Raw genomic sequence first — 72,089 nt, 5'->3', positions numbered from 1 at the left:
CAAATATCCAAAAGAATCGGCTGAGTATCTAACAAATAAACACTTTTCGGATCTGGGCTCAAGTTTATCTTGAGCTTCACGACGAACGTAAGCCTCACAATCCCAAATTCTTAGATATGAGAGAGACACAGTTTGACCATGCCATATCTCATAAGGTGTTTTGGAAACTTTATTTATTGGGATGAGGTTAAGGATCCTTGCGGCAGTTTGTAGGGCATATCCTCAAAAAATGATTGGAAGATTTGTGTGACTCATCATGGATCGAACCATATCAAGTAATGTTCGATTCCTCCCTTCAGCCACGCCATTATGTTGTGGTGTTATAGGAAGAGCTAGTTGTGAGATTATCCCACAACCCCGTAGATGATCACGGAATTCATCATTAAGATACTCACCGCCTCTATCAGATCGGAGAATCTTAATTCTTTTGTTCAGTTGATTTTCTACTTCATTTTGGTATGCCTTGAACACTGCCAAAGTTTCAGACTTTTGTTTAATTAAATAAACGTAACCATATCTACTGAAGTCATTAGTAAATGTAATGAAGTAACGTTCATGGTGTCTAGTATCTGATCTGAACGGACCACACACATCAGTGTGTACAACTCCAATAGATCCTTTCCCCGTTCACAGTTTTCAGTGAAAGGTGCCTTTGTCATATTTCCCAATAAGCATGATTCACATTCATCATATGATGTAACATCAAATGATTCTAAAATTCCATCCGACTCTAGCTTTGCTATGCGTTTCTTGCTTATATGTCCTAAACGACAATGTCATAAATACATTTTATCCAAACCATCTTTGGACGAATCAACATTATAGATTGAACTATCATTTACCTTTATTGTGGTTTCCAAGATACCTCTGCAAGGTCTAGCTTTGAAAAAAAATATTACATTCTTGTAAACAAGTATTGATCTATTATCAAAACTAAAATCAAAGCCATCATTAAATAAAGCATCAAATGATATAATGTTTCTTGCCATTTCAGCACAGTAGCAAACATTAGATAAAACAATACATAGATCAGAATCAAAAGTGAGCTTATATTCTCCAATCATATTAACAGAGGCAACGTTTTTGTTCCTCATGATTAGATTAAGCTCCCCGGTCTTCAACTTCCAACTTCTTGTGAGTCTCTGCACATTTGTACAAATGTGAGTACCACATCCTGTGTCCAATACTCAGGAATTAGAAATAGAAGTATTGTTTAGTTCAATCATGAACAAACCTGAAGGTACGGCGACACCCTTGGCCCGTAGTTCATTAAGTTCCTTCAAGTATTTGGAACAATTGCGCCTCCAATGTCCTTTATCCCCATAATGGAAGCATGATGCTTCTTCAGGAGACTTGGTTTGTGGAATCTTTGAAGTAGAAGATTTAGCAATGCCCTTAGGTTTAGGTTTGAAGTTGAACGTGCCAACTTTACCCTTACCCTTGTCTTTGCCCTTTGCTTTGCTCTTCTTCTTCTTGATCCCACCTTCACGAATGGCCAGGATAGAAGTTGCAGGTTTAGCTTTGGCCATGTTAGTCTCAGCAGTTTTCAACATGCCATGGAGCTCCATGATTGTTTTCTTCATATTGTTCATATTACAGTTCATGATGAACCCTTCATATTCACTAGTCAGCGAGTTCAGGATAAAATCCGTTGCAAGCTCCTGACTTATGGAAAAACCAAGGTGCTCCATCCGGTCTATGTACCCTTTCATTTGTAGTACATGGACACTAACGCTACTTCCCGTTACCATTTTACAACATACAAGAGCTTTCACGGTGTCAAACCATTCTTGCTTTGCTTGTTGTTGAAACATGTCCTTCAACTGGTTAAGCATGTCATACGACCCTAAGCTCTCCATGCTCTTTTGGAGCTCCGGAGACATGGTTGCCAACATTAACCATGCTACCTCATTTGACTCGGAACCCGTTTTTCAAACTCGTCCCTACCCGCTTGAGTAGCTCTCATTCCTGGTTCTGCTGGCAGGGGTTCCTCAATGGCCCTGATCTTTTCTTCTATCCTAAGAACAATTCTTAGGTTGCGAAGCCAGTCCATGTAGTTCAAGCCTGTAAGCTTGTCCTTTTCGAGGAGCCCTTTAAGGCAGAAATTAGTGATTGATGACGGAGTAGGATTTGTGTTTGTTGTAGACATCTGACATATTTTAAAGTAAGTTGTATTAGTTAATTTGACATGTTTAATCCTTGTTAAAATAATTACCCAAGTGTTCAATATTCAAACCGAAGGTATTTCATATGCTCGATAGACATATTAAATTAATATGGCTAGTATGTTTTGATCCAAGTCGGGTCATACCCAATAACAAGCTTACCGACACCTTATTCGTATTTGATCTTAAGCGATTGGTTCGTTGATCAAACTACACGACACTTGAATTATAAGAAAAATGGTTTTCTTAAATCACTTGATATGTATATATAAATTATTGATTAATTTATATAATGCGGATTTAATTATTTATTGGTTAAATAATTAATTAAGTTATGTTACAATTTTATAAAATGGGTTTTATAAACAATGTATACATAATTAATATATGGGAGGTTATAAAATATATTTTATAAAATCTAATTTTATAAAATTATTTAAATTAAATGGGAAGTGGCATTGGAAGTTGGAGTTCTTGTGCCCAAGACACCATTTAATTGGCCATTTGGTTCCCATATCCATATGCATGCATCTAGTCCTCTTTGTGACCAAGTACACATGCAAATACACATATCAAGTACATGAAAAAACTCTCCTCCTACTACTTGTTACTTTGGCCGAAATTTTCAAAGGAAGTAGGAGGTGTTCTTGAGTTTTTTTAGGCAAAATTCAAGTGTAAAAATCCTAACCAAAATTAAGAAGGTGTTGGTGCAAAAGCTTGGGGTATCACTACTTGAGGCTTCATCCGTTTGGAGCTTGCTTTTCATCATCATCATCGCCACCCACCTCCTAACTTGGAGAAGGTATAATCTCTTAACCCACTTGTAGTTTGTAAGCATATTTCACAACTAGATCCGATTTGAGATTTAACTTTAATCGATTAAAGTATAATATGTTTGTAATCGGTTTTACACGCTTCCGCAAAGTTTATTTCTTAAATGGGTTTAAGTATTTTGAAACATGTTAAATCCCAACAATGGTATCTAGAGCCGAGGTTGATGGAATATGCTTCGAGATGGTTATTAAACCCACCTTATTTGCATTCTATGAACTTGCATGAAAGTAGAATGCAAAACTTTTCGGGTTTTGGGTGGTTTTGGTTTTGGGTAGTTTTGGTTTTGGCCGAATTTATGGGGACCCAAAAATGGGTTTTGAGTTTTTCCATTTTAGTCATACTTGGTTGTATGATGATGTTCACAATCTAAGCCTTGACCTTGTGGTTGGTTGCATGTTTGGTTGATTCATTATTATTCATTTGGTTTGTAATAATAATTATTCATTTAGTCATGTAATTTATTTTATATTTGGTATGTAAAATAGATTAGGTTGTATATTCATTTTCTAGAGAAAAATGTATTAGGATATATTTTTTGTAACAAAATGAAGATACAAGATGGAGACAAGGAAGAACACAAAGAGGAAGCATTTGGTTGCAAGATTTAGTGGGAGATTTTGGAATCTCCAAATTTGTGTTTGTCCCCATTGACTGGTGTCATTTGTTTTCGGTTAAACAAATGTCCACCAAATTGGCTTGATTGTGAACATATTCTTTGCATGCTTGGTTGTTTAGTGTTTGATTATGGATTGTATGTTTGTATGCTACAAGTTTATCTTACATGTTAACAACTCGCAAAGAATATAAACTAAAATTTAATTGGTTAAATTTAAAGTGACTAAAAGGATTAGTAGTAATAAAATTGGTTTTATTACATGACATGAAAAATGAATTTTTCACATGTACCATACACTAAATGCATGTTAGTGTATGGTATAAAAGTTTTCTTGAACTAGAATAAAGAAACCTTAAAAACCCTTTTACATGCAAAGGAAACAAGTTTTAACGCCATCGTTTTGTGTGACACTTAGGCATATTAGGGAACTCATGATGGGATAAAGGTCACCTAACCATTGTGAGCAAACTAGTATGATTAAGGTGAATTTCGCATGCTTGTGGAATAAAGGTCACCTAACCACTTGTATGTTAAATTTACACGTCTACACAAGTAGGACGACTTGATTTGGGAATCATGAACTTAGGTTCACCGAAGTATGAGGAACAAATAGGCGTTGATGGGATAAATATGTCATGCAAAAGGATTGCATGATCCCATACCTTGGAAGTTGCAAAGGGTTGCAATTGTCATATAATGACTACCTAGCTAAATCAAATAACGGGATAAAGGTCACCTAACCAGAATTTGGTTTACCGTTGGATTCTAAAATTTAATATATCAATTGGATTTAAAAGGGTATTGATTATTAAATTAAAATTGATACTTAAATGAACTTTGTTAAATTTTGTAGATGGCCGCCAATAACAACAACATTCCTAATGCACCAATAAACTTTAACAACCTATCATTAAGGTCCTTACTCGAAAAGGAAAAACTCAACCATACGAATTTCATGGATTGGTATCGCAATCTAAGAATTGTCCTCAGTTGAAGGAGATGTTCCTTCAACAAGCTCATATTGAGCGCTTCGAAACAGTTCGAGCGCTACATGCTTGTCGAATGGACGACTCCCAATCCGTCTCATCCTATGTTCTTAATATGAAAAGCCTAATTGATTGATTGCACCATCTAAACTGCAACGTGTCTAATGAATTAGCCACGGACCTTATCCTCAACTCTTTGTCAAAAAGGTTTAACACATTCGTGTTGAATTACAACATGAATGGTTGGGATAAGAGCATTGGCGAATTGCATGCCATGCTTAGGACGGGGATGGCCGAATCAAGCATGAGTAAAAGGGCTTCACCCGTGCTTATGATCAATGAAGGTGGGTCCAAGGACAATTCCACTTCTAAGCTAAAGGTGGATAAGAGGAAAGGATCTGCCTACCAAGACAAGCGCAAGGGAAAGGGGAAGATGGTTACCCAACCAACAAAAACAAGATACCCAACCAACAAAAACAAGAAGCAAAAGGTTGTTGGTAAAGGAAACCCCAAGGAAGATCCGTGCTTTAGTTGCGGTGAAATGGGTCACTGGAAACGCAACTGCTCAATCTACCTAAAGGAGTTAAAAGAAAAGAGGGATGCTGGGCAAACCTCAGGTAATGTATACATGGTATACGTTGAGCTTAGTATTACTTCTTCTAATACATGGGTATTAGACACGGGATGTGGAACTCATATCTGCAATTCTTTGCAGGGGTTCAAAAGAAGTAATCAAGATGCGGGAACAACAAGTCTCTTTATATAAAATGGTGCAAAGGTGTACGTAGAAGCTCATGGAGACTTTATTTTAAAGCTATAAACTGGTTTGAAGCTTAATTTAAAAAATGTTTTGTATGCTCCTGATTTGACTCGAAACATTATTTCTATATCCCGTTTAAGATAATGTGGTTTTGATCTTAATTTTATTAATGATGATATCCACGTTTCTTTAGATAATGTGTTCTATTTCAAGGCTTCGCCTTTGAATGGTATTTATGAATTGGTTCATGACGACACATCATTCAATAGCTCAATATACCATGCAAACACCAAGAAACTCAAAAGGGATTTGAGTGATTCCTACTTATGGCATTGTCGCCTTAGTCACATAAACAAGAACCGAATGCATACACTTCAAAAGAATGGTCTTTTGAAATCAAGTGAGATAGATTCATTTGATGTATGTGAATCTTGTTTACAAGGCAAAATGACTAAAGCACCTTTCAAAGGGACTCATGAAAGGGCTAAAGACTTATTGGGATTAATACATTCGGATATATGTGGACCCTTTAAGCCCATGAATAGGAATGGTGAAAGATACTTCGTTACTTTCATTGATGACTTCAGTCGTTTCGGATATGTCTACTTATTAAGACACAAGGACGAAACTTTTGAAGCATTCAAAGAATATCAAAACGAAGTGCAAAATCAACTCAATAAGACAATCAAGGTACTTCGTACCGATAGAGGAGGTGAATACCTAAGCGATGCTTTCCAAGATCATCTTAAAAGTTGTGGGATTATCTCGCAACTTACTCCTCCTGGAACACCCCAACTTAATGGAGTATGCGAAAGGAGGAACCGAACCCTAATGGATATGGTTCGATCTATGATGGCAAGAATCTCGTTACCTCTATCATTTTGGGGTTATTGTTTATGCTCCGTGGCTCGTATTTTAAATATGGCCCCAACCAAGAAAGTAGAACGAACTCCTCATGAGATGTGGTTTGGAAAACCTCCTTCTCTATCATACTTGAAAGTATGGGGATGTGAAGCTTATTCTAAGCGTTTCATCGCTAATAAGCTGAGTACTCGATCCACAAAGTGTATCTTCATAGGATATCCCAAGGATGATATGGGATACTATTTCTATGATCCAATCGATCAAAATGTATTTGTTGCTCGGAAGGCGGAATTCCTTGAAACTAAGTTCCTTATGGAAGGTAATAGTGAAAGGAAGGTAGATCTTGAAGAGGTTCAAGATTAAGAAGATGATACACAATTGGTTGACACTAGCACTCAACATCAAAATGTTGAGAATGATCACATGGGTGATCAAAGTATACAAAACGTTCGTAAGTCTGGTAGGATTAGTAATCCTCCTGAGAGATATGGGTTTCTCATGGATGGTTGCTATGTGGTTGATTTGGATGAACCAACAAACTACCAAGATGTTTTATCAAGGATTGATAAAGATAAATGGCAGGAAGCCATGAACGCTGAGATGCAATCTATGTATGACAACCAAGTTTGGGAACTGGTTATTCAACCGACTGGCTCTAAGTTAGTTGATTGTAAATGGCTTTTCAAGAAGAAAACCGACATACATGGAAACTTGGATACATACAAAGCTATACTTGTAGCAAAAGGTTTCACTCAAACTCAAGGGGTTGACTATGATGAAACTTTTTCACCTGTGGCAATGCTAAAGTCTATTAGAATATTATTTACCATTGCTGCTCATTATGATTATGAAATATGGCAAATGGATATCAAGACCGCTTTCCTAAATGGATATCTTGAGGAAGATGTCTATATGGTTCAGCCTGAAGGTTTTGTTGATCCAAAATATCCTAACAAAGTATGCAAGTTAAAGAAGTCAATTTACGGATTGAAACAAGCATCTAGAATGTGGAATCATCGTTTTAATGAGGAGGTCAAGAAATTTGGCTTCATTAAAAATGATGATGAAGCTTGTGTATACAAGAAAGCTAGTGGGAGCACTGTCATGTTTCTTGTACTATATGTGGATGATATATTGTTATTTGGAAATGATATTCCGTAAATGCAAGGTGTCAAAACTTGGCTAAGTAGTTGCTTCTCCATTAAGGATCTTGGAGAAGCACAATACGTTTTAGGGATTTGGATCTACATGGATAGATCCAAGAAATTGATAGGTTTGAATCAAAGTGCATACATTGAAAAGGTCTTGAAGAGGTTCAAGATGGAGAACTCTAAGAAAGGTTTGGTACCTATTCAAAGAGGAACACTTCTCAGTTCATCTCAGTGCCCCACCACGAAAGATGAACAGGAGAGAATGAAGAATGTCCCATACACGTCTGCTATTGGGTCAATCATGTATGTAATGATATGCACTAGACCGGATGTGTCATGCACTCTTAGCTTGACAAGTAGATACCAGAATAACCCTGGAAACAATCATTGGATTGCGGTTAAAAGTATATTGAAATATCTTAGGAGGACTAAGGATATGTTTCTCATATACGGGTCTGGTGAGGAGGAACTAGCAGTAAAAGGTTACGTGGATGCGAGCTTCCAAACTGATCGAGATGATTCCCGATCACAATCCGGTTTTGTCTTCATGTTAAATGGAGGTGCGGTCTCTTGGAAGAGTTCAAGACATGATGTTGTTGCGTTATCCACTACAGAGTCAGAGTACATTGCCACCTCATTGGCAGCTCAGGAAGCTACATGGATAAAGAAATTCATCGACGACTTAGGAGTGGTCCCCTCCATTCAGGACCCTCTTGATATCTTTTGTGACAACGAGGGTGCGATTGCTCAAATCAAGGAACCTCGTGCTCACCAAAAGACCCGTCACATTGAGCGAAGGTTCAACTACATAAGGGATGAAGTTGAAAAGGGAAAGATATTTATTCGCAAAGTTCACACAGATCTTAATATAGCGGATCCACTCACGAAGCTCTTACATGGAGAAAAACATGAGGGACATATTTGTGCATTAGGGCTTTGATATTCTAGTGATTGGTCATGATCTGTTTTAAGTATTGTAACGGAACGAAGAGGTTAAAACTCACTAATATAACTATGGTGTTATTTTATTTTGAGTCATGTTCCTATTTTGCATATTTTATCCATGAATAAGCTATTATTCTAAATTCCATAGTTGATCACATTTGTGGGAACAAGTGTGAGGTTTAGACTATTATGAACTTGGATTGGTATACATTCAGGTTGAATGTGGGGCAAGGTTGCTATCAAGGTTCATAGATATTTGTGGGATACAAATATTGGAAGACTCGCTCTCAAGAATTACTGAACGGAAAATTTGTGGTAGATCACATGTAGTCTTGAGTAAAGGCGAATGTCATTGTATCCTCTGACCTGGGATACATATTGGGTTCGGATATTTACCAAGTATTGTGCCTTGATTCTTTCCTTCGCTATTCTGAAATATGGTAGTTCATAAGGAAGAGCTCAGGTATGATACAAGGTATATATTTAGGACGTAGTCAAGATGAAATTTGTCCCTCTTATTCGTTGAGAGTCAGATGTCTAAGGCCTGATAAAGTTGAATCTAGAAGAGAGTGATCACTCTGTATATCTTGGATTTAACATGACATCTAGGACAAAAGGATGTAATGAAATGGATGATGTTATTGAATGGCACAAAGTCATAACATATCGGGGGTGATGAACGGTCTTTAGGTGGTATCCATCACTTGCATTAATTTCCTATGTTTCTCGTGCAAGTGGGAGATTGAAGGTATTTCGTATGCCCTAGAGACATATTAAATTAATCTGGCTAGTATGTTTTGATCCAAGTCAGGTCATACCCATTAACAAGCTTACCGACACCTTATTCGTATTTGATCTTAAGCGATTGGTTCGTTGATCAAACTACACGACACTTGAATTATAAGAAAAAATATTTTCTTAAATCACTTGATATGTATATATAAATTATGGATTAATTTATATAATGCGGATTTAATTATTTATTGGTTAAATAATTAATTAAGTTATGTTACAATTTTATAAAATGGGTTTTATAAACAATGTATACATAACTAATATATGGGAGGTTATAAAATATATTTTATAAAATCTAATTTTATAAAATTATTTAAATTAAATGGGAAGTGGCATTGGAAGTTGGAGTTCTTGTGCCCAAGACACCATTTAATTGGCCATTTGGTTCCCATATCCACATGCATGCATCTAGTCCTCTTTGTGACCAAGTACACATGCAAATACACATATCAAGTACATGAAAAAGCTCTCCTCCTACTACTTGTTACTTTGGCCAAAATTTTCAAAGGAAGTAGGAGGTGTTCTAGAGTTTTTTTTTAGGAAAAATTCAAGTGTAAAAATCCTAACTAAAATCAAGAAGGTGTTGGTGCAAAAGCTTGGGGTATCACTACTTGAGGCTTCATCAGTTTGGAGCTTGCTTTTCATCATCATCATCGCCACCCACCTCCTAACTTGGAGAAGGTATAATCTGAAATATCTCGTTCATATTGATTATAAACGTTCCATATTAATTGATTTCGTTGCGAGGTTTTGACCTCTATATGAGACGTTTTTCAAAGACTGCATTCGATTTTAAAACAAACCATAACCTTTAAAATATTACGACGATTATCAAAAATGATAATCTGAAATATAGCGTTTTCACACGACCATTACATAATGGTTTACAATAATATTACACATCAATATATGTCTTCGAATGCAGTTTTTAAACAATATTATACAAGCATGCTGACTCCAACTCTTGTCCATAAATTAGCATGTAACAGCGGAAGCTCTTAATAATCACCTTAGAATAAACATGCTTTAAACGTCAACAAAAATGTTGGTGAGTTATAGGTTTAGCCTATATATTTATCAAATCGTAATAATAGACCACAAGATTTTCATTTCCATTTCTCAATAACATGCAATCTGCATAAAAATCATTCATATGATGAACACCTGGTAACCGACCTTAACATGATGCATATAGATTATCCCCATCATTCCAGGACTCACATCGAACATGATAAATCGAAGTACTAAAGCATCCATAACTCGAATTAGGCTTGTTGGGCCAAATAGATCTATCTTTAGGATTCGCGTCAATTGGTGGCAATTATCATAAACACCAATTCTTAGGCTACCAAGCTAAAAAGGGGCATATTCGGTTCGATAATTCAACATAGAATGTAATTTTGATCACTTGTGCCTATTTTGTAAAACATTTATAAAACTGCATGTATTCTCATCCCAAAAATAATAGATTTTAAAAGTGGGACTATAACTCACTTTCACAGATTTTTACTTCGTCAGAAATTAAGACTTGGCCACGGATCGATTCATGAACCTATAACAAATATATACATATATATCAAAGTATGATCGAAATACATTCACAACATTTTTCATTACGTTTTAATGAATTAAGTTTGTTAAGTTAGCAGTCCAACGTTAGTAATCTACAACTAGTTGTCCACAGTTAGATGTATAGAAATAAATCAATATAAATTATCTCGAATCAATCCACAACCCAGTGTATACAAGTCTCAGGCTAGATCACAACTCAAAGTATATATATTATTTTGGAATCAACCTCAACCCTGTATAGCTAACTCGAGCATTACTGCATATAGAGCGTCTATGGTTGTTCCCAAATAATATGTATAGATGGGTCGATATGATATGTCAAAACATTGTATACATGTCTATGGTATCCCAATATTATATAATATATGTTAGAATACATGTATAATATAATATAAGTTAGTTAAGTTATGATTTGTATAGATTTGTTACAAATTTCACGTAGCTACAACAAGCAAAAATATCCAATTTTGTTTTACCCATAATTTCTTCGTTTTAAATCCGTTTTGAGTGATTCAATTTGCTATGGTTTCATAATAAACTGAAATTTATGAAACTAAATATAAAAAGTATAAGTTTATAGTCAGAAATACAGGTTACAAGTCACTATTGTAAGAGGTAGTCATTTCAGTTGAAAGAACGACGTCTTGATTACTATTTTGAAAAACATACTTCCACTTTGAGTTTAACCATGATTTTTGGATATAGTTTCATGTTAATAAGAAAAATCATTTTTCCAGAAGAACAACTTTTAAAACAAAGTTTATCATAGTTTTTAATTATCAAATCCAAAACAGCCCCCGGTTTCACTACGACGGTGTATGTCCGGTTTTAAGGTGTTCTTCATGTTTCCAGGCTTTAAATCATTAAGTTAGCATATCATATAGATATATAACATGTGTTTAGTTGATTTTAAAAGTCAATTTAGAAGGATTAACTTTGTTTGCAAACAAGTTTAGAATTAGCTAAACTATGTTCTAGTGATTACATGTTTAAATCTTCGAATAAGATAGTTATCTATGTATGAATCGAATGATGTTATGAACATCATTACTACCTTAAATTTAGTAGGTAAACCTACTAGAAGTGACAAAAATGTATCTAGCTTCAAAGGATTCTTGGATGGCTCGAAAGTTCTTGAAGTAGAATCATGACATGAAATTAAGTTCAAGTAAGATTTCCACTCGAAATAAGATTGTTATAGTTATAGAAATTGAATCAAAGTTTGAATATGAGTATTACCTTGAATTAGAAAGATATCTTACTATAAATAAGAAAGATTTTTTGAGATTGAATGATCACTTGAAATGGATTTGCAAGATTGGAAGTAAGCTAATAAACTTGAAAGTGTTCTTGATGTGTTCTTGAGTTGTTGTTTTGTATGTTGATCTAGGTTAAGATTTATGAGCTAGATTGAGCTAGATTTTGATGAAGATGATGAAGAACACTTAAAACAATGGAAGAACACTTGAAAGAGATGAGTTTGATGCATAAAAATTTAAATGGAAATGTGTTTGTAGTAGGTGTAAGTTCACGAGAATATGGGTCTCCATATAGGCTCCATAAGTTTGTTATTTTGTGTAATCATTCATGCTAGTTGCCAAAAGATGGTTCCCACATATGTTGGTGACTCACAAGGGCTACTAAGAGCTGATTATTGAAGTGTATATACCAATAGTAAATACATTTAGAAGCTGGGTATTGTACGAGTACGAATACGGGTGTATACGAGTAGAATTGTTGATGAAAATGAATGAGGATGTAATTGTAAGTATTTTTGTTAAGTAGAAGTACTTTGATATGTGTCATTAAGGCTTTCAAAAGTGTATCAATACATATTAATACAACACATATATATACATTTTAACTGAGTCGTTAAGTCATCGTTAGTCGTTACATGTATGTGTTGTTTTGAAACCTTTAAGTTAACGATCTCATTTAATGTTGTTAACCCATTATTTATTATATCTAATGAGATATTAAATTATTACATTATAATGATATTATGATGTATGAATATATCTTAATATGATATATATACATTAAAATGTCGTTACAAAGATAATCGTTACATATATGTCTTGTTTCGAAAATCTTTAAGTTAGTAGTCTGGTTTTACATATGTAGTTCATTGTTAACCTACTTAATGATATATATAATTATCATTTTATCATGTTAAATGTAGTGTAACAATATCTTAATATGATCCATATGTATTTAGTAAGACGTTGTTATAACGATAATCGTTATATATATCGTTTCGAGTTTCTTAACTTAGTAGTCTCATTTTTATGTATATAACTCATTGTTAATATACCTTGTGAGATACTTACTTATTATAATACCATGTTAACTATATATATATATATATATATATATATATATATATATATATATATATATATATATATATATATATATATATATCAATCATATAGTTTTTACAAGTTTTAACATTCGTGAACCGCCGGTCAATTTGGGTGGTCAATTGCCTACATGAAACCTATTTCAATTAATCAAGTCTTAACAAGTTTGATTGCTTAACATATTGGAAACATTTAATCATGTAAATATCTATTTCATTTAATATATATAAACATGGAAAAGTTCGGGTCACTACATAATCTCTTAACCCACTTGTAGTTTGTAAGCATATTTCACAACTTGATCCGATTTGGGATTTAACTTTAATCGGTTAAAGTATAACATGTTTGTAATCGGTTTTACACGCTTCCGCAAAGTTTATTTCTTAAATGGGTTTAAGTATTTTGAAACATGTTAAATCCCAACACAAACAATTATAATTAACAAGGCTAAGATCCATATTTCACTTATGGTAACGACGAGTTTACCGCAGATCACTAATCTTAAGCTATTTAGGTAGGTAACTATATTACCAATTTCATCCATTATGAAACTCTTAGATTTCTGCGGGATTCAATGATATCCATTATATCACTTGGCATGTTTAATCCGTTCTACGCTAATCCTCTCTTGTGACGGGTTTGCTCACAAACCACAATTTAGATTGTAAACCGTCCATGATAGATAACGTGAAATCTGACCCAAGACTCTCGGGTATCGAGAAAATCACCTCACCTTTCCCAGCACCCAATTAAAATCCGGCCCAAGACTCTTGGGTATCACGAACTCTAACAGATAGAAGGTTCAGATGTGTGTACTACTCATGGATAGCGTAAAGTTTACATTTAAAACAGAAATTTGTTTTCTTTTAGCAAAAGTAGTTTTATACCATTTTAAAACATTTGCTAATTTAGTATTACGTGATGCGTTTGTTAAACCATTTTTAACCAAACTGTTTTATATGATTATAGTCCTTATGTTTTAAAACAATTTTCTAGGTAGCATGACATAGATAAATAATAAAACAATAATAATTATAACACACAATATCGGTAGTATGACTCAAATCTTATGCGTTCTTCCTGTGAGCCAACACACGAAAAAACAAAGTCAACTAGGGACATAAACCTTGTGCGAGAATTGGCTCCCACTAAAACCGCCATCTCCATTATATGCTCGAATGGGCCGCCTTATGAACATCATCTTCGTGATTCCAATCTTGGTTGCACTTGCTTTGTATACATTTACAAAAGAACTATTCTATTTTCTATGCTATTACAAATACAATATGAAAAATAGAATACGACATGCAAGTCGTTTAATAAATTATTACATTCATCCCGAATAAATAATAAATTAAACAACACAACCAAACATCTCACAAGGGTAAAATAGAGGCACATACTACCGAATACATACAACAACCACACATAACAAATGGTGTGACGACCCAGAAATTTCCGACCAAATTTAAACTTAATCGTTATATGAGTTCGACACGATAAGCAAAGACTGTAATGTTGAAGTCTCAAAAACTTTAAACTATATTCATGTATTCATTTATCCTTCGACTACTCTCGATAATTCACGAACAATTATGTGTAAATAGATATGTATGAATATATACATATGTGATCATTAAATTGAGAAATATTAATAAAACATTTAACGGTTTGGTTGATATGAAAATAAGTTATAAAATTATTATATTACTTGAAAATGTTAACAAAGTATTTGATGAATAATACTTTACATAAACGTATTAGTTTCAATATATGTTTATCGACAAAAAATAAAAAAAAAATATCAAATGATTGATTCATCAGAAACAATATGATATATTTACGAGTCTCTGTTAAGAGGTCCACTTTGATTTAAGAAACCTTTCTTTTTAACGGTATACGGAATAATTGGTAAATAAATTACATGTAAGAACAAAAGTGTCAATTAGCGAGAACTAGACAAAGATAGTGGAGGTTCCTGTTTGATTTCCAATACATGCTTTACAACAATTTACACGTGACTTTTAATAAGGTAATTTTTTTTATTATTTAATATAAAGGTGAAAATATGAAATATAGAAAACTTAGAAGATGAATATCGACAAGTTAAGTAAATTGAAGTTTTATATAATTTCATGCACTTAGCTACCCATTGAACCTTACCCGACGATTCATGAACAATTGTGTGTAAATAAAATGGATATATATACATATATATATATATATATATATATATATATATATATATATATATATATATATATATATATATATATATATATATATAAAAATAAAAAGATAATGGTATATATAGTAATGTGAAATAATAAAATATAAATTAATCAGTAGAATTAAATATGTAAAATAATATATAATATAATAAAAGTATTATTAAAAAGAATCTATATATATAAACATATGTAATTACTATATTATTATTATATGAAAGATATAAATATTATGTGTTAAAATTGATAATATGAAATAATACAATATAGTAAATAGATATATAATGATTGTTCATATATTCATATTTACATGAAAAAATTATATAATAATATATATGTAAAATGGTAAACATTAAATATTCAGTATATGTCATTATACAATATATTATAGTACAAGATATTAAATTTAATTATAAGTTGAAAGATAGTTGTTATAGTAATATTTTTTTTTATATCAGTATTATTAATACTATTATTTTTATTATATAATATATAGATATAAAATTTAATAGGTGTAGTTTGATATATTATTATTATTATTTTATAATTATAATTATAATTATAATTATCATTATTATTACTTATTATCATTATTATTAATATTATTATTATTATTGTTATTATTATTATAAATATTAACAATAATATTAATATTAATACATTTAATAATTATTAGTTAATTAAAATTATTAATAACAGATAAGGATCTGTTCCTATCCCCATCAGCTCGATTATTTTTCTTTGCTATCTGTTTAACTCGTGATCTCTGGTCGACATAACAGCATCATATATATATATATATATATATATATCAATTATCCTTTAATTCTCTGATTATACTTCGATTTTTGACTATCACTTATTAATTACAAACTGCTATCAATATGAATTAGAACCTGGGAAAACAGCTTCGATACTCTACACGGCAGGTTTGAAACCTTAGTTTAATTTTGAATCGTTTATTAAAAACAAAAATTGCTATTGTGTTAGGAATCATCCACTCAAACTAACTGCAAAATTTGAATTTCCAAATCATTTTAACGAATTCAAATTTTCGAGTCAAACTTTTGAAATTAAAAGTCAACAGATTATTCTTCGTTTAAATTCAAAATTTCTGTTATAATTTAAGTTTAATTGATGACTTCAAAAGTTTATAGGAACGATTTAGGACATATTTCATGTTGTAATTACAAGCTAAAACAATCTAGAATTAAAAATCGCGATTTAAGCTGCTATTGTTTTTCTTCGAACCTGTTACAGTTAATTTCTTTAAATTTGTAAATGATAACTGTTAATTTTAATCATAAGTTGTTTATAATTAAGTTTCAAAACTAAAACAAACGTTTATTTGAATTTAGGATTGATTCTGAGTTGATTTGTTTGTGATGATGAAGAAGAAGATGGAAAACGGATTACGGGTTATAAATATAAAAAGATAGATTATAATAGATAAACAGAAATGGATCAGTGGTGATGGGTGTTTGTAGGTATTCAGAAGCTCGCGGGTTCGAGTCCCGTCCCAGGCAATTTATTTCTTTTTAATACTTCTAAGGTATTATTTTGATATTATTATTATTAATATTGTTATTATTATTAAGTATTGTTATTATTATTATTATTATTATTATTATTATTATTATTATTATTATAATTATTATTAGTAATATAAGTATGGGTATTATTATTATTATTAGTGTTATTAATATGATGGTTATGATATTATGATATAATGGATGATTAAGTCATAAAATAAGTTATTTATGATATTATAAGTATTATGATATTAGTTATTATTAAGATTAATATTATTATTATTATTATTATTATTATTATTATTATTATTATTATTATTATTATTATTATTATTATTATTATTATTATTATTATTATTTTTATTTTTATTATTAACACTAGTATTAGTATTATCATTACGAATATTATTAGTGTTAACATTATTATCAAAATTATCATTAATATTAAAAATCACATTATATTTAAAATTATCATTATTATTATTATCATTATTATCATGGTTATTATTATCATTATTATTATGAATATAATAAAAATTTATTATTATGTTCATAAACATTAGTATTAGTATCATTGGATAAATATTAGAGTTATTACTATTATTATTATTAACATATGTATTATTATCAATATTATCATTATTATTAGTATGATTACAATTACAATTATCAGTATCGTTATTATTAAAAATTACTATTATTATTATTATTATTATTATTATTATTATTATTATTATTATTATTATTATTATTATTATTATTATTATCATTTTTTGCTAAAATTATTATTTTGACATCACTAAAACTATCATTATTATTGTTATCAGTATTATTATGTAGTTACTAAAATCATTATCATAATTATCATTAACAATAAAATTAATATCTTTACACTTATTAACATTAAAATCATCATTATTATTATTAATAGAATTACTAACATTATTATCTTGTTAATAATATTAAGCATTATAATCATTTTTACCACTACTAATATTATTTTAGTATTATTATAACTATTATTATTATTATAAAAATGATATATTTAATACATATAACATAACAAAAATTAATATTTTTATATACAAAATAAATATATGAAACATATATATGCTATTAATATAATGTGACGATCGCTCCAAATCCATATGGACGAACACGTCATTCATTGATTTCATATTTGACCTCTATATGATACGTTTCGTAAACATTGCATTCTTTTGAAAAGGCACACCATATATGAATATTTAAATTAAAGGTTTTCGACATCTGATGATTTCTACATATAAACAATCACCGTAAATAATAGTTTACAATAGTACTTCCGTTGACAATGCAGTCAAAATAAGATGGATGGTGATGATTTTGTGAATGCAACGTTTTCTTGAATAAATCATGTATGACTCCATGCACATGGCTTGTATAACATATAAGTAAACAGCGGAAGACTTCTAGGGAACCTGAGAATAAACATGCTAACAAGTGTCAACACAAAGATTGGTGAGTTCATAGTTTTAGTGTTATGCATAATCTGTTTATAAAGGTGAATCACAAGTTTTCAGTTGTTTCATCCAGAAACGTTTATCAAAATATTCTACAAAATTGAGCACCCTGGTAACTAAACTTAACGTATATATAATTTATACCCTTTGTATTATCATCTTAATAATACACGCAAACCAACGTGTACGCTTCTCAAATAGCATATGTCCGTTAAAAGGCTAGTGCTCTAGCTCGGACGGGGATATCAAGCCCTCTGGATCCATATACTACTATTCGCGCCCACCAGTTCTTATAACCGGCAGTTACTAGTTACCAAAGCTAAGGGATTTTCGGTTCAAACTCAGTGTAGAATTTAGTATATACTTGTATCCATTGTGTTTAAAATAAAGTGCATGTATTCTCAGCCCAAAAATATAGATTGCAAAAGCAATTAAAAAGGGAGCAAATGAAACTCACGCATATAAATATTGTAAATCAGTTAATAAAGCATTTGCATTTATTCTCAGCCCAAAAATGTAGAGTAAAAAGAGATCATATGAAACTCACCTTAGCAGCATATAAAGTTGTTCATCGTAATGTGACCGAAACTCGGATTATCAAATAATAGTAGATCTCAACATATCAATATTGAGATTCAATATTGTAGGAAATTATGTAGACGTAACGGAGATGATAAACACTAGGTTTGATTCATAAATATATCCCCGAATATTACCCATAACCTCCTTGGCAATAACCCATAGTTTCCTTAGTTATAATCAGTTTGTAACCCGAATTAAAATACCCGTGTATCACTTGTTACAGTACCATACTACTAACTTAAAATTTAAGCTAGGAAATATACAGAGTGATTTATTTATGTGAGTGTGTGCGTGTTTTTAAGTTCCTAATCACAAGTACTTCGTTCATATATATATATATATATATATATATATATATATATATATATATATATATATATATATATATATATATATATATATATATATATATATAATATATATATATATATATATATATATATATATGTAAAATAATAATATAATAATAATAAAAAGGTAAGCCGCCATCACTTTTTATGTCGACAAACATTACGCGTTTCGCGTAGATAGGTACGTGGTCCGCATATGGTGTCTTCACGAAAGTTGTATATTTTTGAGTTACGGACGTCTGGACACCGAAATCACCCTTTTTAGAGTCAGTATGATTTAGTTATGATTTTTCTCGTGCAAGTGCGCAGGTTTAGTGATTTCCATCATTTTAACTTGAAATCTTGAGATGAAATGTTGTAGTCTTTTAGTGCTCATTAGGAACTTTTATTTTATCTTTATTTTCATTTTCATATATCATTGAAAAAAATCCATAAAAACATTTTAACAATCAAATTCTATTATATCGAAAAACGTGTCCATACTAAATCGAATAACTATAGTTCTCTAAAACTAATTACATTCACATCTTTTTATCGAAACGTTATAATAATTAAAAATCTATTATTTCGAAGAACGTTTTCATATATTTGAACTAAATCGAATAAATATAATTTAGTTTTCCAGAATTAGTTATATTCAAAATCATTCTTTAAAAGGTTTTATCTATGTCGTAAAACGTTTTCAATATTAAGAAAACTAAATAATTAACTTTATCAAGAGATACGAGACAATCATTGTGTTGAAAGTTAATCTCTACTAACCTTTGTCCAGTAATCGTTAATTGACATATTTGTTCTTACTTTTAGGTCACTTTACCATTTATTCCGAATATCGATAAAAAAGAAAGGTTTCCTAAATCAAAGTGGACCTCTCAATAGAGACTCACGATCATACAATGTATCTGATAAATCAATCATTTGATATTATCTTTTAATTCTGTTGATAATTATATTAAACCTATATCGAAACAAATATGTTCGTGTAAAGTATTATACATCTAATACTTTGTTAATGTTTTCAAGTTATAATATATACACATATACATATATAATCATGTCCGTTCATATAATGGTTCGTGAATCATTGGAATTTGGTCGAGGTTAAATGAATGTATGAACATAGTTTAAAATTCTTGAGATTCAACTTAACAACATTTGCTTATCGTGTCGGAATAATATAAAGATTAAAGTTTAAATTTGTTCGAAAATTTTCGGGTCATCACATATAAGAAAGGATATAACTAATAAATTTATATATATATGTGTTCGATTACAAATATGTATATTAATAAATATACAAATGATATAGGTTCGTGAATCCGAGGCCAACCCTGCATTGTTCAGTATCGTCGTATGAATATTTTTACTACAAAATATTGTATTGTGAGTTTCATTTGCTCCCTTTTTAAATGCTTTTGCAATATATATTTTTGGGACTGAGAATACATGCGCTGCTTTCATAAATGTTTTACGAAATAGACATAAGTAATCGAAACTACATTCTATGGTTGGATTATCGGAATCGAATATGCCCCTTTTTAGCTTGGTAGCCTAAGAATTAGGGAAATGGCCCCTAATTGACGCGAATCCTAAAGATAGATCTATGGACTTTGACACATCCCATTCGGGTTACGAATGCTTTAGTACTTCGATTGTCATGTCCGATGAGAGTCCCGGAATGATGGGGATATTCTATATGCATCCTGTTTGTTCGGTTATCAAGCATTCACCATATGAATGATTTTTATCTCTATGCCGCCTGATATGAGATTATGTTTATGAGAAATGGAAATGAAAATCTTGTGGTCTATTAAAATTATGGAAATGAATATTGATGATAAACTAATGAACTCACCAACCTTTTGGTCGACACTTTTAAGCATGTTTATTCTCATGTATGAAAGAAATCTTCCGCTGTTCATTTGCTCATTTTAAGGATATTACTTGGAGTCATTCATGACATATTTCGAAAGACGTTGCATTCGAGTCATTGAGTTCATCAAGATTATTATTAGGTCAATTATAGTTGGATGTATTATGAAATGGTATGCATGCCGTCAACTTTCGTAGTAAAGAAAGTTTGTCTTTTAAAAACGAATGCAATGTTTGTAAAATGTATCATATATAGGTCAAATACCTCGCGATGTAATCATATGTTATTGTATTCGTCCTAATGGATCAGGACGGGTCTTTACATGTGGTATTAGAGCGGTGGTCTTAGCGAACCAGGTCTTCCATTAGTGTATCTAACTGATAGTTGTTTAGATGCATTAGTGAGTCTGAACTTCGACCGTGTCTGCATGTCAAAAGTTTTGCTTATCATTTTGTGTCGAAAATTATCTGTTTATCATTCTTAGGGAATCATTTGCTTATCATTCTTAGTCTAGGCACATCTTACTGCATTAATTGTATAAATAGTGTATAGACAAGGTTCATATCTTAGCGTATCTGCTAATTCATAACTTAGAGTAGTTGTTACTGTAAACTTTGCCTGACATATTCCGTAAATTCCTCCCTAATCTACAAGATTCTTTATTCTATATATATATAATATATATATATATATATATATACTATGTAATTAGAATATCATCCGATAGACGAAAATTGTTTTATATCGTGAAACAACCCCAATTCGTTAAACCAAAAACGGAGTACATTTTTTTTTTATAAGTTAGGTCCCATTAATACATTACATTTCCAACTCTGTTTTAACCAAAAACATAATATCATATCGATACGTTTAACAAATTATAACGACCCTTGGTACACAATTAACACATTACAAAAGCATTTGTAATAATGACTTAATCACACGAAATACGGGTTAATACTCAATAACCCAACCCGATACCAAGAGCATAATCCCGGGGACTACCACATCCCCGATCCGCATCCGTTTATCCAAAAGCTACCCCATCGAGCCCAAGCGCTCCTACGCATCTAGTCTATCAACTAGCTAGCTTCACAATCACAATACCTATAAAAAGGTAAACAACGAGAGGGGTAAACTTGAAGCATAGTGAATGTAATAATTATACATATACATATATAACCTACTTACTTGAAATCACTTACACAATTACCGCAAACACGCTAGCAATATAATTAGCATACCATCGCAAGTATAATGCTAAATCTCCAATATGCAAGCTAGCACAAACAATAGCATATAACTCGAACAATATAATATGCTACACTACAACACATAACCATGGTTAACCAATCGTACAAGGAAATGGTGCCCGCAAAAGACCATCGGAGTTCACAACATCCATTAGTGTACTTAGCACCTCGTATCACTAACCCCCGGGTGGCATCTTAACACCTCGATACTTCACCCCGAGTAGCATCTTAACACCTCAATGCTTCACCCATCAAACATTCCGGAGTGGTGTCTTAACACCTCGACACTTCACTCCCGGGTGGCATCTTAACACCTCGATACTTTACCCCGAGTGGCATCTTAACAGCTCGATGCTTCACTCGTCAAACAATCCGGAGTGGTGTCTTAATACTTCGACACTTCACTCGTCACGTGAAACGTGGCGTCTTAACACTTCGACACTTCACATCTCACGCTACACAAATAAATACATCATATACATACACGTATAATTATTCCACTCACCTCGAAATGCCCGCACAAATCATGTATGTAAATCGCCTCCAAACGCCACCGAGCAAACCTTTACCTATAATACGCATATAGGTATACACATAATCAACATACATTCTCTACAAGAGAATTCAACACAACACCCTTAACCAAGGGTTTATACCTACCTCCGCAATCCGCCCATTTAGACACCTAAGTGCAAAGTTCACCTTTTTATACATTTAATGACACCCGAAGGTCCAAACTAACGAGACTAGTTTTCGCGTTCCCGAAATACCAAAATACAACAACTTTAGCCTTTAAACGCATACTATCTCGTATATTACCCAAAAACCCGCTTCAAGGTTGACCAAGTTTGACTTTATGGTTAAAATGCCAATTTTAACCTGAAATCATTTCTCACGTTTACATTCAATCAAAAATGTCATTTAACACTTAACAAAAGTGTTTAACATCCCTTTGACCAAAACCAGAGTCATCATCAAGTTTGACCCAACTCAATTTACCCATTTTGACCAAAGTCGTAAAAATGCCCAAACTAGCCAATAATCACTAACACAAGTGAAAATGGCCCTAATACACGAATTAAAACAAATCACAAGTGTTAAACACTTAGCTTACCCAATTTGACACATAAACCCTAATTTTGACCCATTTCAAAATTAGTCAACCCAAATACACCCAAAAGGGTTTCAACAATTTCAAAATCACTAAACTAAGTGATTACACCCAAAACTAAAGCCTAATCATGGCCAAAACGTCAATCAACCCAAAACCCGCCATGAATCAAAAATAACTAGTTTCCATAAACCCACTTCATCATCTAAATGGGTTTTACCACTAAAAAGCTCAAAACCCTAACTTGAATATCAAAACATAAAGATGAATTTCGGAGTAGAACTTACCGCTAGTATCAACTTGTAGCTAAGAACGAGGAGGACAACATTGCCTCTTGCACCAAAGATCGAATCACAAATCTTCCTTTCCAAATTTCACTTTGAATCAAATGAGGTTTTGAAGTTTTGAGAGAAAATGAAGAAGAAAAGGAAAAAGAAATGAAGAAATGAAATGAGTGGATGAGATTAAGATCTCAAATCTGGCTCACACGAGAAAAGACCAAAATGCCCTTGAACCTTATTTAAAATTACTAAAATCTGGTACCAGTTCGCCCAGAATGCCGCGACGCGACCCTCATCATCGCGCCGCGAGAATACGCGTGTTTTAATGCTTGTTTGTCAAGCCTCCTGAAATTGAAACCAGTGAAACACCGCGTCGCTACGAGCCTTGTCGCGCCGCGACCATGGCCGTGGTTTGGTGTGTAACATCCCGCCTTTTTCCATTTACTTTTCCGTTATACTAATATAAAGTCTGTTATATGTTTATAACATCTCCCGTTGATACGCGTTTTAAATTATCTCATTTAGGTAATTCACGCACCCGAACGAAAGTTGAGGGACTAAACTTGACAAGGGATCAAACCCTTGACTAGGTCAAAGGGTCAAACCCCTTTCACCCATTCATTATCATCTCCATCTCTCTCTTTCTCTCTAGCAAGAACACACACCCATTTACCAAATTCATTCAATCATCATCTAAATCCGATCTAGGAGGCTTACAACAAAATAAATTACATATTCGTGATCCTCTCTTCATCCTCTTCATTTTGGTACCAACTTCATCTCGTTTGGGTAACATTTCTAAAACTCTAGATTTCTCTAAATTCGTGTTTTTGACTTGAAATGGTGTTAGTTAGTGTCTATGGCTCATTGTGATGTCGTGTATGTAATTTATATGCTCGATCTCGTTGTTTTAGTGTAACTAGAATGAACTTGAATTTTGGTGTGTTGTTCTTGAATTTTGGATGATCATATGTTGTTAGATGTTAAAAGTTCATGTTCTAATTGTGTTCCTAGTATCACTAGCTTCAATTTGATGTGTAGGTTGCTTTAGAAAAGTTCATGAACTTGATTTATGATTTTGGTGAATTTGGGTTAGGGTTGATGAACTTGAAATGGACTTTTGATGCATTGAATGCCATGGATTATTATTGGTAAGTGTTTAGTTGGATTGTATGCTTGATTACCTTCGAAACGGCATATCATTCATGTAAATTGGTTGCCTGAATCATTGAATTGCATTTATGAACTTGTATGCTGTTAATGTTAAGCATTAGATGCAGTTTTGGTTGTTGTAATAGGTAGATTGATTGATGAAATGTGTTTAGTTGTTTTCCTCGTCAAATTACCTTCCCAACGGTATAAGATACTTGTCTTGATTGTTTGCGGATCATAAATGGTGATTGTTTGAAGTTAGGTTCGTGCATAAAACTTAAAAATTGCCAGAACTCTCTGCACAGGTAATGGCGCGGCGCGCCATATACCCGCGCGGCACGCCATTTTGGTCTGTCCAACTTCGTCAATTTTCGAATAATGTTTGCTATGCTACGCACCTCCGATTCACATGTAACTTGTCCTAACATGCTCATACATGATTAAAAACCTCAGAAAAATAGTTCGGGATCCAACCCGAACGTGTTGACTTTTTCGTTGACTTTGACCGACCAAAGTTTGACTTTTTGTCAAACTTAACCAAATGATTATGCAACCTTCCTAACTTGTTTATATACTTGTACCTTGCATGAAACTTGACAATTTGATTTCACATGCTACATAATCGAGTCGTAACGAGCCATAGGACTAATTGAACATTTTTGACTTATCGTGCTTACCGTTATTGATGCGACCTATTTGTTTAGGTCAAGACTAGCACTATCCTTCGCACACGTTATTTTGTGAAGTACTTTTCGTACGTGCACTCAAGGTGAGATCATAGTCCCACTTTTACTCTTTTTGAACTTACATTTGGGATGAGAAAACATAAACATTTCTTTTACTAAGTGAACACAAGTACAGGAAAACAAACATTCTACATACGAGTTTAGAACAAAATCCTCAATTCGATTATCATTAGTTACACTTGCCGGGTGTAAGCGAGAACTTATGTTGTATGGATCCATATGGGTTTGACAAACCCTCATTCAAACGGTTCGCTACCGTTTACGAATGAAATATATTTTCGAGAAACAGTGTATGTTCTAGCACTAAGTGATGAGGTTCAATGGAAGGAATGTTAAGCATTGATAATTGGGTGCTCGTGAAACAAACTTTTGGAATGTATTACTATTATTTCATTGATGCAAATCTTGTGGTTCACTTGTACTTACTTACTTAAACCTATGATTTCACCAACGTTTTCGTTGACAGATTTCTATGTTTTTCTCAGGTCCTTGAACGATACATGATTCATGCTTCCGCTCATTATTTTGATACTTGCATTGGATGTCGAGTATATATGCATACATGGAGCGTATTTTGGATACTTTTAAATTGTGTCGCATAAGTTTCATTTGTACTTAAAACTTTGTATCGTAACTTGTGGTGGAACTATTCTTGTAAACTTGAACAATCTTTACATTTGAAATGAATGCGACATACCTTTTGGTCAAACGTTGTTTTAAAGACTTATGACCACGTAACGGGACCTAAGTAGACGGCGCCGTCAAACATGATTTGGTGGGGTCGCTACATGGTGCCTTTTATCCAAGCTACAAACATTCGCATAAAAACCCATTAAAACGCTTAAAAAATCCTTCAATCACCCGCGTACTCTATTTACATACATGTAACATGTATATACCTACTCGATACACCTATAATCATATACGGGGAAAATGGGGTGTTACATATCGAAAAATCCTTTAATCAATCATACGAAATGGAATTCGCCACTAGTTCAAGTCCCTCGGATTCCGATATGGAGTTTTACTCGAGCTCCGAAGACAGTGTAATAGGAATGGATCAACCGATCAGTCATCATCAATTCTGAAAGAATTGAGGATGGATTCGTAGTCGACTTAATTAATGGAAATGCGAAAAAGGTGATCCTTTCCACCAATCGAATTCACCTCTTGGCGAAGAACCTGAATCACTTACCAGCGAACCAGTTCGATACACTATATTCACTCTCATTTCCAAGATATCTCGCAATGATTATATGATATCCAAAATTCTCAACCTTATTCATCCACTCGTTCCGACCGACAATCATTTCGGAATAATGGAAGAAGTCAACGAGCTTCGAGTAATCAATTTGGAAAATATGGTGCAAAATGTACCAGCTTCAGTAACATCACCGGCACCAACAGTACCACCAACTTCAATACCAGTACCACCAACAACCCAAGTTTCAACATCACATGCCTCAATATCTCATTATGTACCTCGAGCATAATCATCGTTCTACGAATTGTTCTACATCATTTATATTCATTCGACATGGCAATTATGTAATCTCTAATGTTTTAGAGATTATATATTCTTGTTCTAACGGTAAATCAAATGAGTTTAATATCATATTGACTCATTAAATCCATGATTACATGTGAAGAAAATATATATATATATATGTAAGTATATTTTCATAAAGATTGTAATTAAAAAAATTCTTTTGTACAAACTGTTAATGGTGAAGATATTTTAACGGGTAGGTAATACCCGAGGAATATTTAGATTTCACATTAATAAGTTACACTGTACATTCCTTCAATCTGATTCAACAGTCATTTACTATCCTACTTACATTCACAGACATACGAATCTGTTCATCACAGAATAACCATTTTCTTTCAATTTCATATTTGGATTTTGACTTATCAGAATCCAACAAGTGGCATAATGAAGAAAACATTGAACAAAATAAAATTTGTTAGAAATAATAAAATTAACTATGAGAAATTTTGTTAAGAATCCATGCTAACAAAATCCTAGCTAACTGTTCCTAGCTAACTGTTAATTCCTTATTACATTTTATTTATCGCAATTTATTTATCGTAATTCTCGCAATTTTATTTATTGTCATTTAATTTCTGTTATTTATTTTACGCACTTTACTTATCGTCATTTAAATATTGTTATTTACGCATTTTAAATATCGGGACACGTATACAAGATTTTGACATATCATATAGATGCATCTATATATTATTTGGAATAACCATAGACACTCTATATGCGGTAATGATCGAGTTAGCTATACAGGGTTGAGGTTGATTCTATAATAATATATATACTTTGAGTTGTGATCGAGTCTGAGACATGTATACAATGGGTCACGATACGTATTAATTAATTTGAATATTATATATTAAACTATATATGAATTATTGAACTATTAACTGTGGAATACTAACATTGGATAATTAAAATGAATTAAAATATTGATTATAACATATGAAACTAAACATTTCTTCAAGTTTGCCACTTGATTTCATCTTATACCTCATTTGTATCTTGACGATTACAATCTACGTCTAAACCTTTCATAATTCTTGAAAACACCTCAATCGAGAGGATGAACCAACCGCACTTCATCTACGGAAGGAAATATTTATGCATATAGTTATGCACCTGAAAAACTCTCAGAAACTGAGTAAACGTTAACAAGTATCTGTGATAGCTTCTATGGCGTTGTTATTACCGAAAATAATCTTACAATCCCTCTCTAAATTAGTCAATTTTGTCATAGCTCCAGCAAATCAACTTCGACTTTTCGTTCGAAACAACCTTATTATAACTTTGATATATATGCGTGTTCTTTTATTGTTACCGGGGAACCTTTTATATTCCACCATATTACCAACAGACGTACCAACAACCTCATTGCTCCTTGACTTAAATCTCTCCGACAAATCACTATATTTATCTATTGGAGTCTTATCGTGAATTCATCGGCATCTTGTAACGATAATTACCATACCTAATATCGGGAGACATCAATCGATAATCTCAAATTTCTCAGCGATTCTACGACAACAATTATATATATATATATATATATATATATATATATATATATATATAACTTCTATCTCCTGAATTTACGAAACTTCAATTCTGAAGTTCTGAAAAGCGCTTTAGCCTATGAATCAAGTTTTCTGAATTTTGAAAAAGCTGATGAAATATTTGGCGATTACCTTGCTCCATAATCATTCCAAATCATTGTGAATGAATTTCTTCATCACACTTTGGTTCTAAAATTATTAGATACTATGGTATCTCTCATTATAAATATCCTCAATATTTCTGAAGATATCTTCATAAATATTCTCGTCCAATATTAATTATCTCTCCACGCTATCTGTGTTATCTCATAAAAGAAAACTGTTTTAGTTTCTATATTCTGTAAATTTTCGAATTTAAAATAGGAATGTTTTGAAGTAGTGTTGGAAATTGATGCATGAGTTAGTATAATATAGTGACACTTGATCAACGTGATTATATTGCAGTAAGTCATGCTGAGTTTCTAAATGGAACGTGATGATTCACAGATCATAACGTCATCATGTGCCATGTTACATAACTCTTTCATTCTGTTAACTTCTGAACATATCAAGAAAGTATATTCTTGATAGTTCTATTCTCAGTGATTCTGGTAATTTGACAAATCAAATCGTGCTATTACGTTCTTTCTTGTTTAAAAAAAATTAAGTTCATTCGAAACTCCATACTTACGAATTCTTGACCATTACTCGCTTTACTAGAGGTCGAGAAGAGAATAAAAAGGCAAAGAGCTCCAAAACATAAGAGAAAATATAAAACCCGAAAACAACACGGAGGTTATAAATCGTGGATATTAATACGAATAGCAATATAAAGACACGGTAGAATTAAGAATAGTATCACCCCAAGGTAATAGTAGAAGTAAACAGATTTTTTTGGTGGAAGATTGAAAAAAAGGATGGCAGAAATGATAATTAGGAAAATATCAAGGATTAGAAATGGGATTAAGCATTTCCACAATTTTTTGGATGTATGAACTAGGAAAGAAAGTATAGGAATGGTGAAAATAATGGAACGGAAAAAGTTTAATTTATAATGGGAATATCAGACAGAGTGATCGAGGCAGATCGCCGTATTTAATTATAAAGATCTTAATTTTCTTATTCGCTGAAGAATCTAATCTTATAGATTTTGAAGATTTTCTTTAAATCCCTTAAATTCTAGAAATCAACCGTGACTACGTCACTGGTTAAGTCAAATCTTCATTTACTTATTTCACTCTTTTGTGATAGTTTCACTCGTACTCTTCACATAAACGAATTATTTTATCCATATTACTCACTGATGATAAAACTCTAATTTCCAGCTTGTATAAGTCATGAAAACATGCCTATTGACAGTCATGACAATCCTAATCAAATTTCGGGACGAAATTTTTTTTAACGGGTAGGTACTGTGACGATCCGGAAATTTTCGACCAAATTTAAACTTAATCTTTATATGAGTTCGACACGATAAGCAAAGACTGTAATGTTGAAGTCTCAAAAACTTTGAACTATGTTCATGTATTCATTTACCCTTCGACTGCTCTCGATAATTCACGAACAATTATGTGTAAATAGATATGTATGAATATATACATATGTGATCATTAAATTGAGAAATATTAATAAAATATTTAACGATTTGGTTGATATGAAAATAAGTTATAAAATTATTATATTACTTGAAAATGTTAACAAAGTATTTGATGAATAATACTTTACATAAACGTATTAGTTTCAATATATGTTTATCGACAAAAAAAAATATCAAATGATTGATTTATCAGAAACAATATGATATGATTACGAGTCTCTGTTAAGAGGTCCACTTTGATTTAAGAAACCTTTCTTTTTAACGGTATACGGAATAATTGGTAAAGTAAATTACATGTAAGAACAAAAGTGTCAATTAGCGAGAACTAGACAAAGATAGTGGAGGTTCCTGTTTGATTTCCAATACATGCTTTACAACAATTTACACGTGACTTTTAATAAGGTAAAAAAAATTTATTTTTATTATTTAATGTAAAGGTGAAAATATGAAATATAGAAAACTTAGAAGATGAATAACGACAAGGTAAGTAAATTGAAGTTTTATATAATTTCATGCACTTAGCTACCCATTGAACCTTACCCGACGATTCATGAACAATTGTGTGTAAATAAAATGGATATATATATATATATATATATATATATATATATATATATATATATATATATATATATATATATATATATATATATATAAATAAAAAGATAATGGTATATATAGTAATGTGAAATAATAAAATATAAATTAATCAGTAGAATTAAATATGTAAAATAATATATAATATAATAAAAGTATTATTAAAAAGAATCTATATATATAAACATATGTAATTACTATATTATTATTATATGAAAGATATAAATATTATGTGTTAAAATTGATAATATGAAATAATACAATATAGTAAATAGATATATAATGATTGTTCATATATTCCTATTTACATGAAAAAATTATATAATAATATATATGTAAAATGTAAACATTAAATATTCAGTATATGTCATTATACAATATATTATAGTACAAGATATTTAATTTAATTATAATTTAAAAGATAGTTGTTATAATAATATTATTTTTTATTTTTTTATATCAGTATTATTAATACTATTATTTTTATTATATAATATATAGATATAAAATTTAATAGGTGTAGTTTGATATATTATTATTATTATTATTATTATTATTATTATTATTATTATTATTTTATAATTATAATTATAATTATCATTATCATTATTATTACTTATTATTATTATTATTATTATTATTATTAATATTATTATTATTATTGTTATTATTATTATAAATATTAACAATAATATTAATATTAATACATTTAATAATTATTAGTTAATTAAAATTATTAATAACAGATAAGGATCTGTTCCTATCCCCATCAGCTCGATTATTTTTCTTTGCTATCTGTTTAACTCGTGATCTCTGGTCGACATAACAGCATCATATATATATCAGTTATCCTTTAATTCTTTGATTATACTTTGATTTTTCACTATCACTTATTAATTACAAACTGCTATCAATATGAACTAGAACCTGGGAAAATAGCTTCGATACTCTACACGACAGGTTTGAAACCTTAGTTTAATTTTGAATCGTTTATTAAAAACTAAAATTGCTATTGTGTTAGGAATCATCCACTCAAACTAACTGCAAAATTTGAATTTCCAAATCATTTTAACGAATTCAAATTTTCGAGTCAAACTTTTGAAATTAAAAGTCAACAGATTATTCTTTGTTTAAATTCAAAATTTCTGTTATAATTTAAGTTTAATTGATGACTTCAAAAGTTTATAGGAACGATTTAGGACATATTTCATGTTGTAATTACAAGCTAAAACAATCTAGAATTAAAAATCGTGATTTAAGCTGCTATTATTTTTCATCGAACCTGTTACAGTTAATTTCTTTAAATTCGTAAATGATAACTGTTAATTTTAATCATAAGTTGTTTATAATTAAGTGTCAAAACTAAAACAAACGTTTATTTGAATTTAGGATTGATTTTGAGTCGATTTGTTTGTGATGATGAAGAAGAAGATAGAAAACGGATTACGGGTTATAAATATAAAAAGATAGATTATAATATATAAACATAAATGGATCAGTGGTGATGGATGTTTGTGGGTATTCAGAAGCTCGCGGGTTCGAGTCCCGTCCCGGGCAATTTATTTCTTTTTAATACTTCTAAGGTATTATTATTATTATTATTATTATTATTATTATTATTATTATTATTATTATTATTATTATTATTACTATTATTATTATTATTATTATTATTATTATTATTATTAAGTATTGTTATTATTATTATTATTATCATTATTATTATAATTATTATTAGTAATTTAAGTATAGGTATTATTATTATTATTATTATTATTATTATTAGTGTTATTAATATGATGGTTATGATATTATGATATAATGGATGATTAAGTCATAAAATAAGTTATTTATGATATTATAAGTATTATGATTTTAGTTATTATTAAGATTAATATTATTATTATTATTATTATTATTATTATTATTATTATTATTATTATTATTATTATTATTATTATTATTAACACTAGTATTAGTATTATCATTATGAATATTATTAGTGTTAACATTATTATTAAAATTATCATTAATATTAAAACTAACATTATATTTAAAATTATCATTATTATTATCATTATTATCATGGTTATTATTATCATCATTATTATTATTACTATGAATATAATAAAAATTTATTATTATGTTCTTAAACATTAGTATTAGTATCATTGGATAAATATTAGAGTTATTACTATTATTATTATTAACATATGTATTATTATAAATATTATCATTATTATTAGTATGATTACAATTACAATTATTAGTATCGTTATTATTAAAAATTACTATTATTATTATTATTATTATTATTATTATTATTATTATTATTATTATTATTATTATCATTTTTTACTAAAATTATTATTTTGACATCACTAAAACTATCATTATTATTGTTATCAGTATTATTATGTAGTTACTAAAATCATTATCATAATTATCATTAACAATAAAATTAATATCTTTACACTTATTAACATTAAAATCATTATTATTAATATTAATAGAATTACTAACATTATTATCTTGTTAATAATATTAAGTATTATAATCATTTTTACCACTACTAATATTATTTTAGTATTATTATAACTATTATTATTATTATAAAAATGATATATTTAATACATATAACATAACAAAAATTAATATTTTTATATACAAAATAAATATATGAAACATATATATGCTATTAATGTGAAAAAGGATATAACTAATAAATTTATATATATATGTGTTCGATTACAAATATGTATATTAATAAATATACAAATGATATAGGTTCGTGAATCCGAGGCCAACCCTGCATTGTTCAGTATCGTCGTATGAATATTTTTACTACAAAATATTGTATTGTGAGTTTCATTTGCTCCATTTTTAAATGCTTTTGCAATATATATTTTTGGGACTGAGAATACATGCGCTGCTTTCATAAATGTTTTACGAAATAGACACAAGTAATCGAAACTACATTCTATGGTTGGATTATCGAAATCGAATATGCCCCTTTTTAGCTTGGTAGCCTAAGAATTTGGGAAATGACCCCTAATTGATGTGAATCCTAAAGATAGATCTATGGACTTTGACACGTCCCATTCGGGTTACGGATGCTTTAGTACTTCGATTATCATGTCCGATGAGAGTCCCGGAATGATGGGGATATTCTATATGCATCCTGTTAGTTCGGTTATCAAGCGTTCACCATATGAATGATTTTTATCTCTATGCCGTGCGAAATGCCTGATATGAGATTATGTTTATGAGAAATAGAAATGAAAATCTTGTGGTCTATTAAAATTATGAAAATGAATATTGATGATAAACTAATGAACTCACCAACCTTTTGGTTGACACTTTTAAGCATGTTTATTCTCAGGTATGAAAGAAATCTTCCGCTGTGCATTTGCTCATTTTAAGGATATTACTTGGAGTCATTCATGGCATATTTCGAAAGACGTTGCATTCGAGTCGTTGAGTTCATCAAGATTATTATTAGGTCAATTATAGTTGGATGTATTATGAAATGGTATGCATGCCGTCAACTTTTGAAGTAAAGAAAGATTGTCTTTTAAAAACGAATGCAATGTTTGTAAAATGTATCATATAGAGGTCAAATACCTCGCGATGTAATCATATGTTATTGTATTCGTCCTTATGGATTAGGACGGGTCTTTACAAATGGAGATCCAATCGTCCAATTTCATGTAACATGTTTCGATAAGGATTGGTTTAAACAACACTTAATGACACTTATAATAATCAATCCTTGTTTACATAACATTTGTATGTAAACCCACTTCATATTTTGCAAGTATGGTTTTCATGCCAAAACAATTCAAACAAACATATTAAGTGAATTAAAACATATTGGAGATTTGCATTCAAAAGTCTATAATGAACAAATTTCATTTTCTTATTTCATGAAAAGCATGAAATGAATTTATGTACTTTATTTTCCCAAACATTGAATCTCTTTTAGTCAACATGCAAGTTACTTTTCCAATTTTCGAAATGATTTTGGCACATTCAACATCCAACTTTAAAAGGTCATATCTTACTCATTTTATAATCCGTTTTCGATGAATTTTTTCTTAATTTAAGTTCTTTCAGTTAGCTTTCAAATGCAATTGGTCTCATACGAAAATACTGAGTTTTGAACCTCGAAACAGTCCACCAAAGTCAGACTGTTCTTGCTGAAAAAACTTTTAAGAAAAGATTAACCCATTTAATATTTTGCCAAAACCCAAGATTCAAATTAGCATTTAGGAAACATGAAAACATAAATCTTGATATATGTTTTGCATGTTTGTTATGCATAATCATCTCCATGAATCATGCACAACACATTCATCAAAATCAAATATCACAAGAAAAAGTTTGCTAAAACTTGTACAAGATGGCTCGGATACCACTGTTGGAGTATGATAGCAAACACAAAGCGAGCGGAAGCATATACAAAACATTACAAAATCATACTCTTCCTAGGATCCATGTACAAAACTTTTAGCAAACAAAATATAAATCTAACAAGAGGAGGATAAGATTACAACCTTTGTAGCCTTTTGTAGATCCTTGCGGTGGACCCAAAAGAGAGTTCCTCTAAACGGTAGGCACCCAAAGTTCCAACCTTGCTCGATCTACACCTTCTTCTTATCGGACCTTTTCTACTTCCTTTTAGATCACCAAAACCGAACCCAAAATTGGATCTCAAGTATTTTGGTTTCTTGAAGATGAGAGAAAAGATGAGAGAGTAAGTTATGAGATTTTATAGAATGCACCCTCTACTAGTTGCATGTATGGATTAAATAAAAAGCATGCATGCTTTTCTCTTTCCCATGTGAGGTGGAGTGTAAGATTGGTTAAACTAATGTGACTAGATACAATGTATCTAGTTTAGTTACACTTTATTTAATTAATTACTAGTTAAACAATTTTTAACTAATTAATTAAATAAATCTCAAACTTATATAATTTATTAAACCATTATCAAATGTTCAATAAATTAATTCTCGATTAGAAGGTAGATCAAACAATTTACGATTGTTCTTTGCGACCGAATAGGATAAATGAACTTTATATTATTTAGTGTCAATATATCATGGACATAACTTCGGAACATATGTACCACGGTCAAACTATTAGCCAACCCGAGAACATATTTCCAATAGATGAGTGGTCGATACTCGATACTATAAGATTTATATATTGCTTTATTTAATTTTGATATAAAGAAAGAAGATTTAGACTTGTAGGTTACATGTACAATTAGATCATAAAAGATTAAGACTTGTAGGTTACATGTACAGTTAGATCATAAAGGAACTTAAAATTATTGAAAATGATCTCTCTACATATATTATAAGTTTGGAACAAGTGTATGCGTACGTACCCACTTCGTTATTTATACCATCACTTTGGCACGTAAGTGTGGTTCTCACATGTTATACGTGGTATGTCATTTCATGCTAACTATTTCTCTATATTTCATCTTACCTTCCAACTCTTTTTATCACTAATAATAAAACTTTTCTGGCCTTTAAAAAAAAAAAAAAAAAAAAAAAAAAAAAAAAAAAAAAAAAAAACACTTGTCGGCTCTAACATTGCTTTATTAGTTTTTATAATGTTGATTCATATATGATATACTGGGGACTAAGTTCCAGAAATGTAAATCATGTTTTGTTCATCTACCATCTTAATCATATATCGGCTACAACTGGGACCCATAGCGGAATTAATAGCGACCGAATACGTGTAGGTAGAAATAATTGTTTGCTTGTTTTAGTCGACATTCTTTCTATTATAATAATATTTATTTACAAGTAAATATTACTAACATGACATATTATACAAATACGAATAACAATAATATAATAATATTGACGAATAATCAATAATGAAATAAATCAATTTGGTCGACATATATTCACACACATTTATTACTATGTAGAACTACATATTTCATGAATTACCCGAAGATTACTAATGAAATGACCCGTGGAACCACGGGTTTGATTAAACGAAACAAATAAATGATATGTTTTAGAAATTAAGTGAATGTAAATGCTAAAGTCGTTTAGTTTAATGACCTGTAAAATCACGGATTCTGAATAAGAAACTTGTCGTTGGTTTTACAAACATATAGAGACGTGTATTTTCGCAGACATATATAACGTAATTAATCTCGTAAAGAGAATCCATATTTGAATATTAATATTATAATAATTATTATTATAATTATAATTATAATAATAATAATAATAATAATAATAATAATAATAATAATAATAATAATAATAATAATAATAAAGTTTGTTTAAAAATTGAGTATTTATATTTTTAATAATAATTATTACTAATTATTAATAATAATGTAACGACCCGGAAATTTCCGACCCAATTTAAACCTTAAACTCTATATGTTTCCGACACGATAAGCAAAAACCTTAATATTGAGTCTAGAAAATTTGAAATTTGTATTCGGTTAATTAGTTACCCTTTGACCATTCCCGACGATTCACGAACAACTATTTGTAAATAAATAATTTTTGAACCTTTTTGATCAGGTTTCAAACAGTTATTGAATGAAATAATTAAATATAGGTAATCTAAAATTTTTGGATTTTTAGGAGCACTTTTATACGTAAACTGTTTAGCAATGGACACGATAGTACTCTTAATTTATAAACTGTCGGCAGATATTTTTATTGTGCACGTTTTATTTATTTATGATTGTTTTAAATGTTACTATTTTTAATTGGTACTACTTCTATATATGTACATATTGATTGATTCCTTACTGTCACCCATTACCTTCTTTTATATATAGTAAACACACCCGTGAATATGTGTGATATCATATAAAGTCACTGTATGTTCTCTTTATCTGAACTTTTAATATATATGCATATACATATACACTAAGATAGGAACCATACATATATCTACATGTTGATCAAACTATAACCACTTCCCTTTTACTTAATAAAAACCACCACCCTACTCTTTCACCAAGAACCACCTTACCATCGACAACCCTCTTCACCATCTTTCTCTGTTTACTTCCGATTCGCAATCCACCATACACCAAAACATCATCATCCTCTTTTACTAATCTTAACGGTTGCCATTCTTCTTCTTGATTAGTTTTCAGTTCAAACACAAAAGCACAACAACACTATCATCGATTATTCCTGCTACGGTTCACTTTTGTCGTATAAACCCCATGTGTGAGCTACTGTTTCAATTTGATCGCTAATCGAACAACCACATCACCAAACATTATCATAAACCTTGTACTAAAAACCGAACCATGCCATTGCTATCCTCTTTCTGTTGTAACTTGTCACCACAAAACCCAACACCATCACTTTCTGTAATACTGTTTTTGATTGACAAACAACACCTTCGATCATCATAATTACTGTGTACGTTTTGTTGCTAAACCGAGATCATCACCACCTTTCGACTTTTACTTGCTCGATCCTATAACCATTCTACCACTTCTATTCAAGTTTCTGTTTCGGTTCAAGCCTATACCAACACCACCTCACCACAAACCACCACCTTAGACCATTATCATCACACACCATCTTCACCAAATCACCATTTAATCAATTATTCATTATACTTGTTTACACTATACTTCGTTTTTCCGTTTCTCCTCCAAACTACTCGATCAATCACCATATAAACAATCAAGTGTACGTTTTCCTGTTGCCATCCCAACTTATGATTCCTTTCGAAATATACCATCACAGACCATTTAAAATCCTTGTTGATGTCTGCTTTTACTTCACAATTAATACCGAACCCAAACATACCTATCTCTCTCTTCTCCATCTCTCTTTGTAAAACGCCATCAACAACCACTCAAAACAACCGAAGTCCACCACAAACAACCACCATAATCCTCATCGTATGCCACTGCCACCATGTATCTGTTTTCTGTTACAGCAGGCCGACAACGATGATGATAAAATTATAATAATGGTGATGATACGTAAAAATATTAAAGATAATGTTTTAGTGAATAAAGAAGGAATCGAAGACCCCACTCCCCTTTATTTCTACCGAATTTCTTGAAAAGAATCAACAGCTCATTTTTTGTATTTATCTATTTTGGCTTATTAAAAACTGCTACTCGATTGCTTGGTCACGTTAAGTTTTGGGCTATTTGAACTTGGGCTTAGGGAGTTACTTATGGGCCGAAGTCTTTAATGTTGTTGTTGGGCCGTAACTCTTGGATCCACTAAACCTTCTGTTGGGCCGAAAGGAAAAACGGGTTAAATAGATCTTGGGTATAATATAATTAAGAAATGGAACATATGGAGGAATGGTTTGGTGATGGGTTTGTTTAGCGGGAGGTCATGGGTTCGAGCCCCGTCACGGGCACTTCTTTTTGGGATAAGCTTTTTAAAGGGTATATACACTTTTAATTTAATTATTATTATTATTATTATTATTATTATTATTATTATTATTATTAATATTATTATTATTATTATTAAATTAAATATTATTATTATTGTTATCATCATTAGTAAAATTATTATTATTATAACTTTTATTATTATTTTTAAGATTATTATTATTATTATCATTTTTATTATTATTAAAATTAACATTTTAAAAGTATTATTTTTATTATAACCATTATTATGACTATTATTATTATTATTATACTATAACAAATATATATTTTGTATACCAGAAATATATTTATTACATATACTATAATTATATTAATACTATATTTAATTATACATTAAACGTAATTAATTAGGTCATTAATAAAACCCATGATTAAAATAACAAGTAAATCACTAAATACACTAAATATACAAAATTGTTCGATTACAATTATATGTGTTAATATATATACAATTTATATAGGTTCGTGAATCCGAGGCCAACCCTATACATGTTCAATGACGTTCTATGTATTTTTACTACAAAATACATTAGGTGAGTATATAGTCCCACTTTTAAACTCTAAGTATTTCGGGATGAGAATACATGTATTTTATGTTTTACGTTATGGACACAAGTAACTGAAAAAGATATTCTACGTTGAGTTGTACCACTGGCATACTTCCCTGTAGCTTGGTAACTAATATTTACAGCGGTATTGTAAAAGCGAATCCTGTTGATAGATCTATCGGGCCTGACAACCCCAACCGGACTGGACGACCAGTATTCAACGGTTGCACAGTACTTCGTTTCGTGACTACACTTGGTACGGTGTAGTAAGATTTCATAATAAAGGGAATATGCGACGTGATTAAATGTTAAGTATGGTTACCAAGTGCTCAACCACTTAGAATATTTTTTATTAAAATGTTTACATATGAAATCTTGTGGTCCATAGTTATAACGCTGCTAGCATCAAACCTATATCTCACCAACTTTATGTTGACTTTTTAAAGCATGTTTATTCTCAGGTACGAATTAAGTCTTCCGCTGTGCATTTGCTCATTTTAAAGACCTTACTCGGAGTCGATCATCGCAATGGAACCAGATGTTGATGATTTCGTCCAGGTGGATAAGGACGGGTTGTTACATGTGGTATCAGAGCGTTGGTCTTAGTGAACCAGGTCTTGCATTAGTGTGTCTGACTGGTAGTTGTTAGAATACATTAATGAGTCTGGACTTTGACCGTATCTACATGTCAAAAGTTTTGCTTATCATATCTAGTCGGAAATCATCTGCTTTTCATCCTTAGGAAATTGCCTGCTTATCATTCATAAGTCTAGACATGTCTTACTGCATTTGCTGCATTGATAGTGTATAGACAAAATTCATATCTTAGCGCATCTGTAGACTTGCCTGACATATGCCGTAGGTTCCTCTGTAGTCTACGAAATCTTTAGTATTATATATAGATATTCTATATAGTTAGAATATCATCCGATATCTGAAAATCATTTCACATCAAAGATCCATTCCATCCACCAAAATTTCCCTCTTGGCGATGAACCTGAAGCGCTTACCGGCAAACCTGTTCGAAACAGCATTTCCTCTCTTCTTTCTAGAGTATTCCGTCACAATTATACATTTCGAATCTTACTCATCTGCTCGTTTCAATCATCAATCATCCCGACATAATATAAGAAGTTAAAGAACTACGTGCTCGAGAAATGGTTTTGGAGAATCTGGTGCGGAGGTTACAAACACCAGCAGCAGCACCAGCAGCATAATCCATATCACCATCATCAACGTCAATGGTATCCTTATCACCCTCAAACCACAACCACGTCGTAAATCTCAACGTCATAAATTACACCTCGAGTATAATCACCGTTCTACGTATCGCTCTATCCACTTTATTTTCGTTCTACATATCGTTCTACATCGATTATCTTCGATTTACGTATCATTATACCTCATTACCTTCGTTCAATATGGCGACTAAGTAATCTCTAATGCTTTAGAGATTATGTAATCTAGTATTAACAATAAACCTGATGAGTTTAATATTTTATTGACTCATTAAATCTATGATTACATCTGAAGAAAATATATATGCAAGTATATTTTCATAAAGATTGAAATTAAAAATTCTTTCGTACAAACTGTTAATGATGAAAATATTTTAACGGGTGGGTAGTACCCGAGGAATATTTAGAATTCACATTAATAAGTTACAATGTACATTCTTCGAATCTGATTTAACGATCATTTATTATCCTACTTACAACTATCGATACGTATCCGTTCACCACAGAATAACCATTTTCATTCAAATTTCATCATTGGATTTTGACCTATCAGAATTTAACAAGTGGCATAACGAAGAAAACATTGGACAAAATAAAAAGTGTTAGAAACAGACGAATTAACTAATTGAAATTTGGTTAGGATTACACGCTAACTGTTCCGGCTAACTGCTCCCAGCTAACTGATTAACATTTAATTTATCGCAATTTACATTCTCGCAATTTTAATTATTGTTATTTAATTTCCGCACTTTACATACCGTCGGGACACATGTACAACAATACGTCGGATTAATTCTGAGACAACACGTTGTATAATGGGTCATGATATATATTTATTTATTTTACGCACTTTAAATAACGGGATACGTATGCAAGGTTTCGACTTATCATATTGACCCATCTATATATATTTTTCGGAACAACCGTAGACACTCTATATGTGAAGGTGGGAGTTGGCTATACAGGGTCGGAGTTGATTCCAAAATATATATATACTTTGAGTTGTGATCGACACCGAGACTGGTACACGGGTCACGATACGTATTAATTAATTATGTATATTAAATTATATATGAATATATTGAACTGTTGAATTATTGGATCATTGGACAATCGGACTATTGGACTGCTAACTTTGGACAGTTAAAATGAATTAAAATGTTGATTATAACATATAAAACTAAACAATTCTTCAAGTTTGCCACTTGATTTCATCCTAAACCTCATTTGAACCTCGACAATCATAATCCTCGTTCAATTTTTATTTTTTTTTTCATGATTCTTGAAAACACCTCGATTGAGAAGTTGAACCAGCCGCACCTCGTCTACGGAAGAAAGATTTATGCATACAGTTATGCACCTGGAATTTTTGAAACCGAAGTTATCGTTAAAACTTATCCGCGTCAAATTCTTTATCATTCATTAGCAAAAACAACCTTACAATTCCTTTTCAAGAAGCTGATTTTGTCACAGCTCCACTTCGACTTCTCAGTGAGACTACTCTTATTATAACCTCGATATTTATACCTTGTCCTTTCGCCGTCGTTACCGGAGAACCTTTTATATCCCACCATACTACCACCAGTGTTTAATCATCTAAAAACACAATTCTCTTGAAACCACCTCGGTTTGAAAACCAATGACCCAGATTCGTTAACTTTGAAAATGCTGACGAAGCAGCATGTTGAAGATGGTCTTAATGGCCAAAAGTTGATGATAAAGAAGGAGGTGTTAGGAACACTCGATAGAAAATTTGGTATCGAAAATCGGATTAAGCTAACCATGAAGAAAACCAAGGACAAATACAAGGACCAAACTCTGTATTTAAAGAATCCTGATGATTCTGTTTCAGATGAAATCTTTAGTGAACACCTTGCTTCTGAATCTAAACCCTTACGGGTAAATTTTCATCATCATCCTTTGATATTAGAAATTCCAAGATATTATCATATCTTTCATATTTTCACAACTATTCTTATCTAAGATCATTTATCTCTCCGTAATATCTGCGTTACAACATAAAAGAAACTGTGAAACCTCCGAGTTTAAAATATGAATGTTTTGAAGTAGTGTTGGAAATTGATGCATGAATTAGTATAATATAATGAAACTTGATCAACTTCATTATATTACAATAAGTCATGTTGAGTTTTTAATGGAATGTGATGATTTACAGTACTATCATCATATACCATGTTACACGGCTCTTACATTCTATCCAATTCCCAAACATATTAGGGACATATCATCCTGATAGCTCTATTTTTCCAGGATATCCTGGTAATTTGACAAATCAAAATCGTTCCATTACCATTCCTTTCTTAGAGCATTAACTATGTTCAATTCGAATTTCATACCTACGAATTTTGTACCATTACTCGCTTGACTCGAAGTCGGGAAAAGAAAACGAAAGCATGAGGCTCTGGAAAATAATGAAGAATACAAAGGCCGATAACAACCCCGAAATTATAAACCGTGTATATCAATGCATATGGCAATATAAAGACACGGGAGAACTAAAAACACTATGAACACAAGAGTATAGTAGAAGTAAATAGATTCTTCCGGTGGTAGATGAAAGAGAAGAATGAAAGATATGAAAGTTAGAAGTATAACAAGAATCAGAAGGGGATGGAGCAGATTAGCGAATGTTTTAAAGTAGGAATTAAGGAAAAAGAGTAGAAGATGTAGAATATGGAAGTAAGGAAACGAAGGAGGTGGATTTATAGTAAATTATCCGACAAAGAAATCGAAACAGATTACCGCATTGAATCAAAGGAGATCCTATTTCCTAAATCGTTGAAGAACCAAATCTTATTACATAAGATTTTCTTTAAATCCCTTAAATTTTGGAAATCAATTCTAATCACATCATCGGTTAAAACAATTCCATATTCACTCATTTCATTCTTTTGTGATAGCTTCACTCGTGCGCTTCACATGTTCGAATCGTTTTATCCATATCTTTCAATAATGATAAAACTCTATTATTACCTCATATTTGTCATGAAAACATTCCTATTGTTATTTATGACAACCTCTACCAAATTTCGGGGATGAAATTTCTTTAACGGGTGGGTACTGTAACGACCCGGAAATTTCCGACCCAATTTAAACCTTAAACTCTATATGTTTCCGACACGATAAGCAAAAACCTTAATATTGAGTCTAGAAAATTTGAAATTTGTATTCGGTTAATTAGTTACCCTTTGACCATTCCCGACGATTCACGAACAACTATTTGTAAATAAATAATTTTTGAACCTTTTTGATCAGGTTTCAAACAGTTATTGAATGAAATAATTAAATATAGGTAATCTAAAATTTTTGGATTTTTAGGAGCACTTTTATACGTAAACTGTTTAGCAATGGACACGATAGTACTCTTAATTTATAAACTGTCGGCAGATATTTTTATTGTGCACGTTTTATTTATTTATGATTGTTTTAAATGTTACTATTTTTAATTGGTACTACTTCTATATATGTACATATTGATTGATTCCTTACTGTCACCCATTACCTTCTTTTATATATAGTAAACACACCCGTGAATATGTGTGATATCATATAAAGTCACTGTATGTTCTCTTTATCTGAACTTTTAATATATATGCATATACATATACACTAAGATAGGAACCATACATATATCTACATGTTGATCAAACTATAACCACTTCCCTTTTACTTAATAAAAACCACCACCCTACTCTTTCACCAAGAACCACCTTACCATCGACAACCCTCTTCACCATCTTTCTCTGTTTACTTCCAATTCGCAATCCACCATACACCAAAACATCATCATCCTCTTTTACTAATCTTAACGGTTGCCATTCTTCTTCTTGATTAGTTTTCAGTTCAAACACAAAAGCACAACAACACTATCATCGATTATTCCTGCTACGGTTCACTTTTGTCGTATAAACCCCATGTGTGAGCTACTGTTTCAATTTGATCGCTAATCGAACAACCACATCACCAAACATTATCATAAACCTTGTACTAAAAACCGAACCATGCCATTGCTATCCTCTTTCTGTTGTAACTTGTCACCACAAAACCCAACACCATCACTTTCTGTAATACTGTTTTTGATTGACAAACAACACCTTCGATCATCATAATTACTGTGTACGTTTTGTTGCTAAACCGAGATCATCACCACCTTTCGACTTTTACTTGCTCGATCCTATAACCATTCTACCACTTCTATTCAAGTTTCTGTTTCGGTTCAAGCCTATACCAACACCACCTCACCACAAACCACCACCTTAGACCATTATCATCACACACCATCTTCACCAAATCACCATTTAATCAATTATTCATTATACTTGTTTACACTATACTTCGTTTTTCCGTTTCTCCTCCAAACTACTCGATCAATCACCATATCAACAATCAAGTGTACGTTTTCCTGTTGCCATCCCAACTTATGATTCCTTTCGAAATATACCATCACAGACCATTTAAAATCCTTGTTGATGTCTGCTTTTACTTCACAATTAATACCGAACCCAAACATACCTATCTCTCTCTTCTCCATCTCTCTTTGTAAAACGCCATCAACAACCACTCAAAACAACCGAAGTCCACCACAAACAACCACCATAATCCTCATCGTATGCCACTGCCACCATGTATCTGTTTTCTGTTACAGCAGGCCGACAACGATGATGATAAAATTATAATAATGGTGATGATACGTAAAAATATTAAAGATAATGTTTTAGTGAATAAAGGAGGAATCGAAGACCCCACTCCCCTTTATTTCTGCCGAATTTCTTGAAAAGAATCAACAGCTCATTTTTTGTATTTATCTATTTTGGCTTATTAAAAACTGCTACTCGATTGCTTGGTCACGTTAAGTTTTGGGCTATTTGAACTTGGGCTTAGGGAGTTACTTATGGGCCGAAGTCTTTAATGTTGTTGTTGGGCCGTAACTCTTGGATCCACTAAACCTTCTGTTGGGCCGAAAGGAAAAACGGGTTAAATAGATCTTGGGTATAATATAATTAAGAAATGGAACATATGGAGGAATGGTTTGGTGATGGGTTTGTTTAGCGGGAGGTCATGGGTTCGAGCCCCGTCACGGGCACTTCTTTTTGGGATAAGCTTTTTAAAGGGTATATACACTTTTAATTTAATTATTATTATTATTATTATTATTATTATTATTATTATTATTATTATTATTATTAATATTATTATTATTATTATTAAATTAAATATTATTATTATTGTTATCATCATTAGTAAAATTATTATTATTATAACTTTTATTATTATTTTTAAGATTATTATTATTATTATCATTTTTATTATTATTAAAATTAACATTTTAAAAGTATTATTTTTATTATAACCATTATTATGACTATTATTATTATTATTATACTATAACAAATATATATTTTGTATACCAGAAATATATTTATTACATATACTATAATTATATTAATACTATATTTAATTATACATTAAACGTAATTAATTAGGTCATTAATAAAACCCATGATTAAAATAACAAGTAAATCACTAAATACACTAAATATACAAAATTGTTCGATTACAATTATATGTGTTAATATATATACAATTTATATAGGTTCGTGAATCCGAGGCCAACCCTATACATGTTCAATGACGTTCTATGTATTTTTACTACAAAATACATTAGGTGAGTATATAGTCCCACTTTTAAACTCTAAGTATTTCGGGATGAGAATACATGTATTTTATGTTTTACATTATGGACACAAGTAACTGAAAAAGATATTCTACGTTGAGTTGTACCACTGGCATACTTCCCTGTAGCTTGGTAACTAATATTTACAGCAGTATTGTAAACGCGAATCCTGTTGATAGATCTATCGGGCCTGACAACCCCAACCGGACTGGACGACCAGTATTCAACGGTTGCACAGTACTTCATTTCGTGACTACACTTGGTACGGTGTAGTAAGATTTCATAATAAAGGGAATATGCGACGTGATTAAATGTTAAGTATGGTTACCAAGTGCTCAACCACTTAGAATATTTTTTATTAAAATGTTTACATATGAAATCTTGTGGTCCATAGTTATAACGCTGCTAGCATCAAACCTATATCTCACCAACTTTATGTTGACTTTTTAAAGCATGTTTATTCTCAGGTACGAATTAAGTCTTCCGCTGTGCATTTGCTCATTTTAAAGACCTTACTCGGAGTCGATCATCGCAATGGAACCAGATGTTGATGATTTCGTCCAGGTGGATAAGGACGGGTTGTTACAAATAATAAATGCCTTTTGAAATTTTTTGAAAATTAAAATACAATTATTATATGAAAGTTGTACAATATGCTATAAAATTTGTACATTTGTTCATTGAGTATTTTGTAGAAGATTGTAGAATTTGTTTTAAAGTTTGTACATATGATCATGTGCGTATTTTATCATAAGGTTCGATGAATGAAGAGAGTTTGTTAGGGTTGGGTATTTAAGGGTGCATGGATTATTGGATGCCATTAAGTGGGTTAGATTTTTTTCTATTTTCTTTTTAATTTTTTTCAATGAAGGAAAATGACTAATTATAATGTCATCATTATAACATTTTAATATTAACTATAGATAGATATTTTCACCTTAATCAGAAGAAGAAGTCGATCTTGACCCTAAAAATATATATGTTTCTTAAGAGTGTAATTCTACTAGGTTTAAAAAAATCTAAAAATATATAAAAAGAATAATAAGTAAAACAAAATTAAAGGTAACATTATTATTTTACTAATGATGACAAATAATTGATAAATCTATCACTCCTGTGCATTTATGAATTCTACCATACAATTAGAAATGACAATGAATCGGATATAATTCGAAAGATGACGTATTCACATTCATTTAATTTTTGTTCATCTATATCCATACATGTATATATTAAAACTGTATTTTCATATAATTTAGCCTGAATTGTGGGAAAAACAATTAAATTTTAATTTGGCAAATAGGGTTATTTATGATAACGATTATATTTTAATAAATTATATCAATACACTCTCAAAAAGAATAAAATTGCTAAAGCACTTCCGCATGTTGCAAGGCATACTTGCTAACCTTGTGGATAGAATTTGCAAATAGAATCTTGCAAATAGAGGCTTGATAAGACCTGGATTTTTGGACATACGACCTTACGACTTAGATAAGAAATCGGATTTGCAAGGTCAAAAGATACGCAAGGTCGAAAGCGACTCTTGCAAATGACTTGAATCTCCGATCAACCTCTAAACTTCGAAATGTCATATTTTGTAGCACCGATTTAGTCCTCATTTTTTAATATCGTGTATTTTGACGTTTTTGACAAATTTGACCTTTAAACGTACATTTGATCATTCATAAATTGCTATATAACTTTATATCTTGTAATTCGTTTAATTCTCCGCTATGTTGAGTAAAACGAAGCAAAAATCCTCGATCAATTTGATTATATTACACAACTCGAAAATCACACATTTGCATATAAATTAAAAAATCGCAATATGAAGTCGATTTTCAAATAAAATTAGGACATTGTTCTAATACAAATAGTTAGATCACTGAAAAATACTCACTTTCAAGAAAAACGGTGACTAAATATGAGCTACAAATAAAAATATGACGTATCAAAGTTTAGAGTTAGCCATATGAATTTTTTTGGTCATGACCGGGTGTTAACTTTGTTTCGCAAAGTCACAAGGCCGCCTTGCAAACTGAATGGACATTTTCCCGATTATATTTTTTAAACGTGTATTGTTATCAAGGTTGAAGAAATCAGAACTCGGGGAGTTCTCGGCAGGACCATTTCTGGGAGTTCTCGGAGAACTCGGGGAGTTCTCGGCGGTTGACTTTCGTTGACTTTTGGGATAATTTTTATGATAGTCGAGATTTGACAAAGATTTGACCGAGATTTGATCGAATTGACCGATATTTGACCGATTTTTGGCTGAGAAACTCCATTTATCGGTCGTTGACCGATTTTTGGCCGACTTCAAAACGAGAACTCGGCAGCAACTCCAAAACGATTTCTCAGCGAGAACTCGAGCGATTTTTCCGATTTTTGCAACCTTGATTGTTATTAATTCGTTAAAAAACAAAGATTATATAACATGGTCTTGGTTTTGGGCTTTAAATTGGGCTTTGGATCTTTCGGGACATAAGTTAGCTCCAGTGAAGGATCCAAATCCAATTATGCTTTAACGGTCAACTCTTAGAATCCACAACACTTATATTTATATATATATATATATATATATATATATATATATATATATATATATATATATATATATATATATATATATATATATATATATGTTATAATTCAGTAGGCTTATAACTACCTTTAGTGGTTTGATTCTTGATGTTATAATTCAGTAGGCTTATAACTACCTTTAGTGGTTTGATTCTTGATGTTATAATTCAGTAGGCTTATAACTACCTTTAGTGATTTGATTCTTGATTTAGAATACTAATAATGAAGTGTAAGAACAAAGATGATAATGGAGAGAAAGAAAGAAACACTTTGTAAGTGTGAGAAATGGTGCAAGTTTAATGCTTGCATTCATGAGTATTTATAGCCTAAAATCTCAATATAAAAATACATACTTTGTGTACCAAAATTGACTATATGTATACACCAAAATTGACTATCCATATCTATATTATTATTATTATTATAACACTCCCCCTTGGATAGCAATTTTATTTTGTTGAAGATCAACTATAAATTACTGCCTCGTTAAAAACCTTGCTAAAGAAAACCCAGTGGGAAAAAACTTTAGCTAAGGGAAAAAGAGTGCAGCATGGAGTTGACTCCCCCTCAAGTAGACATCGCTTCAGCTGTTACATCTTTTGAACATGTCTCATGCCAATGTTATGAACGTGTGTTCTGAAAATAGCAGTTGGAAGTGCTTTCGTGAAAAGATCAGCAGAGTTTTTGCTAGATTGCACATATCTCATTTCAATCTGGTTGTCCTTAATGAGATTTTGAGTGTATGAGAAGAATCTAGGTGGTATGTGTTTTGTTCGGTCACTTTTGATATACCCTTCTTTCATCTGTGCTATGCAAGCTGCATTATCTTCATAGATAGTTGTTGGACTTTTATCGCGTTCTAGTCCACAAGAATCAGTAATGAGTTGTGTCATTGATCTCAACCAAAAACATTCTCGAGTAGCTTCATGTAATGCAATCACTTCGGCATGATTTGACGATGTAGCAACAAGTGTTTGTTTTTGAGAACGCCATGATATTGCAGTACCTCCATTTAGGAATACATATCCAGTTTGAGATTTAGCTTTATGTGGATCAGATAAATAACCTGCATCTGCATAACCAACCAAATCTTGTTTTGATTCGTTAGAATAAAATAATCCTAAATCAGTAGTTCCTCGAAGGTATCAAAATATGTGTTTGATCCCATTCCAGTGTCTTTTGGTAGGAGCAGAGCTGAACCTTGCCAACAAATTAACTGCAAAAGAAATGTCAGGTCTTGTACAATTTGTAAGATACATAAGAGCTCCAATTGCACTAAGATATGGTACTTCTGGTCCAAGAATGTCTTCTTGATCTTCACATGGACGAAATGGATCAGCTTCAACATTGAGTGATCTAACAACCATAGGAGTACTTAATGGTTTTGCCTTGTCCATATTGAAACGTTTCAAAATCTTTTCAGTATATGTTGTTTGATGTACAAGTAAACCATTAGGCATATGCTCAATTTGTAAACCAAGGCAATACTTGGTTTTTCCGAGATCTTTCATTTCAAATTCTTTCTTTAGAAGTTGAATGGCTTCATAGATCTCTTTATTTGTACCTATGATGTTAAGATCATCAACATAAACAGCTATGATCACATATCCGGATGTTGTTTTCTTAATGAAAACACAAGGGCAAGTAAGGTTATTTGTATACCCTTTGCTTATCAAGTAATCACTTAATCGGTTATACCACATACGTCCCGATTGTTTTAACCCATATAAAGATCTTTGTAATTTAATCGAATACATTTCTTTGGGTTTTGCATTTGATGCTTCTGGTACCTTAAATCCTTCAGGTAACTTCATATATATATCACTATCAAGTGATCCATATAGATAAGCAGTCACAACATCCATGAGATGCATTTCTAAATTTTTAGAAACTGCCAGACTGATTAAGTACCTAAAAGTAATTGCATCCATAACAGGAGAATAAGTTTCTTCATAATCAATTCCCGGTCTTTGAGAAAAACCTTGAGCTACAAGTCTAGCTTTATACCTTGTAACTTCATTTTTCTCATTTCTTTTTCGGACAAAAATCCATCTGTATCCTACAGGTTTCACATCTTTAGGAGTGAGAATGATGGATCCGAAAACTTTTCTTTTATTGAGTGATTCTAATTCAGCTCGTATTGCTTCTTTCCATTGAGCCCAATCATGTCTATTTTGACATTCAACCATAGATGTTGGTTCTGGATCATCATCATTATTCATGATGTCATATGCAACATTAAATGAAAATTTCTCATCAAGATTTTTCATTTCATTTCGGTTCCATAATATTTTTGAATATGCATAATTGATTGCAATTTCTGTATTGACATCATCAATCTCCTCTGCAGTAGGAGTACTTATTTGTGGTTCTTCTTGAACACTTTCTTTTACTTCATTATCAGCTGATTTTCTTTTTCGAGGATTTTTATCCTTTGAACCGATTGGTCTTCCACGTTTCTGACGTGGCAAAGATTCATGAGTGACGTTATTGCCAGCTTTTGGAATTTCAATTCGAGCTGGAGTATTTACTGCTGGTATATATGATTTTGTCACCGTTTTTGTATCTGTAAATGCATCAGGCAATTGATTTGCAAGTTCTTGTATATGCATTATCTTTTGAACTTCTGTCTCGCATTCTTTTGTGCGAGGATCAAGATACTTTAATTGAGGTTCACACCATGAAACATCATTTTCTTTATTTTTCATTTCTCCCCCTAATCTAGGGAACAATGTTTCATTAAAATGACAATCAGCAAAACGTGCTGTAAAAACGTCACCTGTCATAGGTTCAATATACCTTAATATTGAAGATGTTTCATATCCAACATATATTCCCAACCTCCTTTGAGGACCCATTTTTGTACGTTGTGGTGTCGCAATTGGAACATACACTGCACAACCAAATGTTCTAAGATGGGAAATATTTGGCTCTTGACCAAAAGCAAGTTGTAGGGGGGAATATTTATGACTTGCACTTGGTCTGATGCGAATCAATGCAGCAGCATGTAAAATTGCATGACCCCATATAGATACAGGGAGTTTTGTTCTCATTATCAATGGTCTAGCGATTAACTGTAAACGTTTAATCAATGACTCGGCTAAACCATTTTGTGTATGCACATGAGCAACAGAATGTTCAACAACAATTCCTATAGACATGCAATAGTCATTAAATGCTTGAGATGTAAATTCACCAGCATTATCAAGTCTCACCCTTTTAATGGTGTAATCAGGAAAATGAGCTCTCAATTTAATAATTTGGGCAAGAAATTTTGCAAATGCCACATTACGGCTTGATAACAGACAAACATGAGACCATCTGCTAGATGCGTCTATTAGAACCATGAAATATCTAAATGGTCCACATGGTGGATGAATTGGTCCACATATATCACCTTGAATTCTTTCAAGAAACATTGGTGATTCTTTCTCAACCTTAAGTGGTGAGGGTCTAGTTATCAATTTTCCAAGAGAGCAAGATGTACATGGAACCATTGTATCATGATGGATTTTTCTATCCTTTAGTGGATGTCCATGAGTACATTCAATAATCCTTTTCATCATTGTTGATCCTGGATGGCCTAATCTGTTATGCCATAAACTGAATACACCAGGATCAATATATTTTTCGTTAACTACCATATGTATTTCTGGTACATTTATATGTGTATAATGTAATCCAGAACTAAGTCTTGGCAGTTTTTCAACCACATGACTCTTGTCAGTGATACTTAAATATTTCTCATTTTCTGTTGTCACTGACTGATAATCATACCCGTTAAGGTATATGTCGGAGAAACTCAATAAATTTCTGCTTGACTTGGGAGAAAATAAGGCATCATTTATTAAAAATTTTGTACCATTTGGTAGTATGAAATTTGCCTTTCCTATCCCTTTTATCAAGTTAGCAGGTCCTGATATTGTATGTATAGTTCCTTCCGTTGGTTTTAGATCAATAAAATATTTCTCGGATTTAAGTATAGTGTGTGTAGTTCCACTGTCTGCTATACAGAGATCTCCACCACTTGATTGATGTTGTATTCCAGCAAAATTCATATTGAACTTCATATATAAGAAATAAATAGTGAGTACATTAATATTACACAATATTTTAAACGCAAATAGATAGTACTGAAACATTTAGCAAACATAATGACAAAGACAGACGATATTAAATCGTTTATTTTTCAAAAGACACACAACTTAAACATTCAAGAAATCTTCATATAAATCAGATGGTTTCTCAGTGACTGTTGGATCAATATTATCCACAAAATTTACTTCCTTTTCTTTACCTTTCAGCGAATCCTGATACATCTTAACAAGATGTTTAGATGTTCGGCAAGTATTAGTCCAGTGGCCCATTCTACCACATCTGTAGCAAGATTCTTCAGAATTTTTAGAAGAATTTTCTTCAACATCTTGTTTAATGGGCTTGTTTTGTGGTTGATATTTATATTTTCGTGGATTACTATTTCTTTGACCACCACGGCCACGACCACGACCACGTCCACGCCCATTACCATTACCATAAGGATGGTTTCTACCATAGTTATGGCTTTTGGCATGATGATGGTGATGGTTATTATAACCACGACCTTGCCCGCGTCCTTGTCCCTGTTTATAATTATTTGTAGTATTTGCTTCAGGGATTGCAAGTGTACCAGTAGGACGGGATTGCTGATTTTTCATTAATAGCTCATCATTTTGCTCTGCAACTAAGAGATATGAATTAAGTTCAGGATATGTTTTGAACTTTAGCATTCTCAAATTTCTTTGCACTGTGATGTTTGCAGCATTCATTGTGGAGAAAGTTTTCTCCATCATGTCTGCATCACTAATTTCATGTCCACAGAATTTAAGTTGTGAACATGTATTATACAGAGCTGAGCTGTATTCATTTACTTTCTTAAAGTCTTGGAACCTTAATGTTCTCCATTGTTCCATTGCAGCTGGAAGTAAAATTTCTCTTTGATTATTGAATCTGCTTTTGAGACCTTCCCATAAAACATGGGGATCTTCTACAGTCACATAATTATTTTGTAAGCATTCATCAATATGTTGATGAATAAAGCAACATGCCGTAGCTTGTTCTTTTTCAGAACAAGTGTTGTTTTCATTTATGGTTTCAAGAATGCCCATTGATTTAAGATGCATTTTTACTTTTATAACCCATGGCATGTAGTTGTTTCCAGTTGATTCTAAAGGAGTAAATTTAAGCTTTTCCAGATTCGACATTTTCTATTATCAAAAATTAAAACAAACATCATGATAAATTAGAGTCAATTTATATTCATAAGTATATAAACATTAAACATAAATTTAATATAACATAAATGATAAGTAGGTGACAGTGTCGACCATGTGTAAGCAATCATAAATAAATGTTATATAACAAAAATATAAATATTAGTAAACATAAATGAAAATTTGGCGACAGTGTCGACCATATATTTTTTCAGGTGGTATAACCGACCTATATCATTCTGGTGGTATAACCGACCATATATCATTCTGGTGGTATAACCGACCATATATCATTTTGGTGGTATAACCGACCATATATCATTTTGGTGGCAGAGCCAACCATATTTAGTATTAAGATTATCGTGCTGATAACGTGTTATAATTCAGTAGGCTTATAACTACCTTTAGTGGTTTGATTCTTGATGTTATAATTCAGTAGGCTTATAACTACCTTTAGTGGTTTGATTCTTGATGTTATAATTCAGTAGGCTTATAACTACCTTTAGTGATTTGATTCTTGATTTAGAATACTAATAATGAAGTGTAAGAACAAAGATGATAATGGAGAGAAAGAAAGAAACACTTTGTAAGTGTGAGAAATGGTGCAAGTTTAATGCTTGCATTCATGAGTATTTATAGCCTAAAATCTCAATATAAAAATACATACTTTGTGTACCAAAATTGACTATATGTATACACCAAAATTGACTATCCATATCTATATTATTATTATTATTATAACAATATATATATATATATATATATATATATATATATATATATATATATATATATATATATATATATATATATATATATATATATATAACTTGAGGGTAGTTTATGCAATTCCACCAAACTCCAAAAGGAATTGAAAGAAGAAAACTTGAGGAACAATAAAACTACATCCGAAGTATAAAAAACGCACTTCAACAATTAGCTCACTTCAGCTTTGCAGATCCACGTTAAGGTCAGTTGTTAATTTATGTAGTGTATTGATATCTGCATCTATATCTATATCGATTTTTGTGTATATGTATATGTAGTGTCTGATCAATATAATAAATTTTATGTATAATTTCATTGTTGATTATAGAGTTTGTAGATTATAATTAGGAATGTGTATCTACTCTATGCTAAAAAAAAAAAAAAAATGATTAGTTTATTTGTTTAATGTGGTTGATTATGCTTCACCTCTTAGGGCTCGTATTTTGATTAGGTTATTTGCTGCTTTGGGGAATTTGAATCAAAACCCTAATTTTGTATCTGTTTGGTTGATTGGAAGTATATTTATAATTTATTATAATTATGACTGGTTGATTATGTTTCGTTATTGTGTTTTTACAAATGAAGTATATGATAAGATGTCATTAGAAGTTAGTAAACACTTTTTAGTAAGCAATTATAATATAATGGTATAATGGGATTTGTGATTGCTTGTAAAATTAGTCATGTTGTCTGAATTAACTTGTGAACCAAAAATAATTTATGAATGTTATTTGAGGAGTTATTTAATTCATAGGAGCTTGAGATGGTTACGTGTTTTTGGTCTATTTTATTCATATTATAAGCCTTTTATGTTTGGGAAGGATTTAGACTTAATGTGCGTTTGATAAAACTGAATGATTAAGTGTTGAATGGTTCATAATCTGAATGATTCAAAGGTTCTAAATGAAGTTGAAGTTACTTCTGAATGAAAATAACCTGTTTGATAATCATTTTGGATGAATAATGTGAATGATGTAAAATTACCTTCTGACCTTGACATGAAAAGAAACTATAATATAGTTGTTTAATAAGTGTTCTTGATAAACTTAAAGAGAATATCACATAAAATTTAGGTGATTAATGGTTAAGAGAGAATTCTATCTCTGAATGGTTCAGCACTGAATCCTGAACCGTTCAACACCATATGTCATTCAGACTTCAGAAACAAACTCGTTGCATGCTAAATGGTTCAGCATTCAGCGTTGAACCATTAAATTAAGAGGTAAATAGACACACCCTTAGTGATGATATTGAGGTGCATTTGATTTGGAAATATTTGAAAACAAAATGTTGTGCAACAGATGGAACACCTTAGGAGACATGAGTTGTCTATGAGTTTTTTCCACTAGTGTGAAATAGTTTAGTAGTCTACCGGATATTATTTTGACTTGACAAATATGGTACTATCTCTATCTCTTACCGAATAAAATGCTTCTATGTAAGATAGTGGATTCTGAATTCAATGATACATCCCTAAGTCCATCAAATGATGGACAATGTATAAGGTCCATATACAACAACAACAAAACCCAATCCCGCGCCTGCGGGGTATGGAGGAGGTAAGATGTAGACAATCCTTCCTCTACCCTAAACTAGAAGAGAAGTCGTTTCCTTTACCACGAGTCGAGAAAAGGAATTCTCCACCCATAGGAAAGGGAAATTCATCCCCCTCTTTACTCCAGGGTAGAGAGATTGCTTCCGTGAGGACCTCCGGCTAAAAAGAAATTTTTTTTTTTTTTTAAGAGATAAGTTAAAAAAATAAATAAATAAATAAATAAAAATATAGATACATAAAAATAAATAAATAAAAATATAGATACATAAAAAAAAAAAAAAAAAAAAAAAAAAAAAAAAGGGAGACGCCATGAAAATGGTAGAATCAAATTTTCATGGGTTTAAAGCACGCATGAGAAATCAATTTAGGCTCTGAGCGGCAGTCAAGACGCCACTAAAACGGCGCTTGTCGTTGCCTCAATAAAAATAGCCAAAAGACCTTGTGGACAGCAACTCGAGGGCATGCTGGGTGGAAGTTGTTGCGCAAGCAAAGAGCCAACCACCCTTAGCAAACCAAAAACCACTCATGCACCTTTACGGTAGACACCCCCGAAACCACCCAACTAAAAGAAACCAACCAAGCTCTAGAGCAAGGGAAGTCGTCCTCAGCCATAATGGTCCCAAGATGCACCGAGCGATGTGAATCACCTGATCATACATACATGCATACATACGTACATACATACACACATACATAAACCTACATACAACCATACACCAGACATACCTACGTACATACATGAGACATACCTACGTACAAGAAAGGAACAACCTACGTATAAAGCCACACAAACAACCATACATACATAGCAAAAACACCCAGTCCTACATAAACCTAATAGCAAAACATACATACATGAGTGAATATACCACACCTACAGACAAGTAAAAACATGCATACATACATACCTAACAACATATAAACATACATAAAAAACAAACATACAAAAACGTGTGTAACTACATCATACTTTCATTACAAAACCTACATACATGCATGCAAGCATGCATGCATACAAACATACATGGACCTACGTGCATACGTACAAACAACCCAGCAAGCATGCATACATCCAAAACCAAAGATACCGAAAACATACTCATTTAATGATAATAATAATAGTACATAAAACTAATAAAAACGATAGTAATAGTAATACAAATAATAGTAATAATAATAGTTCATATAAATATTAATAGTAATATATATTTGTAAAACAAATACTAATACACTAATAATTAATAGTGAAACAAATAATAATAATAATAATAACAATAGTAATACTAATAATAGTAATAGTAAGAATAATAACAGTAATAAAACAACTAAAAATAATCCTAATCCTAATTATAGTACAAATAGGAAATAATAATAATAATAATAATAATAATAATAATAATAATAATAATAATAATAATAATAATAATAATAATAATAATAATACATAAAAGAAAGTAATCCTACTCGACTATTCTTATTCTAGCCCTCCACGCATCCCTATCAGAAGTCATGTCCTCGGTCAACGAAAGCTCCCTCATGTCGAGTCTTAGTCTATCCATCCACCTACGAGTAGGTCTACCCCTTCTCCTTACACCATCGACCGTGAGTGCCTCAACTCTCCTAACCGGGGCAATACGTGGTCGTCTCATCACATGCCCAAACCGACGAAGTCGTTCTTCTCTTAGCTTGTCGATGATGCTACTGATTCCAAGTTTTTCCCTAAACACACCATTTGGGATCATATCTAGCATGGTTTTACCACACGTCCACCTAAGCATCCTCATTTCTGCCACCTCCATCCTTCTCTCTTGGGCCTTCGTCATAGGCCAACATTCTGATCCGTACAACATGGCGGGTCTGATTGCCACCTTGAGGAATTTCCCTTTCAATTTGAGTGGTATCTTCTTGTCGCATAATACCCCTTTCGCTGCCCTCCACTTCAACCAACCTACCTTAATACGATGGGTCACATCATCGTCTATCCTCCCCGATTTGTGGAGGACCGAGCCTAGATATCTAAACGAATCTTGTGGATGCAAGATCTGGTCTCCAATGCTGATATTTACTCCAGAATTTTGTTCATCTTCAACCCTACCGAAATCACACCTAAGATATTCCGTCTTTTGCCTGCTGATTCGTAGGCCATTTTGTTCTAAGGCCTCCCTCCATTGTTCTAGTCTTCTATTAAGCTCTTCTTTGGAATCCGCAACAAGCACAATATCATCGGCAAAAATCAGACTCCAAGGGATGTTCTCTTGTATTCCTCGAGACAGCTCGTCGAGGATCAAAGCGAAAAGGAAAGGGCTAAGGGCAGATCCCTTGTGCAGACCAACTGTTATTGGAAAATACTCTGTGTTTCCCACAGGTGTCCGAACGCACGACTTCGCCCCTTCGTACATATCCACAATAGCTCTAATATATCTACTTGGAATACCTCTAACATTAAGGGTCTTCCAGATCAACTTTCGCGGAACACAGTCATAGGCCTTTTCTAAGTCTAAGAAGGCCATCTCTAAGTTCTTTTGTTTTTCCCTATACTTCTCCATAACGCTTCTTATAATATGAATTGCCTCCATCGCGGAGCGTCCTGGCATGAAACCAAATTGGTTTTCTGAAACTGTAGTTTCGCGTCGAAGTCTAGTCTCAATTACCCTTTCCCAAAGCTTCATGGTATGACTAAGTAATTTTATGCCTCTGTAGCTACCGCAGATTTGGGCATCCCCTTTATTTTTGAAGATGGGTATAATCTCGCTGCGTCTCCATTCTATGGGCATTTTATAGCTTCTAAACGTCTTATTGAAAAGACACGTTAGCCACCTAACACCATCCTCGCCGAGGCACCGCCACGCCTCTATTGGGATCTGGTCTGGTCCAACAGCTTTGTTTCTACCCATCTTTCGTAGTGCCAATCTTACTTCTTCATGCCTGATCCTCCTACAGAAACTGTTGTTCTGGAATTGTCCTATACCCGAGTCTCGCGAGTCCTCTTGGCGCCCGGGTCCTCCACCAACGAAAAGAGATGAGAAGTACCATTCCCATCTTTTCCTTATTTCGTCTTCCTTCACAATGGTGTGACCGGATTCATCTTTGATAAACTTGATGTTATCTATATCCCTCCTCCTATGCTCTCTAGCTTTTGCAATCCTGTAGATATCATTAGCTCCTTCTTTAGAGTCTAGTTTCTTATACAAATCTTCATACGCTTTATCTTTTGCACGTGCAACAGCCTTCTTAGCTTCCCTTTTGGCTTCTTTATATCTCTCTTCAGCCCTAGTTCTATCCTCAAGTGTTCCCTCCCTGCAAGTAATGAGCTCCCTAAACCTTAGTTGCTTAAGCGCGATTTTGGTTTGGACCTCATCGCTAATCCACCATGATTCTCTACCAGGTTTGTGTCCTCGCGATGTCCCTACTACCACACCTAAGGCTTCCTTGGCTACATCTCTAATAGTGGAAGCCAGACTATTCCACATCTGATCCGCGTCACCATGAGTAGCAATTTCCACTCCTGCCTCTACTCTTTCCAAAACCAAAGCTTTAAAAGTTTCGGCTTTCACTCCATTTAGATTCTTCCATAGGATCCTAGGTTGGACGGGTCTCGCGCTCCTGGTAGCCCGTCTCTGCAGGGCCAGGTCCATGACCAATAATCTATGTTGGGTGGAACAGGTCCAGGTGGTCAGAACTCTACAGTCTCTGCAAGCCCTAAGCTCCCCTTTGCGAAGCAGCAAATAGTCAATCTGGGTACTATGGCCCCCACTGTGGAAAGTAACTAGTTGAGCTTCCGTCTTCCTGAAGAAAGAGTTTGCAACAACCAAATCATGGGCAACAGCGAAATCGAGAATGGAGCGTCCTTCTTCATTTCGAACTCCGTACCCAAAGCCCCCATGGACACCCGTATATCCTTCTGAATCCGTGCCTATATGACCATTAAGGTCACCCCCAATAAGTAAGCGATGGTCAGCGGGGCAACTCCTCACGACTTCATCTAACGAATCCCAAAAGCTTCTTTTTTCATCTTCACCCAAACCAGCGTGAGGTGCATAAGCGCTAATGACCATGTAAGTCCCTTCCTGGATAACTAATCTTATTGACATAATCCTATCACTAACCCTACCTACGCCCACAATATTATCCTTATACGGATGTCCTAAAATGACTCCTACCCCGTTTCTAGCTACCTTGGAACCCGAAAACCACAACCTATAGTCGTCAATGTCAACCGCCTCTTGACCCTTCCATCTGGTTTCTTGAACACACAAAATATCCACTTTACTTTTACGTAAGGTCTCAACAAGCTCATAGGATTTGCTAGTCAAAGATCCTACATTCCAACTACCTACTCTAATCTTAACCGGGTTCGCTAACCTATTTGCTAGTATAAGGTCCATATATGTTAAGTTTTATTGTGGATGATATTTAGAAATGAGGTTCACACATGGAAATTTTAAGGCATCTCTCTTTAGCTTTAACATCTGTGGATAACTATACATATTCGTGATAGTGTAAGTTAGTATTTGCCTTTTCCAAAAATAGTATCGATAAAATAAGAAAATTATTAGCTTTGATAACTGATGATCTCGCCATTATCTTCTTAGAAAATTTTTATCCAAATATATTCTAACCATTTGCTTCTATAATGTCTGCTAAATCTGATCTGAAAATTATTAGCTTTGATAACATCTGTGTTGATTTGAAATGAAGTGTTTTAGTTTAGGATTATTACTTAACATTCATGCTGGACTCCACCGGTAGCTCCTAAACTGTTTTTGTTACTTAAGACCTTCATTTATCGTTGAAGTTTGAACTGATACATTACTTATAATTAGAGGTGGGTTAGGAAAACATTACATTTTAGTTTTTGATTAGTTTCGAAACGAGCTGGATCTTGTTGGTATGATTAGGAAAGCTCTTTTCTCTAAAGTTTTAAACACTTATAATAATAATCAATGTGTCAAATCTGAAGTTGTTTTTATTACTACTACTACTATTATTAATTATTTATCTATTATTATTTCAAACTATATTCCTGTTTTTGAATAAAATGCTTCAGAAGGTTTTATGCATTCTAAGTGTCACTTTTGGCTACTTTCGGCCGGTTATGCGGCCCATTTTTAAGGCTTTTTATACCTGGTCAACTTGTAAGATACAAAAGACATCCCTAATTCCGACCAATTCATAAGTAAATGGTTGATGTTCTCGACTCCACTCATTATTTGCATATTTAATCAGTTCTGCACTTATGCTCTTGTATTGTATCAATTTATAAATTACTAAATCTGCATCTAGTTTTGGCACTTTTTTTATTGGACATTGTTGTTTCACTATATTTATTACAGATGTCGAGAAGGTATGATAGCCGAACAACAATTTTCTCCCCCGAAGGTCGTCTCTACCAAGTTGAATACGCAATGGAAGCCATCGGAAACGCAGGATCCGCCATTGGAATCCTCTCAAAAGATGGAGTGGTCTTAGTCGGCGAAAAGAAAGTCACTTCAAAACTCCTCCAAACCTCAACTTCAACCGAAAAAATGTACAAAATCGATGATCATGTTGCGTGTGCTGTAGCCGGTATCATGTCAGATGCCAACATCCTAATCAACACGGCTCGTGTTCAAGCACAACGCTACACCTTTTCTTACCAAGAACCAATGCCCGTTGAGCAACTAGTTCAGTCCTTATGTGATACCAAACAAGGCTACACCCAATTTGGTGGGCTCCGCCCTTTCGGGGTCTCGTTTTTATTTGCTGGGTGGGATAAAAATTACGGGTTTCAGCTTTACATGAGTGACCCGAGTGGTAATTATGGTGGGTGGAAAGCAGCTGCTATCGGTGCTAACAATCAAGCTGCACAATCGATGTTAAAACAGGATTATAAGGATGATATCAGTAGAGAAGAAGCTGTACAGCTGGCACTTAAGGTTCTTAGCAAGACAATGGATAGTACTAGTCTTACGTCTGATAAGCTTGAACTGGCTGAAGTTTTCTTGTCGTCTTCTGGGAAAGTTAAGTACCAGGTTTGCACACCCGATGATTTGAGTAAGATGTTGGTCAAGTATGGTGTCACCCAGCCCGCTGCTGCAGAAGCTTAAGTGATCGATCGCTGTATGGTTTGATTTGACTTTCGTTTGTTGCTGATAGACTTGTTTGGATAATGTTTTAAGTTGTATGGTTGGATCATGATTTTGTTCATTGGTGGCAAAAACTTATCATAAGTTCTTGATTTCTTGTCTTTAAAAACCTTGTTTTTGCAATAGTTAATCTATTAATGACATTTGAAGAAATCTTTTTCTAGGATAAATAAATCTTATTAACTAAATGCTGGTAAACATTCATTAATAATTAGTATTTTTGGCCCTGTAAGTTATGTTCCTTTGAAGTTCAAAATTTAGATTAATCAGTTTGTTACAAAAGATTTCACAATTTACACTTTCCTATATCAATCTAATGTCCTTTCAGATGATATATTTAAGGATATTATAGATTAAAGATGAAATTCTCATCATTTTGACCGGATGAATATCATTCAAATCAGCAGAAAAAGACGCGAGACAGGCTCGAGACGGTAAAAACTTTAAAACATCGCAACGGAAAAAATATGATCGAGACGGATGTTGACCAACGTTGACTTTATATATGTATTTCAAGCATAAATATTTCAAAGTAAACATAGATATTTGCCTTTAATTTGAAATATTTATGTATGAAATGAATATTTTTAAAATTTATTTAAAAAGTAAACGTTGGTCATCATCCGTCTCGACCCCGACTCGATCGTATCGGCCGTTTTTTATCGTCTCGGCCGTTTTTACCGTCTCGGCCATTATTGACCGTTTCTTTTGCGTTGTTGACCGATTTTTAAGCGTCGACCGTTCTTAACCGTTTTTAGGTCCATTGCAATGGTAGCATGGTAAAACCGTTGCGACGCCAGTCTTGGCCTTTTTTTACAGCACTGTCTATAAATAAGTGAACAGATCAAAATTTACACATAATACACCACTGATGATTGCAAGGAAAATTTACTGAGAAGGCTCTCCAATTCAAGTAATTTAGTACACAGGAAGTGTATTTAAACGAATAATAAGTGTATACAACGCCATTAACTCTTGGTTAAACACTCTACTAAATACTTAATCAAGAAGTTAAGTTTAATGCTCTGCACTCAACCAATCTCGAGCTGCCACGAGATCAGGCAAGACTGTAGCACCAGATTTCTTCCAATTTTCGGCATCGGGAGTTTTAAACCTATCCAACAACAATGCATGCATCCCAATACTTTTGGCTGGGGCGTAGTCTTTGCGCATGCTATCCCCAATGTGCAAAGTTTCTTCTGGTGCTATATTTCCAGCTCTCTCTAAAGCTATCTCGTATATTTTCGGGTTGGGCTTTTCGACTCCCACCAGGCCCGAGAATACACCAAAGTCATATTCAGATCCCTGAGTTCCAAAAGGACAAGAAAATAGATTAATATCATGCCAGTGTTCACATTCTACAATAATAAAGAAATTAATGCACCAACATTCATATACATGGGGTTGTCACTTTGTATAGAAGTAGCAAATTGGGTACGTTGGCCAGTTTGGTGGAAGGTCAAAATGGGTAAACTTATTGTACTGATTGAAGCAGATCACATCAATAAAAAAAAAATAGTGTATCTAGGATATTATAGCATCAATTATATTATTCCAACAATAATAATTGAATATCTGAATGAAGAAGATTCAAAAGGTTTACACATTCTATAGATCACTTTGAGCGACGTTCGATTAGTTTGACCCATTTAGCTGATTTCCTTCTAAGCTGTGTATAAAAAGATCACTTGAATCAGCCTACTATAATGGGTCAGTAATGCTACCTCTAGTTTGCTTTGACCCATTTTGCTTGTAATATAAATTATAAAGAAATTATATTTATGAAAACCACACTGTGACCCTCTCTGTCAATCAGCTTCTGAATCTATTAAGATAATGTGAGTCGCAACATCATTTTCATCATATTTTTTGTATGGAATCTGTAAACTAAGATAAACGAAAGATTAATAAAGAACAAGGATCTAAAACTAAGTAAAGAACTGAAAGAAAAGAACTGTGTAAAACCCAAAAGACTACATTGTGTATTACTTCTATATATCCTCTAATGTGCTTACAAGAGTGCATATATAGATACAAAGCCAACTACTCACATCAATGCCAACTAACCACACTAAATGCATAACGTCTACCAACAATATATTAAATGCACCGACTAACATTAAATGCGTATCTACCGACTGTATTCTAATACATCTGCTACACTCCCCCTCAAGCTGGAGCATAGATTTTGATCATGCCCAGCTAGACACGAAATCGACAGAGATAACTTCAGGATAATGATATGACAGCTCCTCAACACTCCCCCTCAAGCTCCAGCTTGTTACAAAACTAAACAACCAAGAAATAATCCACCTTTTCATAATCTTCTTTGAATCCCTAATCCAAGACTTCAATAATCGCAAAGATAATCGATCTCACTTGGGATAAAAAAAAACGAAGCAACCAAATCATGTCTCAATAGATCTCACTTGGGATCTAATCAAAGTAACCGAAATGGACAATATAATTGATGACTGTGGCCGGGAGAATACGACGACGGTGTAAATGGAGGATATGACAACGGTGGCATACGTGGAGGCCATGACAACGATGAAGGACGCGAGTAACCAAATTCGTCTCACATGGACGAATAAATAGCTGAATCGATCTCACCAGGGACCGACCTCATAATTGATCTCGCAAGGGATCAAGTAAACTCAAACGGCGGCGGTGGTGGCTTCAAAGGACTGCAGCAGTGATGACTTCAAATGACATCTCAAGAACCGAATTAGCCTCACAAAGGGCTACCAAATAACCAAACTAGCCTATCCAGAGACGAACAATTAACCCAATCGATCTCACCAGGGATCGAACTAAATATGCCTCACCGGGGGGCAATCAAACTCATCTCACATGGATGAACAAACATCATCTCGCCAAGGATGACTAATAACCATGGATGACTAGGAAGGCGGCGCGTGTTTGGTTTTCCTGCAATCGGAAATTCAATAGATGACTAATAACCATGGATGACAAAGATTCATCTCACCAGGGATGAACAAATAACCGAACTCGTCTCACTAGGGACAATCAAATAACCAAACTTGCCTCACCTGGGGCAACCAAACTCGTGTGATCAGGGACGAACAAATAATCAAGGATGACTAATTAACTTTCAGTTTTACAATAACACCAATTAATTGAAAAAGTTTAGTCTTTAAACTCATTTGTGGTGGTAGTAATTATCTGTTTCCACTTTCCACCAAAACATACCCCTCCCTTAAATTATAAATATTGGGCCCTCCACAAACTTTTCTTCACCGAAAGTAATCCCATCAAAATGAATATGTACATTTATTTTATGAAAATGGACAAACCTCACTACAAAGGTTGCTACTTTTTTTTTCTTTTTCATTCTGCGGATGCATGATCATTCAAAAGAAAACCATAAAGATTAAACTCTCATCCAATACAAAAGAAAACCCAACAAATCAGAATTATCTCAAAACTCAAACACTGATTCTTGCAAATGTTGTTACCAACGGAACTCAAATCAAAGTACCCAAATAGACCAATACTCACCGGGTTTTTGGTCTGAAATTCAAGACGAGTCCACCGGAAGAAAAACCGACGACGTAATGCAGGACACGCGCCGACACGCGCCGGTGAGTGGTTCTTCGGCAGCGGTGGTCGGCGGTGGCTATAGAAGGCAGCGGTGGCGATGGTTTCGGTTGTCAGAAATTTAATTAATTTTTTAGCTTTTGCAATTCACGCTGTTCTTAGTCGATTGGCGGGAGTGGTGAGAATTCTCACTCTATATGGATGCTTCTTTTATCACAGAATAAGCACTCTCTTGGGTGCTCTGAAATCCGATGGAGGTACTCTCTAGGTACCTTCTTTATACCCAAAACTGAGGTACCACCTTTAGCGGGAAGCAAAAATCACTCTCATGGGTGATTTCAAAATGGCAGCAGCGGTGGTGATGACGGTTTATACTAACAGGGTATAAACGAAACTCTCTGAAACCTTCACAGACCACTCACAAGGGTGCTCTGCTATGCTCTCACAGGTATAGCTCTGATACCATGTAAACTAAGATAAACGAAAGATTAATAAAGAACAAGGATCTAAAACTAAGTAAAGAACTGAAAGAAAAGAACTGTGTAAAACCCAAAAGACTACATTGTGTATTACTTCTATATATCCTCTAATGTGCTTACAAGAGTGCATATATAGATACAAAGCCAACTACTCACATCAATGCCAACTAACCACACTAAATGCATAACGTCTACCAACAATATATTAAATGCACCGACTAACATTAAATGCGTATCTACCGACTGTATTCTAATACATCTGCTACACTCCCCCTCAAGCTGGAGCATAGATTTTGATCATGCCCAGCTTGACACGAAATCGACAGAGATAACTTCAGGATAATGATATGACAGCTCCTCAACAGAATCATTTTGCCTACCAACACGAAGAGGGCAGAAATGGTAAACGCTCTTGCTTGAAGAAAAAAAAAATGTTTGGCTTCTTAAGATATATTGACATCTAGGTGATTACTTCTTGTAAACAAACATACAAAAAGTGGTACAGAATTATTAAATCACACGTATGAGTTACACGTCATTACTTGAGCAACATATGTTAATAAGTTTTATAGCTTTTAACATATAGACAAATGCATTTATACTCGATCAATTTGGACTTAAAAAACTCAAGGGGATCAAAAATATCACCCAATGTTCTAGTACAACAGAAAATCTAGGGATGAACCTCTCGAGTAACATATGGGAATGTTGACCTGTTCACTAATTATCTCTATATACTAATCCCTATAGTTGGGGTACTATTTCCTTACTATTCAAGATTTCAAGCTTTACCGAGTTGTACATCGTGCATAACCCGTTGTACCCACAAGGGGTAGCAGTGATCTACAGTAACTTTTTTTTCTTCCTAAATTGTCCCTCTCATTCCCCCTACAAATTATACTAAAGGACTGCACAAAACCATTGGCGCTATTTTTTTAAACTAATTTTCCTCAAAAAAACGTTACGATTAATTCTTATTTTGTTATTGTTACCCTTCTTTTTCCCTACAATTTTACCTAAACTTTCGCCAACAACGACAAACAATTCTTGAATACTTCATGACATTGGCAAAAAAATGTCTACACTAAAGATTGCATACTTTACCGAGTTGTACATCGCGCATAAACCGTTGTACCCACAAGGGGTAGTACTGATCTACAGTAACTTTTTTTCCTTTTTTTCCCTTAATTGTCCCTCTCATTCTCCCCTACAAATTTTATTAAAGGACTGCACAAAACCGTAGGCTCGAGAGTTTTTTAAACTAATTTTCCTCAAAACAACGTTACGGTTAATTCTTATTTTGTTATTTTTACCCTTCTTTTCCCTACAATTCTTCCTAAACTTTCACCAACAACGGAAAACAACTCTTGAAGACTCCATGACATTGTCCAAAAATGTCTACACGATGGCGCGGCAACACGCGCTCCCTATTACTAGTTTATTCAATTCACTATGTTTTATCTCTAACAAGTCAGGGACATCGTCCACTGTATTATTAATGCATGAAACCACCTAAATCATTTTTATTTTCAAATTCAGATTATTATTCGAATTTCAAATAAGATAACTTTTGTTATCAACCTTGACATGCTAATGCGTTAAAAAGATTCAACATGACCCGTTTCTTTTTAATATGTACCAAATTACTACCCATTTGGTTGGATCAATTTAACTTGTTACCAGAACCACCTATTTGCTTATTTCTACTCTACGGCTAGGATTAAAATTACTCCTTTAAATCATCAATTTTTTTTTTTTTCAGAAGACAAAAATGCAAAGCAACTGTGTATTGTCACCAAAGTGCCTTTGGCCTAACGGTATGTGAGTAACCCTGTAGATTCAAGTATCATTGGAGACATAATGTACATAATATGGGATGTATATAATATGTGGGGTAAGGTTGTTAATGATAATCACATTTTAGGAACAACAAACTGAAATCACATTTAAGGACACATGTATTCAGTTCACAAAGTTAGTTTATAATATTATGTTTCAAAAAAAAAAAAAAAAAATATTAAACAGATCGAAATCCAAGTTTCAAAAGTATGGTACTAACCTCATTTAAGCCAAGAGCCGGAAGAATAACATCTGGATACCGATACTCAGCGTTGCTAACAACCCCAACAGTCACCCCTTGTGAACGAAGCCATCTTAAAAATGGTTGCGAATCAGGAAAGACTATATAAGGAGCAGATGAACCAAATGTCGAGTATATGCGCCTGAAGACTTTCTCAAATGTCTCTTCATCAAAATCATATCCTGCCTAAATACAAATAAAACGAAACCATTTTAACCTAACTAGTAGACTCTTGCCTCCTTTACAACTCATCCCTACTGTAATGAAGCTTCATTTTCATATATCAACTACAATATATTATTATTTTTTATACCTGGGTATCCGACTCGCTTTTACGAATCGACTGATCCCAGGGTGACCCGCTTTGCGGGCAACCGGAGTCATTGCGGGTAAACCTAATTAATCACACACGCACAAAATTATGTGTATTTATCGTTGTAACAAGTCGGCCGGGACCTTGGAGGAGCGAGCTGGGCATTGACCAACGTTGACTTTTAGTAATAAATAAACTGAATATATATATATATATATATATATATATATATATATATATATATATATATATATATATATATATATATTACATACAAATATAAATACATCAAACATAAAACAAAAATATTTCAAACATAGATATACGGCACAAAAATATAATTTAAAAAAAAACTTTGCCTTTGATCGACTTTGACTGACTCAGACCCGACTCGGTTGTTATGTTTTTATTTTCTCAGCTTTGCGTATTCAAACCCATGACCTCCACTTTGGAAGGTAGACCCTAACCACTCCAGCACATCCCCGTAGTTTACAATGTTATTGGAGTAAACTTTTAAACTAAAGATACCAAGTTGTTGTCAATTACTATTTTGGTCCATTAATTCTTGTTTTAACCATCACTAGATAGTCCAATGGTTGGGTCCATGAGTTCCTTGCAAGAGGTCTCACGTTCGAATCATTTTAGGACGAATATCTAGTGGTGGCCAGGGGTGGGTTGGAGACAGCCAAGGAGTAATCCTGCACTGCAAGGGAGTAATCCTGCTGGGCTGCGTACATCAGAGTATGGGGTCGGATTACTTGCCCTCCCGGGTAGCCCGAACTGGGAAAACCTTCTGCCTTTTACCTTTTAGCTTTTATCTTTTACCTTTTACCTTTAATTCTTGTTTCTTATGGGATACTACGGGTTAATTAATACCGTTCCTTACTGTTTTTCATGTAAGAGTAGCATATTTTACCTTAACAAAGGAATTTTTCACACAAGTTTTCCACCATACAATATTGGGCATTTTATCTGCATGTCCAAAACACGGATGTTTCTTCGCCATTTCCGTATACGCAATCTTAAAACCGTCATGTACCCGTTTGTAGTCCGGGCAAGGAAGCCCTACGGACTTAGCAGCCATGCAATAATAATCACCAAGTTCTCCCTTGTAAGCCATCAAAGTCCCCGTAACGTCCACAGTGATACATCTTAGCTTTGTTATAATAGACATCTTTGAAGCCAAAATTTGGTTTTACAATTTACAATAATCAATTCAATTAATAATCAATTAAAATGACTAGATAATATCATTTAGATAATTAACTTTCTTTGACAAATCAAGTAGCTCCTGCATTTTATACCAGAATAATGTAAGAACAAATTAGAAAGTAGTGTGGATATGCATGAACAAAACAAAATTAATTCAAACATGTTGATCAAATCTATCTATTATATAAAGTATAAAGCTACAAGATCAAAAGGGTTACCATTTTGAAAGCTACAAAGGTATTAAAGTGAAATGCACAACATATTCTTGGACCACAATGCAACATGTACACTTAATCCCTTCAACAAAGTTTTGATTTTTATAAAGTTCCAATTTGAATTTCAATGTCGCATTCCATGGAAATCGTAATATCTTAATTCGATCGACAACGACACATGGTTTAAAAGAAAGTAAATTATCTGTCATTCAAATGCTTAAATCTCAATTCAATTCAAAACTTCATTAAAATGAAACATGGCACCTTACATTAAATTATCTCAAAACAAATAATAAATGATAAAAAAACATTTTTAATTTTATAAGATTGAAGAAAAATAAATCATAGTGCAGCATCACAGTAACAAAACTTAGTTGTTATCTAACCTAATTACTATGTACAACCTAAAGATTATTACAGTATGCGAAAAAAATTGAAATTTGGATAAGGTAAGCAAATAAAGTCAACCATAAGGCCTAATGATCTCTACCAATATTTGGGGGGATGAAATTAACAAATTTAAACAAATAAACAAAGAAAATTAGAAATATATTTAGCGTATAATATTTAACACAGTTACCTATGAATCGATGTTGTTGAATGAATTCATTAGAACGAATACAGAAAATTAAATCAAGAGAAAGATTGTAGCCATACCAGAAGTTGAAATGGAAGGGAAGAATCTCAGTTGTCTGCCATGAAAGTAAGGGTTTATATAATATTAATTAATTAATTTCATTATTTAGTTTCTTAATTAGATTAATTAATTATTAATTGTTAATTGTTCAATACTCTACTCTGCTAGTGATGAAGAAAGCTTTCCCGCGGCGCACGGGAACGGTGTATATGTTAGGCCTGAATATTTAGTTTTAAGTAATTTTGTTTACATTAAGGTCATATATTTTGTAAAGTTTGCTGATTTTAATTTACATTTAAGTTTTATTTTCATTTTGGTCCTTTTTGAACATAAAATGCTGAAATGTTAACCTAATTCATTTTGGAAATCTATCCCATTCCCAAGGCCGGATATTGGGCCGTGCAACCCGTGCAGTCGCACAGGGCCCAAAATCTCTAGGGGTCCAAAAAATGTATTCT

At 32.5% G+C, this 72,089-nt stretch overlaps 3 protein-coding genes across 4 annotated transcripts; 1 reads left to right on the top strand and 2 right to left on the bottom strand.

Annotated features, from left to right (window-relative positions):
• Positions 1-55,545: 55,545 nt before the first annotated feature.
• Positions 55,546-63,291, top strand: LOC139882545 (proteasome subunit alpha type-4-like). Its single transcript, XM_071866848.1, has 2 exons — positions 55,546-55,656; positions 62,343-63,291. The coding sequence occupies exon 2, from the start codon at positions 62,343-62,345 to the stop codon at positions 63,093-63,095; it is 753 nt and encodes a 250-aa protein (XP_071722949.1). The 5' UTR covers positions 55,546-55,656; the 3' UTR covers positions 63,096-63,291.
• On the bottom strand, positions 59,488-61,394 carry LOC139845860 (uncharacterized). Its single transcript, XM_071835931.1, has 2 exons — positions 59,661-61,394; positions 59,488-59,541 (listed from the first exon to the last, which is right to left on the bottom strand). Exons 1-2 carry the CDS (start codon positions 61,392-61,394, stop codon positions 59,488-59,490), a joined length of 1,788 nt encoding a protein of 595 aa, XP_071692032.1.
• A 714-nt stretch (positions 63,292-64,005) lies between the features above and the next one.
• LOC139882529 (uncharacterized) lies at positions 64,006-71,841 on the bottom strand. 2 transcript variants are annotated; one of them, XM_071866834.1, is made up of 4 exons: positions 71,652-71,841; positions 70,484-70,858; positions 69,234-69,440; positions 64,006-64,439 (listed from the first exon to the last, which is right to left on the bottom strand). In XM_071866834.1, exons 2-4 carry the CDS (start codon positions 70,739-70,741, stop codon positions 64,152-64,154), a joined length of 753 nt encoding a protein of 250 aa, XP_071722935.1. In that variant the 5' UTR covers positions 70,742-70,858; positions 71,652-71,841; the 3' UTR covers positions 64,006-64,151. The 2 variants fall into 2 exon arrangements, with proteins under 2 accessions (XP_071722935.1, XP_071722940.1); XM_071866839.1 differs by having other exon boundaries at positions 70,484-70,741.
• Between the last annotated feature and the right edge of the window lie 248 nt (positions 71,842-72,089).

The sequence above is a fragment of the Rutidosis leptorrhynchoides genome, chromosome 1 (assembly GCF_046630445.1).
Source record: "Rutidosis leptorrhynchoides isolate AG116_Rl617_1_P2 chromosome 1, CSIRO_AGI_Rlap_v1, whole genome shotgun sequence".
Classification (NCBI taxonomy): Eukaryota; Viridiplantae; Streptophyta; class Magnoliopsida; order Asterales; family Asteraceae; genus Rutidosis; species Rutidosis leptorrhynchoides.
Note: the sequence above shows the minus strand (reverse complement) of the source record. Positions and strands in the feature narration are given on the sequence as shown.

Excerpts from the sequence above, each read along its gene's own strand:
- LOC139845860 (XM_071835931.1), bottom strand. The coding sequence starts at position 61,394 with ATGGACCTTATACTAGCAAATAGGTTAGCGAACCCGGTTAAGATTAGA. Across the intron at positions 59,542-59,660 it reads CCATGAAGCTTTGGGAAAGG|GGAAAAACAAAAGAACTTAG; the intron begins GTAATTGAGACT and ends GGAGAAGTATAG.
- LOC139882545 (XM_071866848.1), top strand. The coding sequence starts at position 62,343 with ATGTCGAGAAGGTATGATAGCCGAACAACAATTTTCTCCCCCGAAGGT.
- LOC139882529 (XM_071866834.1), bottom strand. The coding sequence starts at position 70,741 with ATGTCTATTATAACAAAGCTAAGATGTATCACTGTGGACGTTACGGGG. Across the intron at positions 69,441-70,483 it reads TGAAAAATTCCTTTGTTAAG|GCAGGATATGATTTTGATGA; the intron begins GTAAAATATGCT and ends ATTTGTATTTAG. Across the intron at positions 64,440-69,233 it reads CGGCTCTTGGCTTAAATGAG|GGATCTGAATATGACTTTGG; the intron begins GTTAGTACCATA and ends TTTGGAACTCAG.